The sequence below is a fragment of the Anser anser genome (genome assembly GCF_964211835.1).
Source record: "Anser anser genome assembly, contig: HAP1_SCAFFOLD_118, whole genome shotgun sequence".
Taxonomy (NCBI): Eukaryota; Metazoa; Chordata; class Aves; order Anseriformes; family Anatidae; genus Anser; species Anser anser.
In genome coordinates, this window is record NW_028153816.1 from 38,809 (window position 1) to 110,897 (window position 72,089).

Genomic DNA, 72,089 nt, shown 5'->3' on the forward strand with positions numbered 1-72,089 from the left:
TAGTTTCGTTGGTAGTAGCGCTGTCTCAGCGTCACCGAGCGCTGTTTCAACAGCAGCAATGAGCACGGCAACTCCAGCAGCTGCGACGGGCATGGCAAATCCATCAGAGGTGGAGGGCATGACAGATCCATCAGAGGTGGAGGGCATGATAGATCCATCGGAGGTGGAGGACTTGACAGATCTATCAGAGGAGGAGGTGGAGGACATGATATATACAACGGCGACGTCGGGCATAACATGTTCAACAGTGCCCTCAGGCTTGACATGTCCAATAATGGCGGCGGGCATGCCATATCTGCTGATGACAAAGGACAAGGCAAAGTCAACAGTGGCAACGACAAGCGTGGCAAATTCAACGGAGGCGGCAGGCATGGCAGATGCAGCAGCGACGGCGGCGGGCAAGGTAAATCTTTATGCTATAAATAATGTTTACAATGAGTATACTGCTTTATTGCGAGTTGACTTTTTCTGTGGTGCTCATGAAACTAACAAATATTAGTTTCTACGCAGCTGAATGAATTGGGGTTGTATGCCAGTTTGGGGAAAAAGGCATAAATGTTTTGATTCTGCTTCTCTCAGTCTTAGAGCCTGCCAACTCCCATTTAACGTGATTGTATAACTGCTTCAAATGCTGTGGAAGTCTGGGGGGGAAGGGGGGTGTGGACTTTATGCCAAGTTATTTATAGTGGTTTGGGCAGGGGTAGAGTTAATTTTCTTCGTAGTAGATGATGCTGTGTTGCAGATTTGTGAGCAAAACAGTGTTGGTAAGGCACTGGTGTTTTAGCTGTTGCTGAGCAGTGCTTACACAGTGACAAGTCCTTTTCTGTTTCTCACGCTGCCCTGCCAGCGAGGAGGTCGGGGATGCACAAGAGGCTGGGAGGGCACTCAGCCAGGACAGCGGAGCCCAGAGGACCGAAGGGATATTCCACACCATTTAGCATCGTGCTCAGCAATAAATGCTGGGGGAAAGAAGGGGAAGGAGTGGGGAGTATGTACAGGGTTATGGCATTTGTCTTTCCAGGTAGCCATTACATGCGATGAGTCATTAATGCTACCTCAAATTTAACAACTTTACTTCTTTATTTCCAGTTCTTTTCCCTGTTCCATTTGGAGGGAGTGAGCGAGTGGCTGTGTGGTGCTTAGTTGCCTGCAATGGTTAAACCACAACTTTATTTAAGTTATTAAATTAGAGGTAACGTGGTCATATAAGCCTCACATAGAATGAGCCTAGGGTGCAATAATTGGCATATTATTGCAATAAAATAAACATTAATCTGTTCCAGAGTACTTGAAATATTTTTTGTACGGTTTGAAGTAGACAGCTGCTTTAACATGTTGAGGTGTTTGCTGAAGTTCTTGGAGTATCATTGGGCTGAGTTTGCCGTTCTTCAGCTTCCTGGCTTGCTTTTCCGTGCATTTAGACCTAAGTAGCATCTCCAGCTTTTCCTCTCAGTTTCTGGAATTTGGTTTTGAAGATATTGTCCTATACCCACTTGGAAACTTCCCTGTGTTTTATTATTACTTTTATCTGCAAAATAACTCAAACATCAGGTTTTTCGACGTCACTGCGGGACTTCTGTTGGGTAGTGAATTCAGGTAGTTGTTGCTCTTAAATATAAACCTTTAATTCTTTTGAAAATACAGATACAACCAGCAAGTACTGTTAGCAGTCCTGAGTTCGCGTTTTCATCTCCAGTTGTGAAATCTACTGAGGCAGAAGTGCTACCTACGTCTTCTGTAAGTAAAATAATAAAGGAGCTTGACTTTTTTTCTTAGGCATTTAGTAGGCTGTTGCAGAACACTAAAGCAGAATCTGCCTTGATGGAGAAAAGTATGTAGGCTTCTGGCTTATAATTTGTCATTCAGCATGCGTGCTACAAATGTGAAGAGCAGCTTTCAGATTTGGTTTTGTGTGTGCATTCGATTGAAGTTCCTGTGGCTTGAGAATCTGAAAAACCTCTCTTGTTCATAGCAGATTGGGTTTACATTTAGTGTTCCCGTTGTAAAATCGGCAGAACTTTCTGGACCCAGTGGTACTCCAGTGATGCCCTTTCTTACCCTAGGTAACTGAAACTTTAGCACTTCAGATCTGAAGTGCTGATTTTCCTTTTTTTCTTTATTAAATCTTCAATCTGTCCTGTCTGCGCATGCTAGCAATTCCAGGCAGTGTTGGACTTCTGCAGTATTTTTCCAGTGACAGATCTGCTTTTATAATTTTTTTTTGTTTTGTTGCTTTTTGTTTTGCTTGTAATCATAAAGCATTGCAAAGTAAGTAGAATTTGTGAAGATTCTTATGTGAGAAGCATGAAAGCTGGAAATTCTTGTTTCTAACAAAAGTGAGTATAATCTGCTCTAACTAGGTCACATTGTGAAAGCTGTTTTTGTTTTCTTTTGTTTCAAAAGACACCACCACCTCAACCAACATCAACACACAGAAAGAGGAGGTCAAAGATTTTGCTGGTGGTCCCTTCACCACTGCCCACGTCTTAAAGGAAGGAAGCGTCTTAGACGTTCTAAAAAATCCTGGAGAGATAATGAACTCCTTTTAAAAAGATGCTGCAAAAAATACGCTAGCATTTTTTATTAAAAAAAAAACCAACACACGACTTATGGTTAATAGAGTATCTGCTATAAATATGAATGTAGGAGAGCATTACATTAAGCGCTGCGTTTGTTAGGGTGCATCTGCCCCCTTCTATTCTAAGTGGTGTTTGTTGCTGGAAGTAAAACTGCAAGATGAAAAGCAGATGGGTTGCATCTCCTTTACGTGTTAGGATGTAATTGTAAATGAGGTACTAAGAGAATTAGCCAGATAATCGGTGTTTCATTTTAAGTAAATACAATTTGTGGAATTGAAAAGGAAATGTTTGTAAAGCTCAACACTCCTGTCCCACCTTCAGCCCAGGTGAAGAAAGAATAGGAAAGAGCTTCAGTTCCAAATACATGGCGAAAGCTGCGAATCTTTGGGCCTTAGCTTACAATGGCTCCTGTGGATTAAAATTTAAACTGCAAACAGAAGTGGAGTGTTTTACGTTAAAAACCCTTTTCTGAATTTTGTTTTTAAGCAATTGCAATTGTTTTCAACAGTTTCATAAAGTGTGTCTGTGGAAAAGATATCTTTTAAGAAAAAGGGCTTTATTGAGTTTGATCTTTTCCCAAAAGTCTTCTTCTAACTTACATACTTGTTAAGAAGGCAGCACATTTCTCTACTGGAAAGAGCTAAGTGAGAGAAAATACATTGTGCATTTTGTTTAAGGGAAGACCTCTGAGTGAAGTGACATTCACTTTCTTTATCGGTTTAAAAGAAGCAGAATCTAAATCCACATTGTTCAAAGACTTCATTTTTGACTAAAAAAAACCCAACAAACAAACCACAAAACAACTATGTTCAAGGTAGATTTACAAGCAACTTGAGCTGCTGTTTAAGATGCATTTCCTTTAGTCTTTCTGTATTAGTAGCTTGTCTTTCCTGTTAAAATTGCCACCTTTTAAATAAGGAGTTGTCCTGTGTCCGATGCATTTTGAAAAAGATTATAGAAAATTAGACAGTTGTTCAATTGTCTTGAGTTTTTATTATTTAATTAATATTCAGCATCTGTGGGAAAATACCGCATGGATTGCTGCTCCGAGTACAAACTTCTGTACAGTTACTGGAGTAGATTTGAGTCATCTGCTACGGAAGGAGGAGCTTTAGAAATTTGATTCGATTGGGCATCGCGTCTTAATCAAATTGTATTATTTCCATTCCACGTTGGACTGTCAGATTTCAGTCAGCTACTGTCTGTTTGTACTTGTATCGACCAGTGAAAATGTTGATTTAAAGCTTGCTTGGAAACAAAGAGTTAAATGAAGCTTTAACGAAATGTTCTGTTGTGACCCAGTGCAGCAGATGAAATTTCATCCGTTTAGATAAGATTTCTGGGGACTTCCTGTTGCGCTCGGTCTGAATGTCTAGTTGTAACCATTGGCACCTGAGCTGAAATTTTTGCCCTCTAGTAAAGTCACTTAGTTACATGTAGTGAGGTGCCGCGCTAACAGGAAGACTTTTTTTTCTTGCTTCCTAGACTTTGGATTGTTGAAAACACGCTCTTCTACGTCTGCACAACCTACAACAAGCACAGTGGTTTATACTAGGCCTGCAATAACAACTTTTTCTGCAGGTAAAGAGACTTCTAAACAAGCATCGTACTGGCAATCTGATACATGTGACCCTTTTCTGCAAAACAAAGACATAAAGGACAAATGTGTAACTTGTCAAGCTACTAAAGCGTCAACAGTTGAGAGTATGAAACAGACAGTAAGTTCAAGTCAATGCGACACCTCAAAGCCAGCAGCGCCCCCAGCAGGGATGCTGGGCTTTGGAGACAAATTCAAAACAGTACCTGGAACGTGGGATTGTGATACATGTCTTGTCCAAAACAAACCGGAAGCTACAAAATGTATAGCATGTGAGACACCAAAACCTGGAACGGGAGTAATGCCTGCTCTGACATGACCAGTGGTCACAGACAGCTCGGTGACAGTGACATCCTTCTCGAGCAGCACTGACACAACAGCCACTCTGGGCTTTGAAGACAAATTTAAGAAGGCGAAAGGCTCTTGGGACTGTGGAATATGCCTTGTACCAAATAAGACGGAAGATAACAAATGTGTAGCCTGTCAGTCTGAGAAACCAGGTATGGTCCTTTTTTTCCTGTTGTTTCCATCCTAGCCTCTGTGAATCTTGTACAGAATAAAAGTACGTTGCATATATGGAATATTTTAAGCAACACGATTCCCAGGTACGGTTGATGGGTTAGCGGCTGTCTGCAGGATTGGTTTACAGGCACTTCAGAGGTCTCAGCCCAGGTTCCAGCCTGTCGCATAAATTGAACTGATTGTGAAATGTATTAGTACGGAGCTGGATCAATGCAGATACCCCCGGCTTTGCAGCTGGTGAGGGAAGATGGCTGAAGTGGGTGACTTAATTTAAAAACAACATAGTGATTTTTCACTGGCGAAAATGAGAACTCCATAGAAAGAGTTAAAAATGACTGCGTTTTTCTCTTTCAAAAAATAAGTAAAAAAAATTACAGAATGTGTCCAAAATGCCTCTACTCACCGTTTGTATGTAATTGAGGGGAGATGTGAAGCCAGATTTCAAGACAGTGTAGTCTTAACTAGTCTTAAGCTAAAGCAGAGAGATGCCTATGAAGGTCAGTGGTAGGCTTCAAGAAAGCGAGTGACCCGCTGGGTAACTTCTTCAGGGCAGTACTGGGTTGTTTCCCATTGTGTGTGACCGTAATTGATTTTGAGCGTGGTTGTATTGTTTTTAAAATACGATTCTAATTCTAACTTTGACTCTAAATGTCATTTAACATGCCATTACATCGAAAAACACCTGTGCAAATATATCGTGGAAGAAACAAATTAAGATGGACTAGACCGGGCTTTTGTAATCATCCTGTGCGGTAAGACTGAAATTTCATGAGGTAAGATAATGGATTTCAGACAGAGTTGATTCTCTTGGACTTCCAACCTCTGAGCGGTCAGTCGGCATCTTTGTCTGAGGCTCTTGCCATTGCAAGGAGGAATTTTGGAAATGAGGGGTTTACTGTGACCATGGTGCAGTGAATTGCACGGTTACGTTGCACTTGTCAGGAGGAAGAGCGATGCAAGTAATACTAGGATAAAAGTTTTCTGCGTGTGCTGTGGAAGGGAAGAGCCATTCTTGTCTTTCCGGTTTTGAATTTGAAGCGTTATCTTCTGCTTCTCTCTTAAAAGGCACCTTTTTTTTAAAAGGCACCTGTCAGGCCTCTTTATGGAGGTTACACTGTGGTCAACAGCAGCAGAAGCTTGTGTGCTGAACAGAGTTGTGTGTTGTTTGGAAGCTTTGAGTTCCACTCTGGTTTTTTTGTTTGTTTCTTTGTTTCTTTGTGGGTTTTTGGTGGCTTTTATTTTTTTCAGGGGCGGGGGGGGGGGGAGTTGCGGAGTAATTTTGAACATTTCTGTGGGATTTGACAAATCAAATTTAAAAGTTAATGTTCATTTTATAGTTCATGTTCAAACAGGATGGTTAACTGTCTTGTTTGTCTCACAGAGGGTCCAACACCTGTGACCAGTAGCAGTGCATCTGCATTTTCTGCTCCTTCTGGAGAATTTCTGGATTTAGACAAATTCAAGAAGCCCGAAGGAAGCTGGGATTGGGAGACCTGCTTGGTTCAAAACAAAGCAGAGGCCACGAAGTGTGTAGCCTGTGAAAGTGCAAAGCCAAGCACCAAAGCAGAGCTCAGAGGTAATACTTAATGATTAAAACGAGGATGCATATTCTGTGATTTATTTTTTGGTTTGCTCTGATTTTTTTTATTTTCTTACCTGTTAAGCACAATTATTTTTTCCTTTGAGGTGTGGCAAAATTATTCGTTTTTCCTGTAGGAATATTGCCTAGATAACATCTGTTTCCACACTTTTCCCCAAGAATAAGTTTATCCTTTTTAGAGAAAAGCTTTCATTAATGACGTGCTTGTTCTTTACATGCCCTACACGTTGTTCATTTGGAGTTCAGACTAAAAACATGATCTTTCAAAGAAGTTCGTATACTTTTTAAAGCCAGGTGGTGGGCAGAAAACACAGTTGTGAAAAGTTTTATGTAGAGAGGAAGCATGGGGTTTTCTTGTTTGTTTTACTGTTTGGTGGGTTGTTTGTTAAACAGTTTTGACTGGAAAGATCAGGACTAGAATGTAGTTCAAACCTTCACGTACTGCAGATACACCGTGGGTTACGGACTTGACATTCACTTATTTCTGCAGGTTTTGCTGCTGCGGCTGCGTCCACAAAATGCTGCCTTGCCATCATTTACATTCGGTGTTCACTCAGAGTGTTCAGGTGCAGAGTCTGCAGCTGCCTCACAGTTTATTTTGGGAAGGACAGAAGAGAAGCAGTACTTGCAAACCAGTACTTCAGGTAAACAGAGTATCTTTTGTCTTCACTTGTGCGCTTATGTCCATCAAGTAAGACCTCTGAAACCATACTAGAAAAAATCTGCGGGATTTGATATGTTCATGTACTAGAGCTTTAGAAAAAGTTTAATTCCTATATGCAGCATGTCTTCTGTCCTGGTTATTGATACGTACGCAATTAGTAGCAATCCCTTTTTTGATCTCAACACTAGGTTTAGACAAAAAATTGTGACACCTTAAGGAACCTGTCCTGCATCTCATACAAGCACAGAAGTTGTAGTGTCTCAATGCTAGCAGTACAGTTGGTGGTAAAATCTTTAGTAGGGTGAAATAGAGGCCTCACACTTTTCAGAGAAAAAAAGAGATGAGAGAGAGTATCTTATTCCCACGTACTTGCAACTATGCTGCAGAGTGTACTGCTGTTACTCTAGTGCTACAAAGGTCCAAAAATCACTGAACAGTTATTAGCCAGTTTTGTATTCCTTTAATTTGTTGAAAGACTGCAGTAGAGGATTGAAGTTTTTATTGAGGATCACTGTGTGGAAAAATTCTGATTGTTAAATGTCATTTGTATGACTTAAGAACCACATTTTAGAGTACAGAATTCAGTATTAATTCCAGAAGGGGTAAGGGGAAGGACATTAGCTAGTAATCCCGAACAAAAGCAGTGTATAGAGCTATACTGATTTTAATCGCAGTATTCTTACAGTTGGTCTGTTACTGAACAGATATGTTTTGGGGAGATATGGTGGCCAGGGAGGCGTGTGTGTTTGTGTGCTTCCTCTTCTAGTTAAGGTTCTGGGGTTTGGTTTAGTCAGGAAAATTCGATGAGGCACCTTGTGTAAAAGGAAATGTTAACCAGCATTTTTCAACACGGTGTAGTCCCTTAAAAGTGTCATAGATGAAAAGAGGCCATAACCGCTGGGGGAAAAAGTTAGTGGGAAACTGAGAGCAGGATCACATTCAGTAGTGAGAGAGCAGCAGCCTAGGGAAAGCTGATGAATGACTGTAACAGATAGTTCTATTTTAAGTGTAAAACAACACTCAGTACTTTATAATGGTGGTCTTACCAGAGGGTTCTTCTCCATGGCTCCTAAAAGCACGTCTTGAAGGCATTCGAGTGCAGTGAACTTAAGCTGTAAGAGTTGGGCTGGTAAGCTTGGCCTGATTTGAAGCTGTAGGCACGGGGCTATAATTTCTGAACAGGCTACAAAAGAAACTGTACCACTGTGCTTTTCAGTGCTCCGTTTAGCAAAGCCATCAAATTGTTGCAGGCAATTGATGTTGTTCTTCTAAGAGCACCTGAAAGATATTTTTGTTTGAAGAGTTCAGAGGTACCGGTTAATACTGGTTCAGATAATTACAGCCAGCTCTTGGTGTTTGTGACCAATAAAGTTTGTGGCTCCAAAAGGAGTGGGTTAGTGCTAACTGATTAACTGCTGTATATGCAGAAATATGGAATCTGATTACTTACGCAGAGAGCACTTAAAATGTATTGTTTTGCTGGCTCTCAGTGAGTTGCATCTTAATGCTACCAAGGAATAAGCTTTTTGCTTCTGGCCCAAGTTTTTTAATTTGGTGAAAGCCTTTTCTGTGCACGTGCACATGCCAGAGAGGTTGCTTAAGTAATAGAAGCTATAGTAGCTGCTATCTTCTGTTTTTTGTAGAAGACAGAAATTGAATTCATTAGCTTTGTAACTGTTATGCATACTAGAATTGGTTTTCTCCCTTTTGAAAATAGTAGAGGGTATGCCTATGTCAGATTTGGTGAGCAAGGTGATCAGATGAGGGCACTGCAAGACTGCCAGAACGCACCAGGCCTGGGGGGAAAAGGAATCCGGCTGAGCATAGGAATTTCTAAAAGGTAACCAAGGAGTTGTGCATTGATACAATTATTCTAAATAATCAGATTCTTGTAGCTCTGCCTTTGGAAAGTCTGTGGCCCTTGCTCTAGTGGCTGTACACACGATGCAGTCTACAAAACCAGAAATGCAGAAGTCCTATGTTTTGACTCCCTGGATTCATCAACCTGCTTCAGGACGGCTGGGGGAATCCAACTGTTAAGTCTAGCCAGACAGCGCAACTTGGGCTTAGCTGCCATTGTAACCAGCCTTGTTTCTCAACAGCAGCAAAGCTGAATGCATTGGTAAATATTTTCAGGTTTGGGCCTGCATAAGGTAGAAGGGACAACAAGTGGTTTTATATGCTAGGGAGTTCTTGTTCTTAGAGCTTTCCCTCTAGTTTGAGAGAAGCACATAACTAGTTTTACAGTGGGTTGACAGGAAAGAAGTGGGGGGAAAAATGGGAACGCAGGGAGAAAGCCAAAGGCGTTATTACTAGAACAGGTTTAGAATGCTATTCTTTGCTTTTCATGAGCTTAGGGCAATGGGGAGTTTAAAGCTTAGCACTTCCTGAGAGGGTTTCTTACTCTACCGGCTCAGTTCTATCACTTATTTAAGGCAATTCAGGTCTTTGAACGGTTAAAGAATTGACACCAAATTTGATGAACTTTGATCCAGGATACTGACAAAACAGGACTTCATATAAACAATTTCAGTATGTTCATGAGGTTAGCTTGTGTGTTCTGTTAAATAGTAAAAAATGACACTTCTGTTTCTGTTTACCTAGCATAATTCTGCAAATGTTGCCTCCTTCTGCTTTAGAATGGAAATGCTCTTCTCCAAGAGAGCACTGTCCAAACTTCTTTGCCAAAATTTTTTGATTAAATTAATATTGTTTTATTTTGAAAACAAGAATAAGCCACAAACATGTTTTCTTGCTTCGGCTATCCAGAAGAACGTCAACAGTATTTTCAGATTTTCCTTCCCTACACAACTGTATGTAGGAAGAGTGCAGTTGGAAGCAGAAGACCTAAGATGATGTATCTTCTGTTTGTTTACTACAGTAACAAGACAATGGATTACCTCTTTATTAGAACTTGTGTAGCTTTGCAGTATTGAAACAAATGTAGGTATTAAAATACACATCAGTAATACGTTTCTGAATGGCTGAGTACCGTGCTCTCTTAGCATTGAAATACCCAGCCATTGGATTAGTTTGTCCCTCATGTTTGCTGAGTTTGGAAGCTATTTCAGAATGCCTTCAGCTTGTATTCTTCCCCAAAAGCATAGAACTCACTTCTCTGCATCCCCAATTCAAGTGAGAGAAACTGGGCACTGCAGACACAGGAGGTCTGCCTGTACAGAATCAGTGAAGACAAGTCTAAACAGCGGATTTTTTTGAATATGCAGCTGGGTTATCTGAATGTTCTTTATGCAGTGTACCTCAGTTTTAGTACAGATAGCACTTGTCTTGGTTCTTGTCATTAGTCTGAAGCTGCCCCTGAGAAAATCTTGAAAGGGAAAGTAGTGAAAGCTAATCAGCTGGCCCTTTCTTCTTAAGAACCAGCGTATTTTGTAATTCTCCCACTAATAATAAGGCGTCATGCTGGAGAATCGCGATTGTGTTGTTAAGCAAGACTGACTTCACCTGAGTGGTATAGTTGGCAGCTGTTGAATGTTTAATGGACTTTAAACAAACAAAAAAACAGAGCAGGTGGAGGTAGACATGGCAAACTGACAGGCAGTGTCAGATGCTTCTTTGAAATGGATAATCTGACTCCATTCACTTCTTTCTGGAAATAAGATCTAGTAATTAACCAAACAAAAGATAGAAGGGTTAAGACTGCATCTTTAAAGCAGCTGTGCTTGATAAATGTCTCTGGTCTTAAATCAATCTTTAGCAAAGCACAGAGACTTAGCAGCAGCTTGCTTATGCCAACGCTAAAAATACTTGATGTGTACAGGTAACCATGTCAAGGCTCTGGAGTTAATCCATGAGAACAATTCCTTCTGGTATTGGCAAAGGTGAGGATGCTTGCTTCTATAGAAATGAGGTTTTGAGCTGTGACTTAAGCTGTCACTTAGGTGACTGTTTAGGAAAGCTTCCTTTTAAGTTTTGAAGTATGTAAGCTAACAAATTGTTTAAGTTCAGAACTGGGTTTACAATTTCTTGTTCTCTGACTGTATGCAACTCCTCATGTTTCAGACTGAAAGCAGAATTGCAGCGGTACCAGTCATACAACTATAATGATTATTACCAAGATTACCAGAACTACTATTCGCAGAGGAGTTACGATGCTTACGCTGACTACAACTACAGCTCCTATGCTCCCTATGACAGCATGCAAGCTGTTGGAGACTGCTCTTTAGGAGATTCTTTAATGGCTCCAGCTGTTTTTGAGGTAAAGATAGTGCACGCTTGCTGTAAAGAAAATATTTCACAGATAATATGTTGTACACACAAAGATTTGTGTGAATCAGCAAAAAGAATCCGAAGTTGAAAACATGCTTTCTGCTTAGTGTGAAGTTAAAAGAGCAGATTCCATTCAGAGGTGTTTGTATTTAAGTGCTTAAATAGTAAATCCATAGAATTAGTGATTTATACACCATTATTTGTTCACGCATACCAAAGAATGGTTTTGACAGCATAATTGCGTACGCTTCTTCTGTTCCTGTTCTTCTGATTTGCTTTGCTTAAAGCAAATTAAACAGTTGTTGTAAGTGGTCTTATCGTGGTCAATGTATTAGTTGTGACCTCCGGAAGTCCCTTCCAACCTGTACTGTAATATTGGCTTTCTTCTTAAAATAAATAGATAAAATGCCATCTATCCTTGTAGTTGTAGGAAGAAGGAATGGGTTGAGACTGCAGCACTTTGAATCTGTGATGCTTTCTGAAATGAGTTATGATTAAACTTAGCCTTTTCTGTCTTTCAGGAATCTTCAGTTATGACTGCAATCGGTGATGACCTAATTACTGACGGTAATAAGGGTTCTGTCATTGTCACTTGAGTTTAGCCATACTTGTGCCTTTTAACAATACAAGCCAACCTCTACTGGATGAAGAACATCTTGAAAATTCAGCTGAGGTCAAACCTCTGTGGGGTTGATCTGCATTCAGCTGGGGTTTTAAAGCTGATACAGCATACACTGACCGCATCAAGTAAAACGGGACACTGTCAATGCTTCGCAGCAGGTTTCTTGTACCTGTGCCTTCATTCCCATTTGAAAATGGTCTAAGACAGAATTTTGTTCTTTGTATTGGTTCCGCTAAACAGATTTTGTATTAGAAACTCAGTAATATGCAAAAGCTTTGTTCTCCACCCTGAGGTAAAAGCTTATGTTGCAGATTCCAAAAGGAGGATTCAGCTTGCACTTACAAATACGGTACAAAACATATTTGTGTCCTGGAAGGTTTGCAAAGTTCCTCACGTGGAGGCATTTTGTGTTAGTGTTTAGAAACTATCCTATGTAACGTGTATTGCCGTAGAAGTGAATTAAATGACTCTTGGGAGGGTTTCATGGCTGATTATCCTTAAACGTTATCTTTACTATCTTAAACATTGTCTTTGTCTTTATCTTGAAAGACAGTTCTAGTCCCAGCCTTCTAATATACAAATTCCCAAAAGTTGGAGCTGTGAGGCTCAAAATTTTAGAGGACTAAATACCTCACTAAAATTAGTAGATCTAATAGCTTATTACACTTAGCTTAAAATACATTTTGTTAGCCATTTCACATGAAGTTTTTTTGTGCGCATGCCTCAGATTTGATACTTGGACTTACCAGGCTTTTATTTTCAGATCCACAGCTCTACTTGGATGTTGATGAAATGAACAGACAATTCACGGAGACAAGCGAAGAACTCTACGATTCACTCATGAATTGTCACTGGCAACCTCTGGATACGGTCACTTCTGAAATCCCCTCTGCTATTTAAGTGTCTTCTAGAGCATGACCGTTAGGACCAAAGTGCTAAAACTACATTTCTTCTACATTATTCTAGCTCATAAGTTTTAAAGCACAATGATAGGTTGGGGTTTTTTTGCTATGCTTTTGACAGTTTCTGTAATCTTTTTGTTCATCACTCTCTTCTTGGAGCATCATGAAGTCATGTAAATATTCGAGAAATGTAAAGAGGTAAATGGGGTCTTATCTTAAAGATAAGACTTGCCTGTGTAAATAAAAAATTTGTTTCTGCAAACCTGCCAGCAAGGGATTTTACTTGTACCTGTGTGCAGCACGTTCTCTTCCGGCTTATGGAATTTAACAAGGTAGTAAGGGTATTTCATCTGTCTTTATTTTTATATGGGCATTAGGACACAAGCAAAATCTAGCTTCCCCTTGTTTTCCTGGTTCCTTAGGTAAGCGACAAGCCAAGCCTTTCATGTGCTTGCTTAGACTGGAAGTATGTATGGGAGACACTCACAGGCCTTGCTATGGAAACACCTGTGCCCACTTTTTCCTGCAGGCTGCTGGCTCTAACTGTACTACTGATACATGCTAGGTCAGCTAAAATTGGCTTATAAATAGGGTATGTTAAGCATATGGAAGTGTAGACTTCAACTGCCATAGCTACAAACATCCCGTGGAATGAGGATGATGTCTGCTGGCACTCTCTGCATCAGCATTCAGTTTTCCCTTGCCCTTCTTACTGTTAGACTTCTCAGCTGACGCTTTACAGCGAAGAAATTGCTACAACATAATCCGTGTTCTTAAACCTAAAAAAAAAAAATCTTGGAGAAAACAACTTGCTGGTTTTCCCTCCTTGCTGGCAAGGAGAAAAATAGTCCACCAGGAACAACAAAAAAATCCTAGTAACAGCTCCTTAAGTTATACCCTCTGCTACCCTCTCTGATTGCTCTGGTCTTCCTTCATTCGTGGTAATGAAGTTTTTAAAGCTCTGGTAGAAGGATGACAGCACTCAAGTCAAAGGAGATGAGAGCAATGAGGAAAGCTTTGCTTTAAGCTAGAGCAGTCTTGCGAGTTGCTGCCTTTATGCTGTTCTTATCTTGAAGGGTACAGAGTCTTTTCCAGTCATAGGGACTCCATAACCCTATGAGTATGGAGAAATAGTTGCTAATTAACAGTGTGTATAATAAGTAAGTGAGGCTGGAAACAAAAGAATATTCCTCCAAGAAAAAAAAGGAAGCAGAAATTACTGTACTTAATAGCTGGGGAAGCTGTTAAAGCTAGTTGACACAGTTCTGGTACTGCCGTGTGTGTTTTGGGGGCAACATAAACCATAATTGCTGTGATGGCAGGTAAGAATCCAATTCTTTTTTATGGCTTAGTGTAGTCAGTGAAAGCAGTGGTCCTAAGCTGCATGCTGTTCTTAAATGTAATGCAAATTCTCTTTTGTGACTCCTCAGTACTTCCAGGTTACTTGTAGCTGATCACCAGCAACTGCTTCTGTTAGCTATTAGCTGTTGGGTTTTTGCTAGGAATACTTTCAGTCCTGAATTGAAATGATGACATCCTGAAACAGAAGAGGCTCTTGGAGTATTGTAGGAAGCACATTCTTCCTGGTTCTAGTGCAGGTGTACACGTAGGAGGAGGCAGAAGGCAAAGAACCTCACATAGGTGGAGGGGGTGAGGTGGCATCACAGTTAGAGCTGTTGCAGTTAACTCTTCCCAAAGCATGAAAGCAACGTGGCTGGGAACAGGGATTTGTTGGGTTGCTTCTTTGTGTGAGCCAGGGAGTCTTTTGAGATTAATAAGAATATGACACAAGGTAGAGGTGCAATAGATGAAGCAAAGAATCTGGGTGGGAAAAGGGTTGCTTGTACGTGTCTATGGAATTGTTTCAGGGGACTGAGCTGGGGCAAATTCAAGATAATAGATGCAGCCTCCTTGAATTTGGATGGCAGTGCTGAAGCTTCAAAACCTTACAAGCTTTGATGCCACTTCAATTGTAGTGCATAGCTGTGGTACTTGAGCTCAGAAGTGCAAACTGCACAGGATTTTTTTATCTATTTTCTTCAACGTGAGCAGCAAAACATCTTCCAGGAATGTGCCTGGGTGCTACGCTGCTTTGACACGGCTTGCTTTGCATCACCAAACACAGTAGTTAGGTTGCATCGAGTACTTTGTGGAAACATTCATTGTGTTGTCACCCAGAAATGGGATGCTACAGATATGTGTTGGCCCGGCAGTATCAGTGCTGGTTTTTGGCCTTTGAGAGGTTGGTCCATAACATGTGACCTGTGTAACGAGAGGCCCACATAGATTGGTGACTTCATTAAGTCTGATGCTGTGGTGGTGTGTGACCCAAGGCCCTGAACGTCAGAAAATCAGGCTGTGGCCACCTATTTTATGCAGACTTTGCCTATTAACAAGGTCTCTACACTGTACGTTAGAGACGTGCGCCTCCTTTTCCGGACTAGATAGCGAAAATACCAGTTTTGTAGTTCAGTGAATGAGATTGGTTGGGCTGTTTGTTCTCCAGAGCTGAAAAATGTTGGGAGTGTATTCTCTTGGAGTCCACAGAAATGAAAATGATGAGAGGAAGAGAACGTTGGTTGCAGCCCGCGTGCTGCTGTTATAAAGTAGTTCTCTGATGTCTTTTTCCCTCTGCTGAGACTTATCAGCCTATCGTCCTTTCCTGTTAGGAGCGCATACCTGGCTTGGGATGGTGTGCGCAGGGCAGATTCTTTACCGTAAGAGCACAGTGAATGCCAGACTTCTTCCTGTACTGCCGTGTTAACCGTGAGTCACAAATTCAGGAAGCAGTGATTGCATCGGAACTGCTAGAATGCTTTGCGGAGTCTTTTTACTGGGTAAACTTCACAGCTGCAGTTACAACTTCCAGCCTGTGTTAGCTGAACACATCGTACTGGTGCCCGCCATCAGTTTGACAAAGATGGGATTGCAGTAGGAACTTGCTTTTTTCCTTCTTTTTAATTAAACAAGTCTTTGAAGCAACTTTTCCAACACCGCCATACTTCACTTCTTCCAGTTATTTTCTGTTTTACTTAGCTGAAATGTTTTTTTTTCTTCCAAGCTTGAGGAAGTTTTCTACAAGAATGTCCCGTAATGATTTCATAAACTCTTTTCGTTGTACCTAGCTGCAACAGAGAATGCTTTTATTCAAAAACCTGCTGGTTTTCTTTTCCAAGAAGTAGTGGGGTTTTTCCTATCTCTTCACTGATGGGAAAGGCTGTAGGACAGTAGCTTGAGGGGCTGCTAATGCTGTCATCAGTGAGCCGGGAAAAGGCAGGAGTCCGAAACGGGTAAAAAGTACTTAAAAGGATACCAAAAGAGTAAACGGTACTTAAGCCGTGGATGTTTCTTTTTGCAGGGATGCTCTGGACCAACCGCTTCTTTCTAGCGCTACCTCAAAGTAACTTGCAGATAGAACTCACAGGGAAGGTTGATCAAATGGTGATGATCGCTGTCATTCTGCTGGACACGCAGATACTTGCCTTTCGTTTTGGCTCATTTTTAATACCAATTAACTTCAGTGCCTCGCGTTAATAGACACCGTTTGACTGCATCGGCAAATGTTTCTGAGTCGTGAGTGTCGTTAAAGGCCTGTCACCTGTTGTGGTTTAACCCGGCTGGCAGCTAAACACCACACAGCCGTTCGCTCACCCTCCCCCCTCCCTCTCTGGGATGGGGGAGAGAAACGGGAAAGTGAAGCCGGTGAGTTGAGATAAAGACAGTTTATTAAGACAGGAATATAATAATAACAATAATAGTAATAATAGTGATAATGGTAATAGTATTAATAATAATAATGTGTAAGAAAACAAGTGATGCACAACGCAATTGCTCACCACCCGCTGACCGATGCCCAGCCTATCCCCGAGCAGCCGGCCCCCCACCCCAGCCAGCCACCCCTATGTATTGTTTAGCATGACGCCAGATGGTATGGAATACCCCTTTGGCCAGTTTGGGTCAGCTGTCCTGGGTCTGTCCCCTCCCAGCTCCTGCTGCACCCCCAGCCTGCTCGCTGGCAGGACAGAGCGAGAAGCCGAAAAGTCCTTGGCCTGGTGTAAACACTGCTCTGCAACAATTAAAACATCAGCATGTTATCAGCGCTCTTCTCATCCTAATCCAAAACATAGCACCCTACCAGCTACTATGAGGGAAAATTAACTCTGTCCTAACTGGAACCAGGACAAACTGCTTCAGCACTTTTGATCTTTTACAAACTCAGCTAAATTATTTAAGTTCTACTTTGGGCACCGTGTTCCTTCATCAGCCAGGATTTTGTGGATAGAGTTGAGTCTTCTTATCACGCGAGGCCAATAAAACAACTGAGTAATTTAAACCTTTGTGGCTGCTCCCACCCCCAACACTTTCCCATTCCCATGACGACTTCTCATCCCCCAAATGACTTCTCACCCCCAGGTCTCACTCGGGGACCCACCACCCGCAGCCGCTCCCCATCAGGAGCAGACATCCCCAAACCAATTGGCGACGCGGGCAGCGGCAGAGGGCTGCGTTCAGCCCCCACCCCCCCACCCCCCCCCGCTGACCGATGCAGGAAATAAGTGCAGGCAGAGGCTTTGCAGGGTGGAACAGTTTGTAATTTATTCCCGGGGTAATTAATTGTGGCTGCCACCCCCAGCCCGTCCCCAGGTGAGGCCCGGCCGCCTGCTCAGGCGGGGGGCCCGGCCTGCCGGCCCGTGCGGTCTCCGGCCCCCGGCTCCTCCTGCCTGACCCTATGCAGCCAGGACGTGTCCCCGACGTCGTCGTCCTGCTGGGACCTTGGCAGTCTGCGCCCCACCTGCCCCGCGTGCCAGGAGAAGCTCCTGACGAGCTCTCCTGCCATGGAGGGGCTGCGCTCCCTGCGCCGGGGCGAGACGCTGCGGGAGCGGTAGCTGGAGGGGCTCGTCTGGCGCTGCTGCTGCTGCTGCCGCTGCCCCAGCCGTGCGTTGCGCTGGAACCTCCTGCGTGGTCGTCGGGCCAGGCGCACGATGCCAATGATGTGCCCGCGGCACAGCGGGCAGGTGTCTCTTTCGGCAGCCCAGACGTGGACACACTCCAGGCAGAAGATGTGCCTGCAGGGGTCGATGCGAGCCGCGCTGGACATGCGCTCCAAACAGATGGGGCACGTCTCCTCCTCGGGGGCCTCCTCTGGCTGCCGCCGTGGCCGCCAGCTCATGATGCCTGTGGCCGCCGCAACGTGGAGCTGGTTTTCGTCTGGGGGAGGCTGCCCTGGTGCCAGGCACTTAGCAGCAGCCTGGGGTCTTCAGCACCCCCCGGGTCGCCGGCAGGACCTCGATGCCTTGCGTGTCGCTGTCTGGATCTCGACGCTTGGCGTGACACCAGCAGGACTACTGCAGATAGGAGCAGGAAGAAAACATTGCAGCAGCAAAGAGACATCAGCTTTCTAGGTTCAACCAATTGTCTAGAGTACTGTAGCGGTAACTGTTCTGTGTATGGATTGCAGACATTGCCGTTAGAATGGCAAATCTGCTTGTGGTAGGTTATACATGGCAAGACCGCGCTTAGGACAGATGAGGCAGATAGATGTCTATAGATTTGAGAACATTACCGAAGGACCTCGATGGCTCGGGTGCAACAGCAATGGCTTCGCGTGTGCCTCTCGGCACACCTCCGCCTCTCTCTTTCCTTCCAGCCTTAGGACCTCGAGCTTTCGATACCGCCAGCTGGACTGGCCGCAGGCGCGCCGCTCAGGGCATTTATAGCCAGCCACCTCTTGTGAGGCAATAGGGTGACATCACCAGGGTCTCGGGGTGCCCATCAAGCACTGACTTGATGGGAGTCTCACGTATTTGAACGTATTTGAAGTGACACTTTATTCTTGATACCTTAGGGCCCACTCCTTGGCCCACTCTTGGGTTCGGTCTCTTCCGAGATGGCTTTTCTTAATTAGCCTAATACCGCTCTCCTTGCTTGGCTTCTGTCAGCATGGAGCAGCCATCTCACATCAGCATTTTCTCGCAACAGTCAGGTGATCTCTGTCAGTGCTGCCAACAGGGGCACCCCGAGACCCTGGTGATGTCACCCTATTGCCTCACAAGAGGTGGCTGGCTATAAATGCCCTGAGCGGCGCGCCTGCGGCCAGTCCAGCTGGCGGTATCGAAAGCTCGAGGTCCTAAGGCTGGAAGGAAAGAGAGAGGCGGAGGTGTGCCGAGAGGCACACGCGAAGCCATTGCTGTTGCACCCGAGCCATCGAGGTCCTTCGGTAATGTTCTCAAATCTATAGACATCTATCTGCCTCATCTGTCCTAAGCGCGGTCTTGCCATGTATAACCTACCACAAGCAGATTTGCCATTCTAACGGCAATGTCTGCAATCCATACACAGAACAGTTACCGCTACAGTACTCTAGACAATTGGTTGAACCTAGAAAGCTGATGTCTCTTTGCTGCTGCAATGTTTTCTTCCTGCTCCTATCTGCAGTAGTCCTGCTGGTGTCACGCCAAGCGTCGAGATCCAGACAGCGACACGCAAGGCATCGAGGTCCTGCCGGCGACCCGGGGGGTGCTGAAGACCCCAGGCTGCTGCTAAGTGCCTGGCACCAGGGCAGCCTCCCCCAGACGAAAACCAGCTCCACGTTGCGGCGGCCACAGGCATCATGAGCTGGCGGCCACGGCGGCAGCCAGAGGAGGCCCCCGAGGAGGAGACGTGCCCCATCTGTTTGGAGCGCATGTCCAGCGCGGCTCGCATCGACCCCTGCAGGCACATCTTCTGCCTGGAGTGTGTCCACGTCTGGGCTGCCGAAAGAGACACCTGCCCGCTGTGCCGCGGGCACATCATTGGCATCGTGCGCCTGGCCCGACGACCACGCAGGAGGTTCCAGCGCAACGCACGACTGGGGCAGCGGCAGCAGCAGCAGCAGCGCCAGACGAGCCCCTCCAGCTACCGCTCCCGCAGCGTCTCGCCCCGGCGCAGGGAGCGCAGCCCCTCCATGGCAGGAGAGCTCGTCAGGAGCTTCTCCTGGCACGCGGGGCAGGTGGGGCGCAGACTGCCAAGGTCCCAGCAGGACGACGACGTCGGGGACACGTCCTGGCTGCATAGGGTCAGGCAGGAGGAGCCGGGGGCCGGAGACCGCACGGGCCGGCAGGCCGGGCCCCCCGCCTGAGCAGGCGGCCGGGCCTCACCTGGGGACGGGCTGGGGGTGGCAGCCACAATTAATTACCCCGGGAATAAATTACAAACTGTTCCACCCTGCAAAGCCTCTGCCTGCACTTATTTCCTGCATCGGTCAGCGGGGGGGGGTGGGGGGGGTGGGGGCTGAACGCAGCCCTCTGCCGCTGCCCGCGTCGCCAATTGGTTTGGGGATGTCTGCTCCTGATGGGGAGCGGCTGCGGGTGGTGGGTCCCCGAGTGAGACCTGGGGGTGAGAAGTCATTTGGGGGATGAGAAGTCGTCATGGGAATGGGAAAGTGTTGGGGGTGGGAGCAGCCACAAAGGTTTAAATTACTCAGTTGTTTTATTGGCCTCGCGTGATAAGAAGACTCAACTCTATCCACAAAATCCTGGCTGATGAAGGAACACGGTGCCCAAAGTAGAACTTAAATAATTTAGCTGAGTTTGTAAAAGATCAAAAGTGCTGAAGCAGTTTGTCCTGGTTCCAGTTAGGACAGAGTTAATTTTCCCTCATAGTAGCTGGTAGGGTGCTATGTTTTGGATTAGGATGAGAAGAGCGCTGATAACATGCTGATGTTTTAATTGTTGCAGAGCAGTGTTTACACCAGGCCAAGGACTTTTCGGCTTCTCGCTCTGTCCTGCCAGCGAGCAGGCTGGGGGTGCAGCAGGAGCTGGGAGGGGACAGACCCAGGACAGCTGACCCAAACTGGCCAAAGGGGTATTCCATACCATCTGGCGTCATGCTAAACAATACATAGGGGTGGCTGGCTGGGGTGGGGGGCCGGCTGCTCGGGGATAGGCTGGGCATCGGTCAGCGGGTGGTGAGCAATTGCGTTGTGCATCACTTGTTTTCTTACATATTATTATTATTAATACTATTATCATTATCACTATTATTACTATTATTGTTATTATTATATTCCTGTCTTAATAAACTGTCTTTATCTCAACTCACCGGCTTCACTTTCCCGTTTCTCTCCCCCATCCCAGAGAGGGAGGGGGGAGGGTGAGCGAACGGCTGTGTGGTGTTTAGCTGCCAGCCGGGTTAAACCACAACAGGTGACAGGCCTTTAACGACACTCACGACTCAGAAACATTTGCCGATGCAGTCAAACGGTGTCTATTAACGCGAGGCACTGAAGTTAATTGGTATTAAAAATGAGCCAAAACGAAAGGCAAGTATCTGCGTGTCCAGCAGAATGACAGCGATCATCACCATTTGATCAACCTTCCCTGTGAGGTCTATCTGCAAGTTACTTTGAGGTAGCGCTAGAAAGAAGCGGTTGGTCCAGAGCATCCCTGCAAAAAGAAACATCCACGGCTTAAGTACCGTTTACTCTTTTGGTATCCTTTTAAGTACTTTTTACCCGTTTCGGACTCCTGCCTTTTCCCGGCTCACTGATGACAGCATTAGCAGCCCCTCAAGCTACTGTCCTACAGCCTTTCCCATCAGTGAAGAGATAGGAAAAACCCCACTACTTCTTGGAAGAGAAAACCAGCAGGTTTTTGAATAAAAGCACTCTCTGTTGCAGCTAGGTACAACGAAAAGAGTTTATGAAATCATTACGGGACATTCTTGTAGAAAACTTCCTCAAGCTTGGAAGAAAAAAAAACATTTCAGCTAAGTAAAACAGAAAATAACTGGAAGAAGTGAAGTATGGCGGTGTTGGAAAAGTTGCTTCAAAGACTTTTTTAATTAAAAAGAAGGAAAAAAGCAAGTTCCTACTGCAATCCCATCTTTGTCAAACTGATGGCGGGCACCAGTACGATGTGTTCAGCTAACACAGGCTGGAAGTTGTAACTGCAGCTGTGAAGTTTACCCAGTAAAAAGACTCCGCAAAGCATTCTAGCAGTTCCGATGCAATCACTGCTTCCTGAATTTGTGACTCACGGTTAACACGGCAGTACAGGAAGAAGTCTGGCATTCACTGTGCTCTTACGGTAAAGAATCTGCCCTGCGCACACCATCCCAAGCCAGGTATGCGCTCCTAACAGGAAAGGACGATAGGCTGATAAGTCTCAGCAGAGGGAAAAAGACATCAGAGAACTACTTTATAACAGCAGCACGCGGGCTGCAACCAACGTTCTCTTCCTCTCATCATTTTCATTTCTGTGGACTCCAAGAGAATACACTCCCAACATTTTTCAGCTCTGGAGAACAAACAGCCCAACCAATCTCATTCACTGAACTACAAAACTGGTATTTTCGCTATCTAGTCCGGAAAAGGAGGCGCACGTCTCTAACGTACAGTGTAGAGACCTTGTTAATAGGCAAAGTCTGCATAAAATAGGTGGCCACAGCCTGATTTTCTGACGTTCAGGGCCTTGGGTCACACACCACCACAGCATCAGACTTAATGAAGTCACCAATCTATGTGGGCCTCTCGTTACACAGGTCACATGTTATGGACCAACCTCTCAAAGGCCAAAAACCAGCACTGATACTGCCGGGCCAACACATATCTGTAGCATCCCATTTCTGGGTGACAACACAATGAATGTTTCCACAAAGTACTCGATGCAACCTAACTACTGTGTTTGGTGATGCAAAGCAAGCCGTGTCAAAGCAGCGTAGCACCCAGGCACATTCCTGGAAGATGTTTTGCTGCTCACGTTGAAGAAAATAGATAAAAAAATCCTGTGCAGTTTGCACTTCTGAGCTCAAGTACCACAGCTATGCACTACAATTGAAGTGGCATCAAAGCTTGTAAGGTTTTGAAGCTTCAGCACTGCCATCCAAATTCAAGGAGGCTGCATCTATTATCTTGAATTTGCCCCAGCTCAGTCCCCTGAAACAATTCCATAGACACGTACAAGCAACCCTTTTCCCACCCAGATTCTTTGCTTCATCTATTCCACCTCTACCTTGTGTCATATTCTTATTAATCTGCCCCTCAAAAGACTCCCTGGCTCACACAAAGAAGCAACCCAACAAATCCCTGTTCCCAGCCACGTTGCTTTCATGCTTTGGGAAGAGTTAACTGCAACAGCTCTAACTGTGATGCCACCTCACCCCCTCCACCTATGTGAGGTTCTTTGCCTTCTGTCTCCTCCTACGTCTACACCTGCACTAGAACCAGGAAGAATGTGCTTCCTACAATACTCCAAGAGCCTCTTCTGTTTCAGGATGTCATCATTTCAATTCAGGACTGAAAGTATTCCTAGCAAAAACCCAACAGCTAATAGCTAACAGAAGCAGTTGCTGGTGATCAGCTACAAGTAACCTGGAAGTACTGAGGAGTCACAAAAGAGAATTTGCATTACATTTAAGAACAGCATGCAGCTTAGGACCACTGCTTTCACTGACTACACTAAGCCATAAAAAAGAACTGGATTCTTACCTGCCATCACAGCAATTATGGTTTATGTTGCCCCCAAAACACACACGGCAGTACCAGAACTGTGTCAACTAGCTTTAACAGCTTCCCCAGCTATTAAGTACAGTAATTTCTGCTTCCTTTTTTTTCTTGGAGGAATATTCTTTTGTTTCCAGCCTCACTTACTTATTATACACACTGTTAATTAGCAACTATTTCTCCATATTCATAGGGTTATGGAGTCCCTATGACTGGAAAAGACTCTGTACCCTTCAAGATAAGAACAGCATAAAGGCAGCAACTCGCAAGACTGCTCTAGCTTAAAGCAAAGCTTTCCTCATTGCTCTCATCTCCTTTGACTTGAGTACTGTCATCCTTCTATCAGAGCTTTAAAACTTCATTACCGTGAATGAAGGAAGACCAGAGCAATCAGAGAGGGTAGCAGAGGGTATAACTTAAGGAGCTGTTACTAGGATTTTTTTGTTGTTCCTGGTGGACTATTTTTCTCCTTGCCAGCAAGGAGGGAAAACCAGCAAGTTGTTTTCTCCAAGATTTTTTTTTTTTAGGTTTAAGAACACGGATTATGTTGTAGCAATTTCTTCGCTGTAAAGCGTCAGCTGAGAAGTCTAACAGTAAGAAGGGCAAGGGAAAACTGAATGCTGATGCAGAGAGTGCCAGCAGACATCATCCTCATTCCACGGGATGTTTGTAGCTATGGCAGTTGAAGTCTACACTTCCATATGCTTAACATACCCTATTTATAAGCCGATTTTAGCTGACCTAGCATGTATCAGTAGTACAGTTAGAGCCAGCAGCCTGCAGGAAAAAGTGGGCACAGGTGTTTCCATAGCAAGGCCTGTGAGTGTCTCCCATACATACTTCCAGTCTAAGCAAGCACATGAAAGGCTTGGCTTGTCGCTTACCTAAGGAACCAGGAAAACAAGGGGAAGCTAGATTTTGCTTGTGTCCTAATGCCCATATAAAAATAAAGACAGATGAAATACCCTTACTACCTTGTTAAATTCCATAAGCCGGAAGAGAACGTGCTGCACACAGGTACAAGTAAAATCCCTTGCTGGCAGGTTTGCAGAAACAAATTTTTTATTTACACAGGCAAGTCTATCTTTAGACCCCATTTACCTCTTTACATTTCTCGAATATTTACATGACTTCATGGTGCTCCAAGAGAGTGATGAACAAAAAGATTACAGAAACTGTCAAAAGCATAGCAAAAAAAACCCAACCTATCATTGTGCTTTAAAACTTATGAGCTAGAATAATGTAGAAGAAATGTAGTTTTAGCACTTTGGTCCTAACGGTCATGCTCTAGAAGACGCTTAAATAGCAGAGGGGATTTCAGAAGTGACCGTATCCAGAGGTTGCCAGTGACAATTCATGAGTGAATCGTAGAGTTCTTCGCTTGTCTCCGTGAATTGTCTGTTCATTTCATCAACATCCAAGTAGAGCTGTGGATCTGAAAATAAAAGCCTGGTAAGTCCAAGTATCAAATCTGAGGCATGCACGCAAAAAAACTTCACGTGAAATGGCTAATAAAATGTATTTTAAGCTAAGTGTAATAAGCTATTAGATCTACTAATTTTAGAGAGGTATTTAGTCCTCTAAAATTTTGAGTCTCACAACTCCAACTTTTGGGAATTTGTATATTAGAAGGCTGGGACTAGAATTGTCTTTCAAGATAAAGACAAAGACAATGTTTAAGATAGTAAAGATAACGTTTAAGGATAATCAGCCATGAAACCCTCCCAAGAGTCATTTAATTCACTTCTACGGCAATACACGTTACATAGGATAGTTTCTAAACACTAACACAAAATGCCTCCACGTGAGGAACTTTGCAAACCTTCCAGGACACAAATATGTTTTGTACCGTATTTGTAAGTGCAAGCTGAATCCTCCTTTTGGAATCTGCAACATAAGCTTTTACCTCAGGGTGGAGAACAAAGCTTTTGCATATTACTGAGCTTCTAATATAAAATCTGTTTAGCGGAACCAATACAAAGAACAAAATTCTGTCTTAGACCATTTTCAAATGGGAATGAAGGCACAGGTACAAGAAACCTGCTGCGAAGCATTGACAGTGTCCCGTTTTACTTGATGCGGTCAGTGTATGCTGTATCAGCTTTAAAACCCCAGCTGATTGCAGATCAACCCCACAGAGGTTTGACCTCAGCTGAATTTTCAAGATGTTCTTCATCCAGTAGAGGTTGGCTTGTATTGTTAAAAGGCACAAGGATGGCTAAACTCAAGTGACAATGATAGAACCCTTATTACCGTCAGTAATTAGGTCATCACCGATTGCAGTCATAACTGAAGATTCCTGAAAGACAGAAAAGGCTAAGTTTAATCATAACTCATTTCAGAAAGCATCACAGATTCAAAGTGCTGCAGTCTCAACCCATTCCTTCTTCCTACAACTACAAGGATAGATGGCATTTTATCTATTTATTTTTAGAAGAAAGCCAATATTACAGTACAGGTTGGAAGGGACCTCCGGAGGTCACAACTAATAAATTGACCACTTACATAAGACCACTTACAACAACTGTTTAATTTGCTTTAAGCAAAGCAAATCAGAAGAACAGGAACAGAAGAAGCGTACGCAATTATGCTGTCAAAACCATTCTTTGGTATGCGTGAACAAATAATGGTGTATAAATCACTAATTCTATGGATTTACTATTTAAGCACTTAAATACAAACACCTCTGAATGGAATCTGCTCTTTTAACTTCACACTAAGCAGAAAGCATGTTTTCAACTTCGGATTCTTTTTGCTGATTCACACAAATCTGTACAACGTATTATCTGTGAAATATTTTCTTTACAGCAAGCGTGCACTATCTTTACCTCAAAAACAGCTGGAGCCATTAAAGAATCTCCTAAAGAGCAGTCTCCAACAGCTTGCATGCTGTCACAGGGAGCATAGGAGCTGTAGTTGTAGTCAGCGTAAGCATCGTAACTCCTCTGCGAGTAGTAGTTCTGGTAATCTTGGCAATAATCATTATGGTTGTATGACTGGTACCGCTGCAATTCTGCTTTCAGTCTGAAACATGAGAAGTTGCATACAGTCAGAGAACAAGAGACTGTAAACCCAGTTCTGAACTTAAACAATTTGTCAGCTTACATACTTCAAAGCTTAAAAGGAAGCTTTCCTAAACAGTCACCTAAGTGACAGCTTAAGTCACAGCTCAAAACCTCATTTCTATAGAAGCAAGCATCCTCACCTTTGCCAATACCAGAAGGAATTGTTCTCATGGATTAACTCCAGAGCCTTGACATGGTTACCTGTACACATCAAGTATTTTTAGCGTTGGCATAAGCAAGCTGCTGCTATGTCTCTGTGCTTTGCTAAAGATTGATTTAAGACCAGAGACATTTATCAAGCACAGCTGCTTTAAAGATGCAGTCTTAACCCTTCTATCTTTTGTTTGGTTAATTACTAGATCTTATTTCCAGAAAGAAGTGAATGGAGTCAGATTATCCATTTCAAAGAAGCATCTGACGCTGCCTGTCAGTTTGCCATGTCTACCTCCACCTGCTCAGTTTTTTTGTTTGTTTAAAGTCCATTAAACATTCAACAGCTGCCAACTATACCGCTCAGGTGAAGTCAGTCTTGCTTAACAACACAATCGCGATTCTTCAGCATGACGCCTTATTATTAGTGGGAGAATTACAAAATACGCTGGTTCTTAAGAAGAAAGGGCCAGCTGATTAGCTTTCACTACTTTCCCTTTCAAGATTTTCTCAGGGGCAGCTTCAGACTAATGACAAGAACCAAGACAAGTGCTATCTGTACTAAAACTGAGGTACACTGCATAAAGAACATTCAGATAACCCAGCTGCATATTCAAAAAAATCCGCTGTTTAGACTTGTCTTCACTGATTCTGTACAGGCAGACCTCCTGTGGTTGCAGTGCCCAGTTTCTCTGACTTGAATTGGGGATGCAGAGAAGTGAGTTCTATGCTTTTGGGGAAGAATACAAGCTGAAGGCATTCTGAAATAGCTTCCAAACTCAGCAAACATGAGGGACAAACTAATCCAATGGCTGGGTATTTCAATGCTAAGAGAGCACGGTACTCAGCCATTCAGAAACGTATTACTGATGTGTATTTTAATACCTACATTTGTTTCAATACTGCAAAGCTACACAAGTTCTAATAAAGAGGTAATCCATTGTCTTGTTACTGTAGTAAACAAACAGAAGATACATCATCTTAGGTCTTCTGCTTCCAACTGCACTCTTCCTACATACAGTTGTGTAGGGAAGGAAAATCTGAAAATACTGTTGACGTTCTTCTGGATAGCCGAAGCAAGAAAACATGTTTGTGGCTTATTCTTGTTTTCAAAATAAAACAATATTAATTTAATCAAAAAATTTTGGCAAAGAAGTTTGGACAGTGCTCTCTTGGAGAAGAGCATTTCCATTCTAAAGCAGAAGGAGGCAACATTTGCAGAATTATGCTAGGTAAACAGAAACAGAAGTGTCATTTTTTACTATTTAACAGAACACACAAGCTAACCTCATGAACATACTGAAATTGTTTATATGAAGTCCTGTTTTGTCAGTATCCTGGATCAAAGTTCATCAAATTTGGTATCAATTCTTTAACCGTTCAGAGACCTGAATTGCCTTAAATAAGTGATAGAACTGAGCCGGTAGAGTAAGAAACCCTCTCAGGAAGTGCTAAGCTTTAAACTCCCCATTGCCCTAAGCTCATGAAAAGCAAAAAATAGCATTCTAAACCTGTTCTAGTAATAACGCCTTTGGCTATCTCCCTGCGTTCCCATTTTTTCCCCCCACTTCTTTCCTGTCAACCCACTGTAAAACTAGTTATGTGCTTCTCTCAAACTAGAGGGAAAGCTCTAAGAACAAGAACTCCCTAGCATATAAAACCACTTGTTGTCCCTTCTACCTTATACAGGCCCAAACCTGAAAATATTTACCAATGCATTCAGCTTTGCTGCTGTTGAGAAACAAGGCTGGTTGCAATGGCAGCTAAGCCCAAGTTGCGCTGTCTGGCTAGACTTAACAGTTGGATTCCCCCAGCCATCCTGAAGCAGGTTGATGAATCCAGGGAGTCAAAACATAGGACTTCTGCATTTCTGGTTTTGTAGACTGCATCCTGTGTACAGCCACTACAGCAAGGGCCACAGACTTTCCAAAGGCAGAGCTACAAGAATCTGATTATTTAGAATAACTGTATCAATGCACAACTCCTTGGTTACCTTTTAGAAATTCCTATGCTCAGCCAGATTCCTTTTCCCCCCAGACCTGGTGCGTTCTGGCAGTCTTGCAGTGCCCTCATCTGATCACCTTGCTCACCAAATCTGTCATAGGCATACCCTCTACTATTTTCAAAAGGGAGAAAACCAATTCTAGTATGCATAACAGTTACAAAGCTAACGAATTCAGTTTCTGTCTTCTACAAAAAACAGAAGATAGCAGCTACTATAGCTTCTATTACTTAAGCAACCTCTCTGGCATGTGCACGTGCACAGAAAAGGCTTTCACCAAATTAAAAAACTTGGGCCAGAAGCAAAAAGCTTATTCCTTGGTAGCATTAAGATGCAACTCACTGAGAGCCAGCAAAACAATACATTTTAAGTGCTCTCTGCATAAGTAATCAGATTCCATATTTCTGCATATACAGCAGTTAATCAGTTAGCACTAACCCACTCCTTTTGGAGCCACAAACTTTATTGGTCACAAACACCAAGAGCTGGCTGTAATTATCTGAACCAGTATTAACCGGTACCTCTGAACTCTTCAAACAAAAATATCTTTCAGGTGCTCTTAGAAGAACAACATCAATTGCCTGCAACAATTTGATGGCTTTGCTAAACGGAGCACTGAAAAGCACAGTGGTACAGTTTCTTTTGTAGCCTGTTCAGAAATTATAGCCCCGTGCCTACAGCTTCAAATCAGGCCAAGCTTACCAGCCCAACTCTTACAGCTTAAGTTCACTGCACTCGAATGCCTTCAAGACGTGCTTTTAGGAGCCATGGAGAAGAACCCTCTGGTAAGACCACCATTATAAAGTACTGAGTGTTGTTTTACACTTAAAATAGAACTATCTGTTACAGTCATTCATCAGCTTTCCCTAGGCTGCTGCTCTCTCACTACTGAATGTGATCCTGCTCTCAGTTTCCCACTAACTTTTTCCCCCAGCGGTTATGGCCTCTTTTCATCTATGACACTTTTAAGGGACTACACCGTGTTGAAAAATGCTGGTTAACATTTCCTTTTACACAAGGTGCCTCATCGAATTTTCCTGACTAAACCAGACCCCAGAACCTTAACTAGAAGAGGAAGCACACAAACACACACGCCTCCCTGGCCACCATATCTCCCCAAAACATATCTGTTCAGTAACAGACCAACTGTAAGAATACTGCGATTAAAATCAGTATAGCTCTATACACTGCTTTTGTTCGGGATTACTAGCTAATGTCCTTCCCCTTACCCCTTCTGGAATTAATACTGAATTCTGTACTCCAAAACGCGGTTCTTAAGTCATACAAATGACATTTAACAATCAGAATTTTTCCACACAGTGATCCTCAATAAAAACTTCAATCCTCTACTGCAGTCTTTCAACAAATTAAAGGAATACAAAACTGGCTAATAACTGTTCAGTGATTTTTGGACCTTTGTAGCACTAGAGTAACAGCAGTACACTCTGCAGCATAGTTGCAAGTATGTGGGAATAATCTCTTTTTTTCTCTGAAAAGTGTGAGGCCTCTATTTCACCCTACTAAAGATTTTACCACCAACTGTACTGCTAGCATTGAGACACTGCAACTTCTGTGCTTGTATGAGATGCAGGACAGGTTCCTTAAGGTGTCGCAATTTTTTGTCTAAACCTAGTGTTGAGATCAAAAAAGGGATTGCTACTAATTGCGTACGTATCAATAACCAGGACAGAAGACATGCTGCATATAGGAATTAAACTTTTTCTAAAGCTCTAGTACATGAACATATCAAATCCCGCAGATTTTTTCTAGTATGGTTTCAGAGGTCTTACTTGATGGACATAAGCGCACAAGTGAAGACAAAAGATACTCTGTTTACCTGAAGTACTGGTTTGGACCCCAAATGAAAAAGCTGGCTTTGCTTGCTAAGGTTCCTTCTCTGATGGTTTAACGAAACTGAAGTTGAACATAGGTTTTGCTGTGCTCTCTTCTTTTGTACGCTCGGACTTCCCAACTGAAAAGCTAGGCTGTGTCTTTGACTCTTCAGTGTCAGCTTTCTTTCCAAACACTAACGGAGCAGCAGTAGTGACAGAATCCTGCTTCTCTTCTGTCCTTCCCAAAATAAACTGTGAGGCAGCTGCAGACTCTGCACCTGAACACTCTGAGTGAACACCGAATGTAAATGATGGCAAGGCAGCATTTTGTGGACGCAGTCGCAGTACCAAAACCTGCAGAAATAAGTGAATGTCAAGTCCGTAACCCACGGTGTATCTGCAGTACGTGAAGGTTTGAACTACATTCTAGTCCTGATCTTTCCAGTCAAAACTGTTTAACAAACAACCAACCAAACAGTAAAACAAACAAGAAAACCCCATGCTTCCTCTCTACATAAAACTTTTCACAATTGTGTTTTCTGCCCACCACCTGGCTTTAAAAAGTATACGAACTTCTTTGAAAGATCATGTTTTTAGTCTGAACTCCAAATGAACAACGTGTAGGGCATGTAAAGAACAAGCACGTCATTAATGAAAGCTTTTCTCTAAAAAGGATAAACTTATTCTTGGGGAAAAGTGTGGAAACAGAAGTTATCTAGGCAATATTCCTACAGGAAAAACGAATAATTTTGCCACACCTCAAAGGAAAAAATAATTGTGCTTAACAGGTAAGAAAATAAAAAAAATCAGAGCAAACCAAAAAATAAATCACAGAATATGCATCCTCGTTTTAATCATTAAGTATTACCTCTGAGCTCTGCTTTGGTGCTTGGCTTTGCACTTTCACAGGCTACACACTTCGTGGCCTCTGCTTTGTTTTGAACCAAGCAGGTCTCCCAATCCCAGCTTCCTTCAGGCTTCTTAAATTTGTCTAAATCCAGAAATTCTCCAGAAGGAGCAGAAAATGCAGATGCACTGCTACTGGTCACAGGTGTTGGACCCTCTGTGAGACAAACAAGACAGTTAACCATCCTGTTTGAACATGAACTATAAAATGAGCATTAACTTTTAAATTTGATTTGTCAAATCCCACAGAAATGTTCAAAACTACTCCGCAACTCCCCCCCCCGCCCCTGAAAAAAATAAAAGCCACCAAAAACCCACAAAGAAACAAAGAAACAAACAAAAAAACCAGAGTGGAACTCAAAGCTTCCAAACAACACACAACTCTGTTCAGCACACAAGCTTCTGCTGCTGTTGACCACAGTGTAACCTCCATAAAGAGGCCTGACAGGTGCCTTTTAAAAAAAAAGGTGCCTTTTAAGAGAGAAGCAGAAGATAACGCTTCAAATTCAAAACCGGAAAGACAAGAATGGCTCTTCCCTTCCACAGCACACGCAGAAAACTTTTATCCTAGTATTACTTGCATCGCTCTTCCTCCTGACAAGTGCAACGTAACCGTGCAATTCACTGCACCATGGTCACAGTAAACCCCTCATTTCCAAAATTCCTCCTTGCAATGGCAAGAGCCTCAGACAAAGATGCCGACTGACCGCTCAGAGGTTGGAAGTCCAAGAGAATCAACTCTGTCTGAAATCCATTATCTTACCTCATGAAATTTCAGTCTTACCGCACAGGATGATTACAAAAGCCCGGTCTAGTCCACCTTAATTTGTTTCTTCCAGGATATATTTGCACAGGTGTTTTTCGATGTAATGGCATGTTAAATGACATTTAGAGTCAAAGTTAGAATTAGAATCGTATTTTAAAAACAATACAACCACGCTCAAAATCAATTACGGTCACACACAATGGGAAACAACCCAGTACTGCCCTGAAGAAGTTATCCAGCGGGTCACTCGCTTTCTTGAAGCCTACCACTGACCTTCATAGGCATCTCTCTGCTTTAGCTTAAGACTAGTTAAGACTACACTGTCTTGAAATCTGGCTTCACATCTCCCCTCAATTACATACAAACGGTGAGTAGAGGCATTTTGGACACATTCTGTAATTTTTTTTACTTATTTTTTGAAAGAGAAAAACGCAGTCATTTTTAACTCTTTCTATGGAGTTCTCATTTTCGCCAGTGAAAAATCACTATGTTGTTTTTAAATTAAGTCACTCACTTCAGCCACCTTCCCTCACCAGCTGCAAAGCCGGGGGTATCTGCATTGATCCAGCTCCGTACTAATACATTTCACAATCAGTTCAATTTATGCGACAGGCTGGAACCTGGGCTGAGACCTCTGAAGTGCCTGTAAACCAATCCTGCAGACAGCCGCTAACCCATCAACCGTACCTGGGAATCGTGTTGCTTAAAATATTCCATATATGCAACGTACTTTTATTCTGTACAAGATTCACAGAGGCTAGGATGGAAACAACAGGAAAAAAAGGACCATACCTGGTTTCTCAGACTGACAGGCTACACATTTGTTATCTTCCGTCTTATTTGGTACAAGGCATATTCCACAGTCCCAAGAGCCTTTCGCCTTCTTAAATTTGTCTCCAAAGCCCAGAGTGGCTGTTGTGTCAGTGCTGCTCGAGGAGGATGTCACTGTCACCGAGCTGTCTGTGACCACTGGTCATGTCAGAGCAGGCATTACTCCCGTTCCAGGTTTTGGTGTCTCACATGCTATACATTTTGTAGCTTCCGGTTTGTTTTGGACAAGACATGTATCACAATCCCACGTTCCAGGTACTGTTTTGAATTTGTCTCCAAAGCCCAGCATCCCTGCTGGGGGCGCTGCTGGCTTTGAGGTGTCGCATTGACTTGAACTTACTGTCTGTTTCATACTCTCAACTGTTGAGGCTTTAGTAGCTTGACAAGTTACACATTTGTCCTTTATGTCTTTGTTTTGCAGAAAAGGGTCACATGTATCAGATTGCCAGTACGATGCTTGTTTAGAAGTCTCTTTACCTGCAGAAAAAGTTGTTATTGCAGGCCTAGTATAAACCACTGTGCTTGTTGTAGGTTGTGCAGACGTAGAAGAGCGTGTTTTCAACAATCCAAAGTCTAGGAAGCAAGAAAAAAAAGTCTTCCTGTTAGCGCAGCACCTCACTACATGTAACTAAGTGACTTTACTAGAGGGCAAAAATTTCAACTCAGGTGCCAATGGTTACAACTAGACATTCAGACCGAGCGCAACAGGAAGTCCCCAGAAATCTTATCTAAACGGATGAAATTTCATCTGCTGCACTGGGTCACAACAGAACATTTCGTTAAAGCTTCATTTAACTCTTTGTTTCCAAGCAAGCTTTAAATCAACATTTTCACTGGTCGATACAAGTACAAACAGACAGTAGCTGACTGAAATCTGACAGTCCAACGTGGAATGGAAATAATACAATTTGATTAAGACGCGATGCCCAATCGAATCAAATTTCTAAAGCTCCTCCTTCCGTAGCAGATGACTCAAATCTACTCCAGTAACTGTACAGAAGTTTGTACTCGGAGCAGCAATCCATGCGGTATTTTCCCACAGATGCTGAATATTAATTAAATAATAAAAACTCAAGACAATTGAACAACTGTCTAATTTTCTATAATCTTTTTCAAAATGCATCGGACACAGGACAACTCCTTATTTAAAAGGTGGCAATTTTAACAGGAAAGACAAGCTACTAATACAGAAAGACTAAAGGAAATGCATCTTAAACAGCAGCTCAAGTTGCTTGTAAATCTACCTTGAACATAGTTGTTTTGTGGTTTGTTTGTTGGTTTTTTTTTAGTCAAAAATGAAGTCTTTGAACAATGTGGATTTAGATTCTGCTTCTTTTAAACCGATAAAGAAAGTGAATGTCACTTCACTCAGAGGTCTTTCCTTAAACAAAATGCACAATGTATTTTCTCTCACTTAGCTCTTTCCAGTAGAGAAATGTGCTGCCTTCTTCACAAGTATGTAAGTTAGAAGAAGACTTTTGGGAAAAGATCAAATTCAATAAAGCCCTTTTTCTTAAAAGATATCTCTTCCACAGACACACTTTATGAAACTGTTGAAAACAATTGCAATTGCTTAAAAACAAAATTCAGAAAAGGGTTTTTAACGTAAAACACTCCACTTCTGTTTGCAGTTTAAATTTTAATCCACAGGAGCCATTGTAAGCTAAGGCCCAAAGATTCGCAGCTTTCGCCATGTATTTGGAACTGAAGCTCTTTCCTATTCTTTCTTCACCTGGGCTGAAGGTGGGACAGGAGTGTTGAGTTTTACAAACATTTCCTTTTCAATTCCACAAATTGTATTTACTTAAAATGAAACACCGATTATCTGGCTAATTCTCTTAGTACCTCATTTACAATTACATCCTAACACGTAAAGGAGATGCAACCCATCTGCTTTTCATCTTGCAGTTTTACTTCCAGCAACAAACACCACTTAGAATAGAAGGGGGCAGATGCACCCTAACAAACGCAGCGCTTAATGTAATGCTCTCCTACATTCATATTTATAGCAGATACTCTATTAACCATAAGTCGTGTGTTGGTTTTTTTTTTAATAAAAAATGCTAGCGTATTTTTTGCAGCATCTTTTTAAAAGGAGTTCATTATCTCTCCAGGATTTTTTAGAACGTCTAAGACGCTTCCTTCCTTTAAGACGTGGGCAGTGGTGAAGGGACCACCAGCAAAATCTTTGACCTCCTCTTTCTGTGTGTTGATGTTGGTTGAGGTGGTGGTGTCTTTTGAAACAAAAGAAAACAAAAACAGCTTTCACAATGTGACCTAGTTAGAGCAGATTATACTCACTTTTGTTAGAAACAAGAATTTCCAGCTTTCATGCTTCTCACATAAGAATCTTCACAAATTCTACTTACTTTGCAATGCTTTATGATTACAAGCAAAACAAAAAGCAACAAAACAAAAAAAAAATATAAAAGCAGATCTGTCACTGGAAAAATACTGCAGAAGTCCAACACTGCCTGGAATTGCTAGCATGCGCAGACAGGACAGATTGAAGATTTAATAAAGAAAAAAAGGAAAATCAGCACTTCAGATCTGAAGTGCTAAAGTTTCAGTTACCTAGGGTAAGAAAGGGCGTCACTGGAGTACCACTGGGTCCAGAAAGTTCTGCCGATTTTACAACGGGAACACTAAATGTAAACCCAATCTGCTATGAACAAGAGAGGTTTTTCAGATTCTCAAGCCACAGGAACTCCAATCGAATGCACACACAAAACCAAATCTGAAAGCTGCTCTTCACATTTGTAGCACGCATGCTGAATGACAAATTATAAGCCAGAAGCCTACATACTTTTCTCCATCAAGGCAGATTCTGCTTTAGTGTTCTGCAACAGCCTACTAAATGCCTAAGAAAAAAAGTCAAGCTCCTTTATTATTTTACTTACAGAAGACGTAGGTAGCACTTCTGCCTCAGTAGATTTCACAACTGGAGATGAAAATGCAAACTCAGGACTGCTAACAGTACTTGTTGGTTGTATCTGTATTTTCAAAAGAATTAAAGGTTTATATTTAAGAGCAACAACTACCTGAATTCACTACCCAACAGAAGTCCCGCAGTGACGTCGAAAAACCTGATGTTTGAGTTATTTTGCAGATAAAAGTAATAATAAAACACAGGGAAGTTTCCAAGTGGGTATAGGACAATATCTTCAAAACCAAATTCCAGAAACTGAGAGGAAAAGCTGGAGATGCTACTTAGGTCTAAATGCACGGAAAAGCAAGCCAGGAAGCTGAAGAACGGCAAACTCAGCCCAATGATACTCCAAGAACTTCAGCAAACACCTCAACATGTTAAAGCAGCTGTCTACTTCAAACCGTACAAAAAATATTTCAAGTACTCTGGAACAGATTAATGTTTATTTTATTGCAATAATATGCCAATTATTGCACCCTAGGCTCATTCTATGTGAGGCTTATATGACCACGTTACCTCTAATTTAATAACTTAAATAAAGTTGTGGTTTAACCATTGCAGGCAACTAAGCACCACACAGCCACTCGCTCACTCCCTCCAAATGGAACAGGGAAAAGAACTGGAAGTAAAGAAGTAAAGTTGTTAAATTTGAGGTAGCATTAATGACTCATCGCATGTAATGGCTACCTGGAAAGACAAATGCCATAACCCTGTACATACTCCCCACTCCTTCCCCTTCTTTCCCCCAGCATTTATTGCTGAGCACGATGCTAAATGGTGTGGAATATCCCTTCGGTCCTCTGGGCTCCGCTGTCCTGGCTGAGTGCCCTCCCAGCCTCTTGTGCATCCCCGACCTCCTCGCTGGCAGGGCAGCGTGAGACACAGAAAAGGACTTGTCACTGTGTAAGCACTGCTCAGCAACAGCTAAAACACCAGTGCCTTACCAACACTGTTTTGCTCACAAATCTGCAACACAGCATCATCTACCACGAAGAAAATTAACTCTACCCCTGCCAAAACCACTATAAATAACTTGGCATAAAGTCCACACCCCCCTTCCCCCGCAGACTTCCACAGCATTTGAAGCAGTTATACAATCACGTTAAATGGGAGTTGGCAGGCTCTAAGACTGAGAGAAGCAGAATCAAAACATTTATGCCTTTTTCCCCAAACTGGCATACAACCCCAATTCATTCAGCTGCGTAGAAACTAATATTTGTTAGTTTCATGAGCACCACAGAAAAAGTCAACTCGCAATAAAGCAGTATACTCATTGTAAACATTATTTATAGCATAAAGATTTACCTTGCCCGCCGCCATCGCTGCTGCATCTGCCATGCCTGCCGCCTCCGTTGAATTTGCCACGCTTGTCGTTGCCGCTGTTGACCTTGATATGTCCTTTCTCATCAGCAGGTATGGCATGCCCGCCGCCATTATTGGACATGTCAAGCCTGAGGGCACTGTTGAACACGTTATGCCTGACGTCGCCGTTGTATAAATCATGTCCTCCACCTCCTCCTCTGATAGATCTGTCAAGTCCTCCACCTCCGATGGATCTGTCATGCCCTCCACCTCTGATGGATCTGTCATGCCCTCCACCTCTGATGGATTTGCCATGCCCGTCGCAGCTGCTGGAGTTGCCGTGCTCATTGCTGCTGTTGAAACAGCGCTCGGTGACGCTGAGACAGCGCTACTACCAACGAAACTAGAATTGAACTGAGGCAGCGATGCAGCACTGATGGGTAGGGGTATGTTCGGTAGCACTGGTTCCTCCACTTCCTAAAGTTGCAAATTTTAATTTTTCTTATACAAGACATACTACTTTCTCACCCCATCCCACCCAATTTATTAACAAAATTAAATAGAACAAAAATCCATACAAATTAAGAGAAAGCAAGTTTCCAGAAGAAATCCCGATCTCCCCACCTCTGTCTACCACGTCATTTTAATTTATGGCAGGCCTGCTTCCACATTATACTCTATTCAACAACTGTACAGCAAGAACACTGAAAGTTAACTCAAAACCTGTGCAGAACAGAGACGCACAGATCACATTTTTTTTCTTTCTTTTCTATACTTTAGTCATCAAAGCTCTGGAGAAGCATCATCCTTTCTAACTACCCTCGCATGGCTTCAATTAAGAGTACACTCTCAAGACAAGTGAGAAAGTGTTCCTCTTGCAAAATTAGGCAGGATAGCTGCCAAAGTTTCTAAAGTCATTACAGCAGTGAACGTGGAAAAAGGTAATGTTTAAAGAAGCAGGTAGGTTCAACAACCAAACTAAACACAAAAAGCACCAAAGAAAGTCAGACTAGCAGCACTGAAGATTGTGTTCTGGTAAATACAGTCTATACCATGTATCAGGATGCAAATATAAAAATCAGAAGAGAGCCTCTTAACAACTTCAATTTTCATCCCTGCCACTTACTTTATTTGATTACTAAGATTGGATGAGTTATGTTTTAAATGGCATAGGAAATCTGACCAAAATTTGTACAGTACTATCATGATCTACTTAGAAATGACTAGGAAGGGATGTAAGTTGGTACTACTGATATTCAGTGCATCCTGTAGCTTACATCTGTTTCACAGTTTTGATTTGAAAAGTTTATGGAACTTTTGATATTTGGACCATTATTTTATTTGCGTTACAGGAATAAACAACAGTGTTTATGATTTCTTTATATTGCATCATCTGGAAGTCCCATTTAATGATTTGAAACTTAAATTAACTTAAATACTTAATATTAACTTAATATTAATTAAATACTTAATGTTAACGTAAATACTTAAATTAACTTACAGGCAGCTTATATAACATCCAATAAAAGAAAAAATAATCTGAATATTCATGGTCATAGTTTTATGGAATAGATTTTTCCTATTAAAATGAGAAAAAAACTCTCTCACAATGAGTTTGGTGAGTATCAAAAACTGAGTCATCGTTAGCAGACATGCAGAATGCTGTCTTCTACTACTCTTTTTCACACTCTTGGCCTGTATCTTTCTGTATGACTTAAATATGAAACCAAAAATTAAGCTTTTTTTTTCTTTTTATACTTGGCACTCGTTTCAAGTATCATTCCTGTAGAAAAACTATACAAACCTTCACCAAAACATTACTTCTCTTCTTAGGACTCATTCATTCAATTGCTAACGAGAAATGTTATAGTTTGAAGAATCTCCAAGGTAAGAGAATTAAAAATTTCAAAATTACATAAGCAAAGTTCAGGTATTCAAACACAGGAAATCAATTGGAGCCTGCTCTGAAACCCACAAGAAAACAAAAACAATGCAAAAATAAAGCGGTATTGTTATAATTTACTATGATGCAATAAAACTGACACACTTAGCTTGTTACTTCAGTAAGCTCAGTGACAGCAATTAATTTAAGAGTCACTTACCTGTTCTTGTACAGCTCTTGATAAATAGTGTATTCCTCTTTCCCTTCTCATTTTGCCACCTCCGCTACTCACTCCTGAAGACAGACCATTGGACGCAGCAGTACTGAATTTGTAGCTGGTCACATTGCTAGCACACGACAGTACAGAAGTTGGGGGAAACAAGAGAAAAAAAAATTACCAGCCAAATTTTTTTTTCAAGATATTAGAGCTGTTATTAGTCCTAGAATTGAAACCTGCTGATCAGAAAAAAACTAAAGCTGTCTCACAAGTTGCTAAACGCTGGTAAATACTTGATGTTCTAAATAGGAAAAACTTTATTAACAGCAGCAATGAAAAGGACATACATAAGTGCACCGTTCACACGGGAACAATGACTAAGCCAGAAGACCTGAAATAGAAGAGCTGATTTAGATTGTTATTTTCCAGTGCTTCCTTTAAATAGGACTGGTTCTCTGATTCTGCGATGCACGTGTATCTTTTGCAGGGATATAAAAGAACAGCTCACAAAAATACAGAAAGAGTGCACATATGCACACATACACATGGGAAACACTGCCAACAGCTCTGATAGAATAGGGACGCCTTAGACTTGTGTGGCAAGGTAATATGGCCTAAGCTTCAGAAGCAGCTCTGGCTTTCATGTGGCCATCAGCAGGAACAGCAGAGGTGTTTGGGTATGCCAACATTCCAGAAGTCTTTTCAGACATGAATACAGATCCCTTTTGTAAGGCATACAAAGGCGTTTTTCTGGTACTTAAAAAAGCCTAGCTCAAAACCAGAAAGATATCCTAATCCAAGAGCAAATAGGGAAAAAATAACCCAAACCAGAAGTGGAATAGGGAATAACTCTAACAAAAGTACTATGGCAAGAAAATGAAGTATGCCTGGAAAAACCGTGACATCAAAGCTTATCTTGCAGCCAATCAGTCAGTCAGTACAGAAGTGCATTAGATCGCACTGGAAGACACCAGGTCAAACTCCCACAATACTGAGGAGGAGAACTGGTCTAAACTTGTCAAATACTTGACAACAGCCTGCTTAGCACTGTAACTGCATAGAGGAAGACAGATCCCTAAGGCAGATGCTCAGACTTTTCTCTAATCCAAACTGTCAATCCATTAGAATTCTGAAAAAAGTCTTACATCAAAATAGATCTTCATTCAGACAACTATCGCTTGCCCATAACAGCCCATATTCCTCTTTCTGTTAACACCTGTGAGCTTCAAGGGGGCAAAGACAATTGTCAGCCTTCAAGCAAGTCTAATCTACAATTGGACTCAGGTTTAAAATATATACACACACACACACACACATAGATATATAGCATTGGTGGGCCAGAGATTTACTGAGTATTCCAACTCAACTGTCCAAAGGGACTCTTGCCAGCAGATCAGTGTGGTGCTCCTGCTCCAGAACATGGCACCCAACAGAGACCAGCATCACAAAAAACACTACCACCACTACCTACTCTACAAACAAAAGGTAGGGCACTGCAATAAACTTTGTGAACGAAATCAAAAGCAGTATGAGTTTGCTCTATCTCCTTCCTAAATGGAGAAGTAGAAAGGAGTTCTAACAGAGACAATTTAGAACAGTTTGAAAAAAACATAATTACAACCCAGCACCTGATTGCACCTGTACCAGAACCTTAAAGCCAGTCGCTTCCACCCCTAAAAAGGTGGTTGTTGTGAAGTCCAACTTTTAGATGCCAAAACAAAGTGTTGAGTTCTTTCTGCAAGCCAAAGAATGCCCATGGTCACATAAGAATTGCTTGGCAGATGAGCATAGAGTCAACAAAATTCCCTGCTACTGTTCTTTGAAAAGAGCGACCCCCTAAAAACCGAGTGCAAAGTCTCTTAACTCAAGCATTATTACCCAAAACACCATTTGCCCAGAAGGAAGAGCCATCAATATTATCTGGAGGATAACTCATTTGACCTAAACCAAGAAAGCAGTATAACACAAAGCAGTCTCCTCAAGAAGAAATTCAATTAATTCTGCTGGATTTTTTTTATTTTAGAGATGAGTTAGCATTTGGCCTCAAATGATTCTAAAGAACACATGGTCTTCATGTGAACTCAAAGCAGACAATTAACTTCATCATGAAAGGAGTATTAAAAAAAAGAATAATAAATCATAAATCTTCCTCCATGTTTTTGCTTAAAAAATAAAGAAAAAAACACATCAATAAACATCCTCCTGAACTGTAACTCACTTCCCCTACTTCACCTTCTAAAGAATACTTCAGAAAGAATCATCCCATTAGGACAGAGCTTTCAAACTGCAAGCAATTAAATAGCTAAAACTAATAGCTTTTCCCCTAGGGAACATTAGGAGGGACAAATTATTTTGTTATAAGTAAACTGAGTTATAAACCATGAAATATCTGTCAAAGCAAAATTTGTAACGCTACAGATTTAGTTAAACTACAAAATGAGCCATATTTCCTGTAGAAGGAAAAAATTAGGCCTCCAATAGCAAAGATCCTTTCTGTGGATACAGAAAACGTGCCTCATTTCCCATCTTCGTATCCTACTCAGAAGATAAACTTGGGATAAAAAGTGGTCTATCAGTACTTTTATTCTTGCTCATCTTCCTTCCGTTCATAAAAACAACAATTTTCTCAAAGTTATATTGATCTTCAAACACAATCCAGACTTTGCAGCTCCCTCAAAATACAAAATTTTCATTGGATTTCCCATTCCTTTTACTGAGAACTGTCACCACCTTTCAGGTGCAGACTGTACTGAAAAAGGAGATGTCTTTCTTCCTTCAAGTAAGTTTTAAATTAATAGATGTCATACCTTTCAGATGGTTCTGCTCGCTGTTCTGCAGGCAAAGTCTTCTCTCTCATCCCCTGCAAGTTAAGTTTAGTTCAAGACTTAGCTGAATATGTACAGAATACACAAAGTACCAACAACCACTTCATGTGGTTTTTTGTGGTTTTTATTTTATTTATTTATTTTTAATTTTATAGCACTGAATACACCTCACCTACTTAACGTTGTTCCCTAATTCAGCATTGTGGGTACAGTTCAGTTAAATTTTGGGGCTAAAGTAAGCACACTGCTTCACTCAGCATTGAGGACAAACTGATAGAACACTAAATCAAATTTGTCAAATCCTCTAACAAAGAAAGTAATTATTTTAAACAAAATGACAAAAATTGTGTGTGGGGGGGGGAGAGTTTTCATCAAAACTTGTGTTTACCAACCCCGTAAAAGGGACATACTTTTCTGTTTTCTGTCATTTATGAACAAACAAGGAAAAAAAAAACCTCTACCCCCCTAAAAACTAAGCAGTTGCTGCTACATTCATTTTAGAACTTTACCAAATGGAGATTGTGCTGGCTAAACAATACAGAGATTGAAAGAGTTAAAAGCAATAAGCAACCAGTATTACTGTCCACTTTGATTTCCAGCCTAAGAAGCCCATACACTTAACACGTGGTCATTTGTACACTCAGACTGATACTGGAAACACAGATGTTTTCGCAGAAAGAGATGCCCATTTAATTTTATGGAAAATTTATTAGACTCCATCTACTCCAAAGCAATCAAAACCGATAACTCAGCACATTGTCAGAACTCTCACTTGGAGCACATAGCTCACCTGGAATAGTTTACACAGAACACGAGCATGTTTCATCAGTGACAGCTTTGTGTACATGAGAATATAAAAGGAAAACATTTCTGTCTTTTAATATTCTTTCACTGAGAACAGGATGACTCAATAGCACATCATGACATCGTGAAAACAACCACAAGACACTGAGTGTTCCAAAAACAGAATTAAATCCATAAAAGCTCAATCTATTTCACAATGGTTCCCACTGCCTTAAAGCTCGCCTCAAACATACTATCAGTACTTTTTGCAAAGATAGGATAACAATTGGTTTGAGAAACATTCCAAGACTGGAAAAAAAAAACAGGCACATAAGGACTCAAAAATGTACTCACTTGGTACTTTGTGTCTACTCTCTGGCAAATTTTGCTGGACTGAGTAGTTGAAGTCGGTGATGGTTCAGAATACCGCGTATAACGCATCGGCTGACGGTTTACCGTTGGTGTCACAAGTCTCTTAACAGGTGGAGGCTGGAATGCATTCTGGGATTCCAGCTTTGAAAGGGAAACAGCAATCAATTTATCCTTACGTCCACCCAAATTAATTCCAATATTTATTGATGAAAACAAATTACAGAACTATAAACCTCCCCCCATCGGTCTTGGCACTCAGTGAATACGATTTGAAAATTCTGAAGACCGTTCAACTTGTAGAGGGAAATCACCAGAAAACCAGTAACGAAATCCATAAAGCTATATATAAGTAGCCAAAGTCTGACTGAATTCCATTTCAAAATTTGGCAGTTAGCTTCATAGACAAAATAATTCATGCTACCATAATTAAAATAACCCATGTTCCTAGAATATGCTCCTATCTTTTCCTCTGCCCACACTGTGATTTTTTTTTTTCAGTAGCTTAATTCATTAATTTAACATTCGAAGTGTTAAGCAACTAATTATACAGGCTTCTGGGCTTCACATCCCCTACATTTTCCCTCTTCAAAGTTACACAAACAATAGAACACACTCAAAAAAACCAACTTGTCAGTCTTACAATAATCTCATTCATTAAAATATGATCCAATGCTTTACATGTGCATTAGATGCACTTCACGTAGTGGGTTTGACTTCCCTTTTCAAAGCATTTTCACAGACCAGAGTTAATTTTTAACACAGACCACTGCGTGTTCTGCAAAACTGACTTAACTGAACTGTCAGACAGAAAACAAACCCTAAAGGCTACAAGATTTACCGATGGCTCCGCCTGCGGTCTTAAGGATCAGAAAATACAGTCTTAGGAAGCATGCTATTGTTCAAATCAATACCAACAGGAAATTTTTGTTTACGCTGCAGCTTTAATTTCACAGTATCTCCCAGCTCTTAGTAATAGAATTCACACTCTCTCTAAAGTATACAAAAATACATCTTTCTAAAAAATATTACATTCAGTTTGAAACCTTGAATAAGACATGTTTTATGTAAGTTCACAAATCTACTTCGAGTGAACGATGGTTCATTGCTGGTTTTAAAGGTAAAAAAGAAAAATATTAATTCCCCCAGTTAGGCATTCAATACACCAAGAGCTATTCTGCCTGGTACAGCTCCTTGAAATAAGAAAAATACCACATCACTGCTACCCACTGCAGAAGTTTAGCCTGAGTGCACAAGTGTTCCGTCAACCGCATGTTCACTTTAGCAGGAAAACACACGATCGTCTCCTCAGCAAATAATTGCTTCTCATCACGGGCTACCCTTCTCCCGCCACCATTATGAATTCTAGTATTATGAATAGACAATCTATCTCCTTTCACCCACTGACAGCTGCGTGCAACATTCATTTAGTGGCTGACAATTTCAGGCTCTCTGTTGCAAATCTGGCAGATCTTTCTTAATGCCTTATCACAGGTGTATTGCTATAATATAACTGAGAATTCACACCAGATTTGGTTTTAGTTATTTGGATAATATTTATGATATACTTCACTTCTCCATGCCCTTGTAATTTGGCAGATGGTGAAAAGATGGTCCAGGAAATCTGAGATGTTTGTAAACTCTGAAGTGATTGTAAACTTAATTATACATCCATCCAATCAAGGAATTAGCACAGAAACTTCTTGAGACACTGTCCCTTTGCTCATTAGAACAGAAGATGAAAAGTTTGCACATCTTGTTATTTCCTTCAGTCACCTGATCTTCAAGTGGTCATCTAAGGGTTTTGTAATTTAATAAGCCCAAGGATACCCCTAACTAAAGTCATCAAAAAAAGATGACTAGTTTTCATTTTTTAAAGAAAATGAAAGGAAATCATGCTTTACCACAGCATTATCACCAGTTCTGTGCTACCTCCAAATAGGAATTTAGGAGCGTAAGATTTATAGCGTCGGAAAAGAAAAAGAAAAAAAAAAACCTCTACCCCCCTAAAAACTAAGCAGTTGCTGCTACATTCATTTTAGAACTTTACCAAATGGAGATTGTGCTGGCTAAACAATACAGAGATTGAAAGAGTTAAAAGCAATAAGCAACCAGTATTACTGTCCACTTTGATTTCCAGCCTAAGAAGCCCATACACTTAACAAGTGGTCATTTGTACACTCAGACTGATACTGGAAACACAGATGTTTTCGCAGAAAGAGATGCCCATTTAATTTTATGGAAAATTTATCAGACTCCAACGATGGTTCATCGCTGGTTTTAAAGGTAAAAATGAAAAATATTAATTCCCCCAGTTAGGCATTTAATACACCAAGAGCTATTCTGCCTGGTACAGTTTTGCAATTTAATGATACCCCTAACTAAAGTCATCAAAAAAAGATGACTAGTTTTCATTTTTTAAACAAAATGAAAGGAAATCATGCTTTACCACAGCATTATCACCAGTTCTGTGCTACCTCCAAATAGGAATTTAGGAGCGTAAGATTTATAGCGTCGGAAATTAACAATTTTCCTCCTCTTTACTTTGAATGGTGATAAAAAGCACAAAAACTAGTTTTCTGTGCCCGAATGAACACGGAAGTCTGTACAAAGTCTATATGACCACTCAATCAGTATTTTTCTATTTGTGATCATTTCTTTAAGAGCAAACTTGCCTCAACAGGAATTTTAATATGCAGCTTCCCCCCAAGTTGGGGGACAAGATAAAACGACTTGGTGTGTTCTAGAGTTGTTGCTCTCAACTTACAAAGATAACATAATTCTTAACCTGAGTAATCTTCACAGCCCATCATCTACTGTGGATACATGCCAATATTAACTTGATTTGATGTCTATGTTGTCACTGAGGTTTGAGAAAATTTTTCTAATAGTGATAAAGCATTGAAAAAGTTATCTACCTCAGCTTAAGACATTATTGGTTCTTACCTTTCTTCGTTTGGACTGGAAGTCAGTAATATCCAGTTTATCTATGTCCGGAGGCTGAGGAAAAAACAAAGCATAACTATTAGAGGGCAATTTTTTTCTCCTGAGAGAGAGGGTTCCCTGCAACAAAAATGTGGGGGTTCATGGTCAACTTACACAACACAGCAGCAAAACAGATGCCATTCTTTTAGCATCCTGTTGAAGAAACAGCGCAATAAATTAAACCGGCCACAACGTAAGGAAGAATAATTTTATCTTTATGCTTTGATGGCACATTTACTAAGTTTTATAAACACATGAAGCAAAAACAGATTAAAAGAAGTGCTATTTACCAACAAAGGGCTTGACAGCTTCTCCATTGCCTCCAAGATGCGCCGTGCTGAGGTACTTAAGGTAGCGTGGGACCACACAGTTTCTTGTCCAGCTTTCGCTCTCTTTTGTGCCTGAAAAATTAGCATTTTAAGTGTTACAATGGTCAATTCTGAGCTAAAGAGGCATGTATTTTACGTCCCAAGGCTACACTGATGATACAATCAATATATTCTGATGACAGAGAAAAATGCAGTCACTGGGATTTTAAGCCATAAAGAAGAGAATACATTCGGAGTTTAATGAAGTTTACCTTGGGCCTCAGTGCATCTTGCACGTGCTTGTTGCACGAGCAATAAAAGAACTCCGTACTTGTAAAAGGTCAAGACGGATGATGCCAGGACTGCTAAGGCCTCCGAAGCAGTAATCAGGGAAACAGAACTCAAGAAAAGGCTTGTGGTACAGAAAGCATTTTCAGTAACAACACAGACCTCAGAGTTTCACGATGGTCTAAGTGTACCATCTTAAAATCAGTGTATACAATCATAACCAGGAACTAGTTTTACTTCTCTCTTGCTTCCTCCCTTCCCCCAAGATTAAAGTTGGCTGCAAATCTTTGTCTTAAAAGATAAAGATCTGATTTAAACTGTAACAGATCTAAACATTACACTGAAAAAGTAAACTGTTTATTTGCACCACCCAACTTCAAATATCAGTCGAAAACTTCCTTTGGTGTGACTTTTTTTCTTCCCAGGTTAAACCCCTCATATAACCACACTGTGCTTATCACACGATGTGAAGACAGGAAGCAGACCACGCAGCATGTAAAAACACAAGTGAGACTCACAGAACCACAGAATGGTTAAGGTTGGAAGTGACCTCTAGAGATCGCCTGGTCTACCCCCCCGCTCAAGCAGGGCCACCCCGAGCAGGTTGCCCAGGACCATGTCAAGTCAGCTCTTGAAGACCTCCAAAGAGGGAGACTCCACAGCCTCTCCGGGCAACCCGTGCCAGGGCTCCATCAGCCGCACAGTGCAAAAGCATTTCCTGATGCTCAGACAGAGCCTCACGTTTCAGTTTGTGCCTGTTGCCTCTTGACCTGGCACTGGGCACCGCTGAAAACACAATGGCTCTCTATGCTCTTTGCACCATCCATTCAGGTATTTATATACACCAATAAGATCCCCCCAAACCTCCTCTCCTCCATGCTAAACAGGCCCAGCAGTCCCTGCCTCTCCTCAGAGGAGAGGTGCTCCCAGTCCCTTGATCTTCTTGGTGGCCCTTCGCTGGACTCTCTAGTACCTTGCTGTCATTCACAGCAAGCAGCAAGAAGCAAGCTACTCTCTCCTTTAAAAGCCTAGTATTTTGGTTCCTCTTTTTACCATAATGCAGTAATATTGTAAAAAACAAAAATAGCCGACCAAAGAGGGTTCCCAGCTTTGCACCACAAGGTTTCAAGGTTTCCCGTAAGTGAGGTACTTGTACTGCCCTTTTTCCGTTGCACAAATGGACTGTCAGAACAGAGCCAGCAAACCCGCGTTTTCATTTTCTTCAAATTCCTTTTGATTTATCGATAAAAGTCACTTTCATTTAAATACATTCCTACCAAACCTGATTTGACTTTCCTTTTCGATTCAGCTCTAGCTAATCAGAGTTGTCAGCAGTTTTTATTTGCTATTTCCAAGAACTCTTGGGGGCAAATAACTCTCTCCAAGAACTATATGAATCGTTCAAAACAGAAAGCATGTTACTGCTTATCTTGGGACTGCATTTAGTCCTGCATGCCTCTGTGTACCAGAAGAACAAAGGATCAGCAAAGTTGATTTTAGATATTTTCAAAGACTGCAGGTTTATACAACATATCCATAGCATGAATGTAGGCATGCTTGGAAAAGAAGATCCACAGATAAATATTAGCCAGGTTTGACTACTGTAGCTTTTGCTACCATAAACACAAGTTTTCAAAGTTATGCTGTCATTGGTTTTTTTGCATCAAGTTATTTTAACGTAATGTAGTCAGAGGCAGACAATGGCACTTGAATGGAATTTTTTGAAAGACCTAACAACAGAGGAAACCCCAACTACCAACAACTAGCCCAAACTGTCATTCTTGTTCTTTCTGACAAGTATTACCTGTGGTAAAAACTGTCATTAAAGAATTTAAACAGAAATCAATCTCGTCTATTTTTGTAGACCAAGAGGGCAGAAGAGCAACTGTTACCACATATTCAGCTCCCTGCTCAAAGCTCCTTTGGCAGTGCTGCTTTTTTTATTTCCATCACTATTTCCCACTACACTACTTTTCTCATACCTGATAAGGTTCCGTCTTTGGCTGCCTTGATCTTACAGCTGCACCACCGGCATAGGCCGTCTTTCCGGGGTAAAATGGAGAAAACCCAAGCTGGTTTTGCTTAAAAACAGACGTGCTTCCACGTACCTACGGAAACACAGTATGAGAAGTGGATAGAAAAACAGGTACACATTCAAACTGATTAAAAGAAATACTGTGCAGTACTTACAGGACACAGTCCTCCAAAAACAAATAAACTGAATGCAGGTTTCTTAGAGCTAGCTGCAGAATGCTGCGAGAGGGAATGAGTTCTTTCAGCTTCTGTGGGCCAGAGCAGTGACGATGAAGTATTTTTTAAAACTGCAACATCTGCCAAAATGACGTATGCTAGATGTAAATGCCTCTCGTACGTACAGAACTTTAACAATAAAGATCACACTAATTCAAGTTCTTCAATACAGAAAAATAAGCATGACTTCAGCTTCTTTAAATAGATCAACTTCACGTACAGACTGAAAACCAAGTATCACCTACAAACTTGAAAACTGTTCACAGAGCTGCAAGTAGTTTTCACCAATCTTACCAAGTTAATACTGTGCTTCCAATGCAGGTATTTTTTTCCTTCAGGCTAAGATAAAAGAGGACCGCATAAACATCAGTGCATTTGTACGGACAAAGCTTTTTTCTGTGTTGGTAAAAGGCTGGAGGCCAGCACAGATCATAATCGCACAGGTTTTAAACCTGGAAGATTCCCCAAAGGCTGCTCTAAGAGTTAACGATCTTCTGCCCATGTATGTTTTACGAAGACACACCAGAAAGTTCTAGTGCACTCAGGTTATATTGCTAAAGCCCAGCAACTCTACTCTCAGCTGTACAAAAGTTCTCTGGAAAACCTGCTGAGCACACGTCAGTCCCTGTCTATATGGGGGACTAGAAAAAGCTGCAAACCTGCTGTTCGCCCTTTCAGCGAGAAGACCTACGTACCAACCTACATCGACACGATGCTTATTTTTTATTTTAAAATGGTGTGCTTTCCTCAATGAATTTGGCAAAAGACATGAAAGTATTGACAGCTGAAGCCTTCTACCAAGAAAGGTCAAAAAACAGCCTATAGCTTATGTCAGAGTAGTTTCTTTATCTTCTCTTGCTGAAACACAGGAAAACATCTCGTGTTCCTATTTGTCACCTGCACTTATTCACATTTAACCAGCTGTCTGTTAGATATTCTGAGTCACTCTTCCTTCTAGACAATCAGCCTAGTTGTCAAGTTACGGCAAGTCAGCCTGATTTCCTACCGTCCCAGTTCAAAATTTACATATAACCTAGCTGAATGTGTATATTTCAGCATTGACTCTTTCTAACATCAGGGTATCATAAACGTATTCCAAAGCACGCTTCTATTAAAAAGGTGATAGGATTATATACTTCTAAAACACTAAAAATTCAATTTAATTCTCGCATCCAAAGTTGACATTCACCTATTTTATTTACTAAGGTGATGTGGAATATTAAAGAACGCAAGGTACTTCACATTAAAAAAAAAATCAATTAAACAGAGAACACAAAAATCACCTTCATCAGATGCTCTAGAGGAGGAATCACTGGTTGTTGAGATGTTATCATCGTCTTGTTGAGAGGTAGAATCTTCTATTTCTTTTATCAAGGACAGCCTAGGACTGCCAATGCCAAATACAGAAGATGTCGAGGGCTGACAAGGTGGGACAGGAGAATCCAGCGTGGTATAATTCAGACGGCTCCGATGAAGAGAGGGCCTTGTTAACACAACTGGGAAGTTCAGTGCTGATCTACTTGTGGATGGTTCTAGACAAGAACAGGGAGATAATTAGCTTTGCTATAGACAAGCTCACAGAAGCCAAAACCTGTTTCCTATCGACAGCCATGCTATTGCCAAGTTCTAAGCGCAAAAAGAGAGAAGCCAAATTTAACTTCTTCCTCACCCAGATACGGTTGCATCTAACTGTCTGGCTACAACAACAACACTGCTTGCGATACACAGTATTAATGTTGCATCCAGAAGTAGTTAACTATGAGGATTTACAACACCACATTCTGACCCCGTGCTCAAATGCTCTAACGCTGACTTGGCCGTTCACTAAATCAAACATATATACTCCTTCTCCCATGTACAGCTTGCAATAAGCTTTACAAAATTTGAGATTACACGGTAAATTACAGATAACACTGCAGCTTCCATAATATTGGAACAAAGGTTATATTAATCTGAATACACAACATGAAAATGAACGTTTGCAGTACTTTTTTCCCAAGTTCTTCCATATCAGCTCACGTTAGAGGCAAAACATCATCTCCTACCCATTAACTATTGGGAATTTGACCCAAGGGACAAGGATGTTGACCCAAGTAACCAGATGAGCATTTTTCCCTCTTGAAGCAAAGGGTCTGCAAACAACGCCAGTGGCCTGGAATAGGTGGCCTTGAAGTCTATCTTGCTAAATGAATGGAACTATTCATGGGTATTTTGCCTGATGAAAGCCTACTGTCTCTCCCAGGAATCTGGGCAATTCAAATGACTTTGAGCCACTATCCTCTTGATACTTGAACTGAAGCTTAAACTAGTTAGTTCAATCTTCATAACCACTGCAGTACCACTAATTAGCTCTCCAAACCATGAGCAGATTTTTAGGACAGCACCGTTTGAGATACAGAAAGTTCTTCAGGCGGAAGGCCACCCAATATAGGCTCCAGCACACTGATACCTCAGAACTGAAGAAACACATTGGTTTCAAAATGTAGTAATAATTAAAAAAAATAATCTTATTCTTAAGCATAGTAAGCAACACCCACGGACAGCAACATAAGCTGCAAAAGGTTCCAGGGTGTCCACCTGCTCCTGATCTCCTGGAGTTAGCAAGCTTGCAGTGCAGCTGTTCTTAATGAAAGCTCCTTTCACGCAGTTACATAGGAAAGCCAACATGTGTTCCTCAGTCACGAAGACCTTCTCTATTCTTTTCTCCAAACTCATTCCCAAGCTACAGCTACACAGAAAGCCATCAATCTCCTTGTTTACAATTAGATGAGATTGGAGGCAAAGATATTTCCTCCTTATTTTTTGATTCTGCCAACAACAGAAGCAACTGACTTTCCACATTATCTATGGTTACCTACGCACGCTCAGACAAAACTTCTTTACTTATTAAAAGCTGACTTCCCCAAAACAGCTAATTTAAGAGAAACTCAAATAAGAATAGATGCAAATTTATACAACAGGACTACAGGAACAGTGAGAGGCACTGGATATAAGACAAATTAATCTTTCATGAGGTAAAGGAGTTGCAAACCTCGTTGCCAACGGTCAAATACCTTTTCAAAGACACCCCCTCCCCCCGCGTAGACCTTAAAATTATTGAATATTTTAAGGATAATAATCTCATAAACCACATCCGTGCACAAGTTCCCCAGTTCACCATCAAGTTAACAAGGAACTTTACTAAATTGATCAAAGCCCAGAACAAAAAAAAACAAAACAAAACAAACAAACTCAGGACACGAGACGGAATTTTCCTCTGCCATTCTAGCATCTAGTCTTTTGTTTCGAAGACTGCAAAACAAATTAATTTTTTTAATTGCCTTAGGCAATTAGACAGATTTTCATTCCATATCTTTTAAAAGATGGAAAATGCAACCCAGCACACTTGCAAATGACTTATTTTCAGCATTTAGCACCTGGCTAATAGAGTACCTAAAGTTAACTGATGCCTTCCAAGAGCATAAGATGTATGCTTCGTAACTGTGTATACAGTTTAAAGCTAAGACGGTTTCACAAACAGTTGTTTCGACTTTTTTGATTGTTTGTTTTTTTTTTTCATTCTGTCAAAACCCTCATTCCAATTTCCTTTTGAAATTCAGATTCAAAACTAGAAATCTGTGAATAAATACAGATGGCCAGAATTCCAAATGATTTTTCACATACCTCGTCTACTAATTCCTGCTGGTTCAGGCGTGAATCTCTCATCGATTATGGTATCTTCATCTGAATAATCGTGGTGATAGTTTACCGGAGTCTCCTCCTGGTTTGCAGATTCATTTCTGTCTACACACTCCTCCTCACGCTTATTGAAATACTTCTGCAGCCAGGCCGGTACAATATTTTTCACAGTTTCTGTCATTCTGCTAATTAATCCCTGCTTGAAAGAAAAAACACTTGTTTAATTACAGAAACGCAGTCAACAGCATATGCTGGGATACCACCTTCCACGGACCTTGAAGACAGATATTATACAGCAAATATTCAGAAGACGACGACGAGGTTGATCCCTGGCATAGGATCGCTACACTTCTGGTAAACCTAAATTCACCTAAGATTGATTTACAACTACCTATCACTTTCTGCACTTCCAAGTGACCTTGGCAAGGTTCAAAGTTTTGAAACCTCTGCCAAAATTCACCAGCAGGTCGTCAATCTGCAAGGCTATCAGGAAACTCTACGCCTGAACAGCTCCTGACCTACAGACTTGTTCCAGGACTCTTCCTCTTCGCACCCTCCCGTGAAAACCAACTAAACCAGAAGTTCAGCAATTATGTACTGCGACAGTCAGGACCATACTACCCATTAAAATCAGTGAATCTAAATATTTTCAATTTTAGTAATGCTGAATTGCAGTGACTATACGCACAAAAACCAGTTCTGCTCTCAACAGTCAGGCTAACCCAGAAGATGTCCTGGAAGAAACACAGCTATAGCTATAGCACCAGCACCTCCTCTTGCAAGAGCCTTCTAAAGCTGTTGCTGTATTTTGTAGAAGACTGACTCTGCGGCATACATCGGGTACGATCGGAGAATTCCCACCTGACCGAAAGCCCCAGGAACTACGGTTAAATAAAAGATAAATTAATATAAATGAATATAATTAATAATAAAAATTAATAATAAAAATTAATATCCAGAAAGCTGACAATCATGAGCTAGGCATCCTGCTAATCATCCCTCCTGCAGGCAGGGGGAAAAAAAAAAGGTAAATTAGATCCAGGACTAGTTCCCAGGAACTTTGAAGCTGCTAACTATACTGCCTACAGTGCCCAGGCACCTTCAGAGCTTAATGGTAAGAGACAGAGGGTTTGGTGGGCTGTAATTATGATCACAAGCACACAAAACACATCTATTTAAGTATTTCTAAGAATCGACTTATCGACTAAAGTTGTAGGGGGAAGGATGAGAAAAACAGCGGGGTAGGGATCAGAACCAGAGGTATAACCTCACAAAATCGCATCGGTCGCTTTCGTGCCTCCCCAACTGCATCACTGAGAGACAATTAACATTAAGCCACAGAACCTTCTGCAGAGTGGACATGATATTGAAAATAAACTGAAATTAATTGACAAATGCTCTAAGCAAGCTATCTGCTCAAAGCTCGTCCTTTTACGTTATGAACATTTGCACGATTCGTCTGGTTACAAAGCTAACTGCTATAATAAATGCACACATGTAACACCTATCAGTTTGTCTATTTATCAAATCATTAAAACTCTTCCCCGATAAGTTACTGTTAATTTGATCTGCGCTGGATGTGCAGCAGCCATTCTCTGTGCAGAATCCCCCAGATATCCCCACGCACGTGTTTGCTCTGGCACACTCTTTAAATAAACCTACTGGAAAACACGCAGAGATAACAGACAATGGAAAAGTTAGAAAACCATCTCCACTGATTATTTTCAATCCACGTGTAAGGTTTATCAGTTAGCTACACAGTGTCGGCACACGCAAGCTATGGCACTTTCAACATTAATGCACTGTTCAAGCCAGAGGTTTCAACGGTTGCTCTGTAAGCGTGGGGAATGTTTGCATTGCCCTTCCAGGCCAGCTTTAGATGGACAAGATTGATTGTCAATATGTGGTATAAGGGACTTGGCATTTCTGCAAGTGATAAAAACCTAAATGAGCAGCTATCCATGCGTAGCGCTCCCTTGGTTTTGCATATGATAATCAATCCCCTCAGCTACGTTGCTCATTTAATAGCGGAGAGGTTTTGGCTGAACAAACATGTGCAGAGGGCATCTCCAGAGCATCTCTCTGGGCGTCCTGACATTTCTTAGCAAAGAGCTGCTGGGAGGGATCTCGGCGCGTCCCCCCTCCAGCACGGGGATTTTCACACCCCGAATTGACGGACCGCTTTCACCATCAACCTGCTGTACCCTACAGCACAAACGAGAAGCAAAGCCTGGCAGGTAACGTTCAGAGAATTGATGATGGGCTGAGGAGGGGTGCAGGGAGCGGGGAAAGCCCTGGGGGTGGCACTGGGGGTCCTGAGGGCAGCGGGCTGGGGGTGAAGGGGAGGGGGAGGAGGGGGGTAATGGGCTGGGTAGAGGGGTAAGGGGGTAAGTAAGGGGCTGAGGGGGTAACTGAGGGGGTTAGGAAGGGGCTGAGGGGGTAACTAAGGGGGTAACTAAGCCGTTGAGGGGGTAACTAAGGGGGTAACTAAGCGGTCGAGGGGGTAACTAAGGGGGTAAGGAGGTGGGTAGGGGGTAACTAAGGGGATAAAGGGGCGGGTAAGGTAAGGGGGTAAGTAAGGGGGTAACTGGCGGGCTGAGGGGGAAGGGCCCGCTGTGGGGGGGCCGCTCCTCACCCGCTTGCTCCTGGCACAGGGGGGCTTCGCGGCGCCCAAACGGTGGCGCCGCCTCTTCACCTTGCCGCCGGCCGCTCCTCCTCCTCCTCCTCCTCCTCCTCCTCCTCCTCCTGCTCCTCCTCCTCCTGATCGGGCTCCTGGGCTGCCGCCCGGCGCCCCGCCGCCACCGGCCCTGCCACCGCCGGCCATGCCGCTGCCGGTCGCGCCGCTACCGGTCGCGCCGCCCGAGGCCATACCGCCCCCCCCCCGCGTTCGGTGCCGTCACGGGGCCCCCCCGCCCCCCGCCGCCACGCGCCGCGGGGCCTGCCCTGCCCCTCGTGGGAATAAAAATGTTGTTTTTGCAGAGTTACGTTGTTTAAAGGTAAGGAATGGGGTATCGAGGTGTGCTTGCAGCGATAAGAACGCTTAGCAGGCGACCTTGTAAAATGCAGACAACCAGACTCCGTAGAACAATTCGGGGAAAATCACGGTGTTGAGTCAAGTCAGGTAAGTGAAGAACCATTACCGCTTCAACCAGTAAAAAAGTCGAAAGAAATTCGAAATTTAACAGGCCGGCAACTGAAGGCCATGCATTGTCTGGGAAGCATCAGACAGATTGTGAGCCTGGATCACCCCCTCAGTGGGGAAACAGGGGAGGGTCCCGTCATCAAAAAGTATATAAACTGGGTTTTGGAACCAGCAGGGGCGCTCCTGCTCGTGGGACGCCCGCCACTGCGATCGCGAATAAATTCCTGCTTCGCTGAGCTCCTCGCCTGAGCCCAAGTTATTGGCTACGGAGTGTTTCTCACAATTTGGGGGCTCGTCCGGGAGCCAGTCGCCTACTGGGGAGCCCCACCGCCGCAGCAGCAGGAAGGCATGCCCCGCTGATTTCAGCGGTCCTGTGCATCGACGGCGGCGGTTCTGCGGAGAGCTGACAGAGGGCCCGAGACTGATGAAAGAGGCAGGATCCGTGAAGGAGTGGGGAAGGGAAGAAGGCAGGCACTCCGGCTTTGAGAATTGATCCGGTAACTCTGTGCACAGACCAAGGTAAGAAATAGGAAGTATTGCCTTGGGGGTCGGGTGAGACTCTGTGTGCCGTGTGATTGAGACGTACTTTTGTACGGAGCGAGTGTGGAGTCCTGATCCGCGGTTCCGCAGCTCCGCGAGGGGCGCGGCCGGAGACGGACGAAGCGTGAGATAAGGGAGAGAAAGGAAGAGTCTCGGGAAATGTGGTGTATGGTAAGCCCTTGCACGGGGAAGTGCTTGGCAATACACCAGGGAAATTTGGTGTGCGGTAGTCCTCGCACGGACGGGACGCCCGCCACTGCGATCGCGAATAAATTCCTGCTTCGCCGAGCTCCTCGCCTGAGCCCAAGTTATTGGCTACGGAGTGTTTCTCACACCCTCCCCCTCCCTCCCTCGCGCGCCCCCTCCCCTCACGGGAACGCGCGCCCCCCCCTCCCGCTGCCGCTCCCGTTCCTCGCCCCGCCCCGGTCCCGTCCCGGTCCCGCCGCCCTCCCGCTCCCGCCCTCAGGACCCGGCCGCCATAATGAACCCCGGCCCGGCCACCGTAAGCACGGGGCTAGGAGTCACCTCCAGAGCCTCCCCGCGCCGTGGCGCCGACCGCTGGTGTGCCGCAGCACCGCGCCGGGCGTGGGACGGCGCCCCGAGCCCACAGTGCTCGTCAGAAAAGCCCCGCACCGACAACCGATACCCCCGCACCGACAACCAACAGCCCCCACGCCGACAACCAACGCACAAGCAGTGTTTTAGGCCGGATTCGTGGCCCCGTTGGTCCGGGAGGCAGTCGTCACGCTAAATTCTACCCCACGGCAGGGGAACGATGGGCATCGTGACAGATCGCCGCCCCAGAAAATAAACACATAAATAAAGAATAAAAACGATAACGGGACATGAATCGTGCCCTTAATAACAGACATTGGGCAGTGAAATCACCGACTTCTGCAACAATACGTGCTCAGGGAACTGACTAAAACCCCTCCTGCATCGGCCATGTAATAGCTAGGCAAACATCACATAATACTTCCCTCCCTCATGTACACCAAACCTATTAAGGCAACCATAGTAGCGTGATAACGTGATTTTTCTCCTCCAGATCAGCGTCAAAGGCAGCTACGCTAGGTTTGCTCATAAGTTCAAACGCTGCTTTATTTATTTATTTGAATGCCATTTTTCTTATTTAGAAGGATTTCCATAGGGTGACAGGCCTTTAATGACACTCACGACTCAGAAACATTTGCCGATGCAGTCAAACGGTGTCTATTAACGCGAGGCACTGAAGTTAATTGGTATTAAAAATGAGCCAAAACGAAAGGCAAGTATCTGCGTGTCCAGCAGAATGACAGCGATCATCACCATTTGATCAATCTTCCCCCCACTCTCTGTTGCAGCTAGGTACAACGAAAAGAGTTTATGAAATCATTACGGGACATTCTTGTAGAAAACTTCCTCAAGCTTGGAAGAAAAAAAAACATTTCAGCTAAGTAAAACAGAAAATAACTGGAAGAAGTGAAGTATGGCGGTGTTGGAAAAGTTGCTTCAAAGACTTGTTTAATTAAAAAGAAGGAAGAAAGCAAGTTCCTACTGCAATCCCATCTTTGTCAAACTGATGGCGGGCACCAGTACGATGTGTTCAGCTAACACAGGCTGGAAGTTGTAACTGCAGCTGTGAAGTTTACCCAGTAAAAAGACTCCGCAAAGCATTCTAGCAGTTCCGATGCAATCACTGCTTCCTGAATTTGTGACTCACGGTTAACACGGCAGTACAGGAAGAAGTCTGGCATTCACTGCGCTCTTACGGTAAAGAATCTGCCCTGCGCACACCATCCCAAGCCAGGTATGCGCTCCTAACAGGAAAGGACGATAGGCTGATAAGTCTCAGCAGAGGGAAAAAGACATCAGAGAACTACTTTATAACAGCAGCACGCGGGCTGCAACCAACGTTCTCTTCCTCTCATCATTTTCATTTCTGTGGACTCCAAGAGAATACACTCCCAACATTTTTCAGCTCTGGAGAACAAACAGCCCAACCAATCTCATTCACTGAACTACAAAACTGGTATTTTCGTTATCTAGTCCAGAAAAGGAGGCGCACGTCTCTAACGTACAGTGTAGAGACCTTGTTAATAGGCAAAGTCTGCATAAAATAGGTGGCCACAGCCTGATTTTCTGACGTTCAGGGCCTTGGGTCACACACCACCACAGTATCAGACTTAATGAAGTCACCAATCTATGTGGGCCTCTCGTTACACAGGTCACATGTTATGGACCAACCTCTCAAAGGCCAAAAACCAGCACTGATACTGCCGGGCCAATACATATCTGTAGCATCCCATTTCTGGGTGACAACACAATGAATGTTTCCACAAAGTACTCGATGCAACCTAACTACTGTGTTTGGTGATGCAAAGCAAGCCGTGTCAAAGCAGCGTAGCACCCAGGCACATTCCTGGAAGATGTTTTGCTGCTCACATTGAAGAAAATAGATAAAAAAATCCTGTGCAGTTTGCACTTCTGAGCTCAAGTACCACAGCTATGCACTGCAATTGAAGTGGCATCAAACCTTGTAAGGTTTTGAAGCTTCAGCACTGCCATCCAAATTCAAGGAGGCTGCATCTATTATCTTGAATTTGCCCCAGCTCAGTCCCCTGAAACAATTCCATAGACACGTACAAGCAACCCTTTTCCCACCCAGATTCTTTGCTTCATCTATTGCACCTCTACCTTGTGTCATATTCTTATTAATCTGCCCCTCAAAAGACTCCCTGGCTCACACAAAGAAGCAACCCAACAAATCCCTGTTCCCAGCCACGTTGCTTTCATGCTTTGGGAAGAGTTAACTGCAACAGCTCTAACTGTGATGCCACCTCACCCCCTCCACCTATGTGAGGTTCTTTGCCTTCTGTCTCCTCCTACGTCTACACCTGCACTAGAACCAGGAAGAATGTGCTTCCTACAATACTCCAAGAGCCTCTTCTGTTTCAGGATGTCATCATTTCAATTCAGGACTGAAAGTATTCCTAGCAAAAACCCAACAGCTAATAGCTAACAGAAGCAGTTGCTGGTGATCAGCTACAAGTAACCTGGAAGTACTGAGGAGTCACAAAAGAGAATTTGCATTACATTTAAGAACAGCATGCAGCTTAGGACCACTGCTTTCACTGACTACACTAAGCCATAAAAAAGAATTGGATTCTTACCTGCCATCACAGCAATTATGGTTTATGTTGCCCCCAAAACACACACGGCAGTACCAGAACTGTGTCAACTAGCTTTAACAGCTTCCCCAGCTATTAAGTACAGTAATTTCTGCTTCCTTTTTTTTCTTGGAGGAATATTCTTTTGTTTCCAGCCTCACTTACTTATTATACACACTGTTAATTAGCAACTATTTCTCCATACTCATAGGGTTATGGAGTCCCTATGACTGGAAAAGACTCTGTACCCTTCAAGATAAGAACAGCATAAAGGCAGCAACTCGCAAGACTGCTCTAGCTTAAAGCAAAGCTTTCCTCATGGCTCTCATCTCCTTTGACTTGAGTACTGTCATCCTTCTACCAGAGCTTTAAAAACTTCATTACCACGAATGAAGGAAGACCAGAGCAATCAGAGAGGGTAGCAGAGGGTATAACTTAAGGAGCTGTTACTAGGATTTTTTTGTTGTTCCTGGTGGACTATTTTTCTCCTTGCCAGCAAGGAGGGAAAACCAGCAAGTTGTTTTCTCCAAGATTTTTTTTTTTTAGGTTTAAGAACACGGATTATGTTGTAGCAATTTCTTCGCTGTAAAGCGTCAGCTGAGAAGTCTAACAGTAAGAAGGGCAAGGGAAAACTGAATGCTGATGCAGAGAGTGCCAGCAGACATCATCCTCATTCCACGGGATGTTTGTAGCTATGGCAGTTGAAGTCTACACTTCCATATGCTTAACATACCCTATTTATAAGCCAATTTTAGCTGACCTAGCATGTATCAGTAGTACAGTTAGAGCCAGCAGCCTGCAGGAAAAAGTGGGCACAGGTGTTTCCATAGCAAGGCCTGTGAGTGTCTCCCATACATACTTCCAGTCTAAGCAAGCACATGAAAGGCTTGGCTTGTCGCTTACCTAAGGAACCAGGAAAACAAGGGAAAGCTAGATTTTGCTTGTGTCCTAATGCCCATATAAAAATAAAGACAGATGAAATACCCTTACTACCTTGTTAAATTCCATAAGCCGGAAGAGAACGTGCTGCACACAGGTACAAGTAAAATCCCTTGCTGGCAGGTTTGCAGAAACAAATCTTTTATTTACACAGGCAAGTCTATCTTTAGACCCCATTTACCTCTTTACATTTCTCGAATATTTACATGACTTCATGATGCTCCAAGAAGGGAGTGATGAACAAAAAGATTACAGAAACTGTCAAAAGCATAGCAAAAAAAACCCAACCTATCATTGTGCTTTAAAACTTATGAGCTAGAATAATGTAGAAGAAATGTAGTTTTAGCACTTTGGCCATAACGGTCATGCTCTAGAAGACACTTAAATAGCAGAGGGGATTTCAGAAGTGACCGTATCCAGAGGTTGCCAGTGACAATTCATGAGTGAATCGTAGAGTTCTTCGCTTGTCTCCGTGAATTGTCTGTTCATTTCATCAACATCCAAGTAGAGCTGTGGATCTGAAAATAAAAGCCTGGTAAGTCCAAGTATCAAATCTGAGGCATGCGCACAAAAAAACTTCACGTGAAATGGCTAATAAAATGTATTTTAAGCTAAGTGTAATAAGCTATTAGATCTACTAATTTTAGTGAGGTATTTAGTCCTCTAAAATTTTGAGCCTCACAACTCCAACTTTTGGGAATTTGTATATTAGAAGGCTGGGACTAGAACTGTCTTTCAAGATAAAGACAAAGACAATGTTTAAGATAGTAAAGATAACGTTTACGGATAATCAGCCATGAAACCCTCCCAAGAGTCATTTAATTCACTTCTACGGCAATACACGTTACATAGGATAGTTTCTAAACACTAACACAAAATGCCTCCACGTGAGGAACTTTGCAAACCTTCCAGGACACAAATATGTTTTGTACCGTATTTGTAAGTGCAAGCTGAATCCTCCTTTTGGAATCTGCAACATAAGCTTTTACCTCAGGGTGGAGAACAAAGCTTTTGCATATTACTGAGTTTCTAATATAAAATCTGTTTAGCGGAACCAATACAAAGAACAAAATTCTGTCTTAGACCATTTTCAAATGGGAATGAAGGCACAGGTACAAGAAACCTGCTGCGAAGCATTGACAGTGTCCCGTTTTACTTGATGCGGTCAGTGTATGCTGTATCAGCTTTAAAACCCCAGCTGATTGCAGATCAACCCCACAGAGGTTTGACCTCAGCTGAATTTTCAAGATGTTCTTCATCCAGTAGAGGTTGGCTTGTATTGTTAAAAGGCACAAGGATGGCTAAACTCAAGTGACAATGATAGAACCCTTATTACCGTCAGTAATTAGGTCATCACCGATTGCAGTCATAACTGAAGATTCCTGAAAGACAGAAAAGGCTAAGTTTAATCATAACTCATTTCAGAAAGCATCACAGATTCAAAGTGCTGCAGTCTCAACCCATTCCTTCTTCCTACAACTACAAGGATAGATGGCATTTTATCTACTTATTTTTAGAAGAAAGCCAATATTACAGTACAGGTTGGAAGGGACTTCCGGAGGTCACAACTAATACATTGACCACGATAAGACCACTTAAAACAACTGTTTAATTTGCTTTAAGCAAAGCAAATCAGAAGAACAGGAACAGAAGAAGCGTACGCAATTATGCTGTCAAAACCATTCTTTGGTATGCGTGAACAAATAATGGTGTATAAATCACTAATTCTATGGATTTACTATTTAAGCACTTAAATACAAACACCTCTGAATGGAATCTGCTCTTTTAACTTCACACTAAGCAGAAAGCATGTTTTCAACTTCGGATTCTTTTTGCTGATTCACACAAATCTGTACAACGTATTATCTGTGAAATATTTTCTTTACAGCAAGCGTGCACTATCTTTACCTCAAAAACAGCTGGAGCCATTAAAGAATCTCCTAAAGAGCAGTCTCCAACAGCTTGCATGCTGTCATAGGGAGCATAGGAGCTGTAGTTGTAGTCAGCGTAAGCATCGTAACTCCTCTGCGAGTAGTAGTTCTGGTAATCTTGGCAATAAGCATTATAGTTGTATGACTGGTACCGCTGCAATTCTGCTTTCAGTCTGAAACATGAGAAGTTGCATACAGTCAGAGAACAAGAGACTGTAAACCCAGTTCTGAACTTAAACAATTTGTCAGCTTACATACTTCAAAGCTTAAAAGGAAGCTTTCCTAAACAGTCACCTAAGTGACAGCTTAAGTCACAGCTCAAAACCTCATTTCTATAGAAGCAAGCATCCTCACCTTTGCCAATACCAGAAGGAATTGTTCTCATGGATTAACTCCAGAGCCTTGACATGGTTACCTGTACACATCAAGTATTTTTAGCGTTGGCATAAGCAAGCTGCTGCTAAGTCTCTGTGCTTTGCTAAAGATTGATTTAAGACCAGAGACATTTATCAAGCACAGCTGCTTTAAAGATGCAGTCTTAACCCTTCTATCTTTTGTTTGGTTAATTACTAGATCTTATTTCCAGAAAGAAGTGAATGGAGTCAGATTATCCATTTCAAAGAAGCATCTGACACTGCCTGTCAGTTTGCCATGTCTACCTCCACCTGCTCTGTTTTTTTGTTTGTTTAAAGTCCATTAAACATTCAACAGCTGCCAACTATACCGCTCAGGTGAAGTCAGTCTTGCTTAACAACACAATCGCGATTCTCCAGCATGACGCCTTATTATTAGTGGGAGAATTACAAAATACGCTGGTTCTTAAGAAGAAAGGGCCAGCTGATTAGCTTTCACTACTTTCCCTTTCAAGATTTTCTCAGGGGCAGCTTCAGACTAATGACAAGAACCAAGACAAGTGCTATCTGTACTAAAACTGAGGTACACTGCATAAAGAACATTCAGATAACCCAGCTGCATATTCAAAAAAATCCGCTGTTTAGACTTGTCTTCACTGATTCTGTACAGGCAGACCTCCTGTGTCTGCAGTGCCCAGTTTCTCTGACTTGAATTGGGGATGCAGAGAAGTGAGTTCTATGCTTTTGGGGAAGAATACAAGCTGAAGGCATTCTGAAATAGCTTCCAAACTCAGCAAACATGAGGGACAAACTAATCCAATGGCTGGGTATTTCAATGCTAAGAGAGCACGGTACTCAGCCATTCAGAAACGTATTACTGATGTGTATTTTAATACCTACATTTGTTTCAATACTGCAAAGCTACACAAGTTCTAATAAAGAGGTAATCCATTGTCTTGTTACTGTAGTAAACAAACAGAAGATACATCATCTTAGGTCTTCTGCTTCCAACTGCACTCTTCCTACATACAGTTGTGTAGGGAAGGAAAATCTGAAAATACTGTTGACGTTCTTCTGGATAGCCGAAGCAAGAAAACATGTTTGTGGCTTATTCTTGTTTTCAAAATAAAACAATATTAATTTAATCAAAAAATTTTGGCAAAGAAGTTTGGACAGTGCTCTCTTGGAGAAGAGCATTTCCATTCTAAAGCAGAAGGAGGCAACATTTGCAGAATTATGCTAGGTAAACAGAAACAGAAGTGTCATTTTTTACTATTTAACAGAACACACAAGCTAACCTCATGAACATACTGAAATTGTTTATATGAAGTCCTGTTTTGTCAGTATCCTGAATCAAAGTTCATCAAATTTGGTATCAATTCTTTAACCGTTCAGAGACCTGAATTGCCTTAAATAAGTGATAGAACTGAGCCGGTAGAGTAAGAAACCCTCTCAGGAAGTGCTAAGCTTTAAACTCCCCATTGCCCTAAGCTCATGAAAAGCAAAGAATAGCATTCTAAACCTGTTCTAGTAATAACGCCTTTGGCTTTCCCCCTGCGTTCCCATTTTTCCCCCCCACTTCTTTCCTGTCAACCCACTATAAAACTAGTTATGTGCTTCTCTCAAACTAGAGGGAAAGCTCTAAGAACAAGAACTCCCTAGCATATAAAACCACTTGTTGTCCCTTCTACCTTATGCAGGCCCAAACCTGAAAATATTTACCAATGCATTCAGCTTTGCTACTGTTGAGAAACAAGGCTGGTTACAATGGCAGCTAAGCCCAAGTTGCGCTGTCTGGCTAGACTTAACAGTTGGATTCCCCCAGCCATCCTGAAGCAGGTTGATGAATCCAGGGAGTCAAAACATAGGACTTCTGCATTTCTGGTTTTGTAGACTGCATCCTGTGTGCAGCCACTACAGCAAGGGCCACAGACTTTCCAAAGGCAGAGCTACAAGAATCTGATTATTTAGAATAACTGTATCAATGCACAACTCCTTGGTTACCTTTTAGAAATTCCTATGCTCAGCCGGATTCCTTTTCCCCCCAGACCTGGTGCGTTCTGGCAGTCTTGCAGTGCCCTCATCTGATCACCTTGCTCACCAAATCTGACATAGGCATACCCTCTACTATTTTCAAAAGGGAGAAAACCAATTCTAGTATGCATAACAGTTACAAAGCTAACGAATTCAGTTTCTGTCTTCTACAAAAAACAGAAGATAGCAGCTACTATAGCTTCTATTACTTAAGCAACCTCTCTGGCATGTGCACGTGCACAGAAAAGGCTTTCACCAAATTAAAAAACTTGGGCCAGAAGCAAAAAGCTTATTCCTTGGTAGCATTAAGATGCAACTCACTGAGAGCCAGCAAAACAATACATTTTAAGTGCTCTCTGCGTAAGTAATCAGATTCCATATTTCTGCATATACAGCAGTTAATCAGTTAGCACTAACCCACTCCTTTTGGAGCCACAAACTTTATTGGTCACAAACACCAAGAGCTGGCTGTAATTATCTGAACCAGTATTAACCGGTACCTCTGAACTCTTCAAACAAAAATATCTTTCAGGTGCTCTTAGAAGAACAACATCAATTGCCTGCAACAATTTGATGGCTTTGCTAAACGGAGCACTGAAAAGCACAGTGGTACAGTTTCTTTTGTAGCCTGTTCAGAAATTATAGCCCCGTGCCTACAGCTTCAAATCAGGCCAAGCTTACCAGCCCAACTCTTACAGCTTAAGTTCACTGCACTTGAATGCCTTCAAGACGTGCTTTTAGGAGCCATGGAGAAGAACCCTCTGGTAAGACCACCATTATAAAGTACTGAGTGTTGTTTTACACTTAAAATAGAACTATCTGTTACAGTCATTCATCAGCTTTCCCTAGGCTGCTGCTCTCTCACTACTGAATGTGATCCTGCTCTCAGTTTCCCACTAACTTTTTCCCCCAGCGGTTATGGCCTCTTTTCATCTATGACACTTTTAAGGGACTACACCATGTTGAAAAATGCTGGTTAACATTTCCTTTTACACAAGGTGCCTCATCGAATTTTCCTGACTAAACCAAACCCCAGAACCTTAACTAGAAGAGGAAGCACACAAACACACATGCCTCCCTGGCCACCATATCTCCCCAAAACATATCTGTTCAGTAACAGACCAACTGTAAGAATACTGCAATTAAAATCAGTATAGCTCTATACACTGCTTTTGTTCGGGATTACTAGCTAATGTCCTTCCCCTTACCCCTTCTGGAATTAATACTGAATTCTGTACTCCAAAACGCGGTTCTTAAGTCATACAAATGACATTTAACAATCAGAATTTTTCCACACAGTGATCCTCAATAAAAACTTCAATCCTCTACTGCAGTCTTTCAACAAATTAAAGGAATACAAAACTGGCTAATAACTGTTCAGTGATTTTTGGACCTTTGTAGCACTAGAGTAACAGCAGTACACTCTGCAGCATAGTTGCAAGTATGTGGGAATAATCTCTTTTTTTCTCTGAAAGGTGTGAGGCCTCTATTTCACCCTACTAAAGATTTTACCACCAACTGTACTGCTAGCATTGAGACACTGCAACTTCTGTGCTTGAATGAGATGCAGGACAGGTTCCTTAAGGTGTCGCAATTTTTCGTCTAAACCTAGTGTTGAGATGCTGTGTCTTTGACTCTTCAGTGTCAGCTTTCTTTCCAAACACTAACGGAGCAGCAGTAGTGACAGAATCCTGCTTCTCTTCTGTCCTTCCCAAAATAAACTGTGAGGCAGCTGCAGACTCTGCACCTGAACACTCTGAGTGAACACCGAATGTAAATGATGGCAAGGCAGCATTTTGTGGACGCAGTCGCAGTACCAAAACCTGCAGAAATAAGTGAATGTCAAGTCCGTAACCCACGGTGTATCTGCAGTACCTGAAGGTTTGAACTACATTCTAGTCCTGATCTTTCCAGTCAAAACTGTTTAACAAACAACCCACCAAACAGTAAAACAAACAAGAAAACCCCATGCTTCCTCTCTACATAAAACTTTTCACAATTGTGTTTTCTGCCCACCACCTGGCTTTAAAAAGTATACGAACTTCTTTGAAAGATCATGTTTTTAGTCTGAACTCCAAATGAACAACGTGTAGGGCATGTAAAGAACAAGCACGTCATTAATGAAAGCTTTTCTCTAAAAAGGATAAACTTATTCTTGGGGAAAAGTGTGGAAACAGAAGTTATCTAGGCAATATTCCTACAGGAAAAACGAATAATTTTGCCACACCTCAAAGGAAAAAATAATTGTGCTTAACAGGTAAGAAAATAAAAAAAATCAGAGCAAACCAAAAAATAAATCACAGAATATGCATCCTCGTTTTAATCATTAAGTATTACCTTTGAGCTCTGCTTTGGTGCTTGGCTTTGCACTTTCACAGGCTACACACTTCGTGGCCTCTGCTTTGTTTTGAACCAAGCAGGTCTCCCAATCCCAGCTTCCTTCAGGCTTCTTAAATTTGTCTAAATCCAGAAATTCTCCAGAAGGAGCAGAAAATGCAGATGCACTGCTACTGGTCACAGGTGTTGGACCCTCTGTGAGACAAACAAGACAGTTAACCATCCTGTTTGAACATGAACTATAAAATGAGCATTAACTTTTAAATTTGATTTGTCAAATCCCACAGAAATGTTCAAAACTACTCCGCAACTCCCCCCCCCGCCCCTGAAAAAAATAAAAGCCACCAAAAACCCACAAAGAAACAAAGAAACAAACAAAAAAACCAGAGTGGAACTCAAAGCTTCCAAACAACACACAACTCTGTTCAGCACACAAGCTTCTGCTGCTGTTGACCACAGTGTAACCTCCATAAAGAGGCCTGACAGGTGCCTTTTAAAAAAAAAGGTGCCTTTTAAGAGAGAAGCAGAAGATAACGCTTCAAATTCAAAACCGGAAAGACAAGAATGGCTCTTCCCTTCCACGGCACACGCAGAAAACTTTTATCCTAGTATTACTTGCATCGCTCTTCCTCCTGACAAGTGCAACGTAACCGTGCAATTCACTGCACCATGGTCACAGTAAACCCCTCATTTCCAAAATTCCTCCTTGCAATGGCAAGAGCCTCAGACAAAGATGCCGACTGACCGCTCAGAGGTTGGAAGTCCAAGAGAATCAACTCTGTCTGAAATCCATTATCTTACCTCATGAAATTTCAGTCTTACCGCACAGGATGATTACAAAAGCCCGGTCTAGTCCATCTTAATTTGTTTCTTCCACGATATATTTGCACAGGTGTTTTTCGATGTAATGGCATGTTAAATGACATTTAGAGTCAAAGTTAGAATTAGAATCGTATTTTAAAAACAATACAACCACGCTCAAAATCAATTACGGTCACACACAATGGGAAACAACCCAGTACTGCCCTGAAGAAGTTACCCAGCGGGTCACTCGCTTTCTTGAAGCCTACCACTGACCTTCATAGGCATCTCTCTGCTTTAGCTTAAGACTAGTTAAGACTACACTGTCTTGAAATCTGGCTTCACATCTCCCCTCAATTACATACAAACGGTGAGTAGAGGCATTTTGGACACATTCTGTAATTTTTTTTACTTATTTTTTGAAAGAGAAAAACGCAGTCATTTTTAACTCTTTCTATGGAGTTCTCATTTTCGCCAGTGAAAAATCACTATGTTGTTTTTAAATTAAGTCACCCACTTCAGCCATCTTCCCTCACCAGCTGCAAAGCCGGGGGTATCTGCATTGATCCAGCTCCGTACTAATACATTTCACAATCAGTTCAATTTATGCGACAGGCTGGAACCTGGGCTGAGACCTCTGAAGTGCCTGTAAACCAATCCTGCAGACAGCCGCTAACCCATCAACCGTACCTGGGAATCGTGTTGCTTAAAATATTCCATATATGCAACGTACTTTTATTCTGTACAAGATTCACAGAGGCTAGGATGGAAACAACAGGAAAAAAAGGACCATACCTGGTTTCTCAGACTGACAGGCTACACATTTGTTATCTTCCGTCTTATTTGGTACAAGGCATATTCCACAGTCCCAAGAGCCTTTCGCCTTCTTAAATTTGTCTCCAAAGCCCAGAGTGGCTGTTGTGTCAGTGCTGCTCGAGGAGGATGTCACTGTCACCGAGCTGTCTGTGACCACTGGTCATGTCAGAGCAGGCATTACTCCCGTTCCAGGTTTTGGTGTCTCACATGCTATACATTTTGTAGCTTCCGGTTTGTTTTGGACAAGACATGTATCACAATCCCACGTTCCAGGTACTGTTTTGAATTTGTCTCCAAAGCCCAGCATCCCTGCTGGGGGCGCTGCTGGCTTTGAGGTGTCGCATTGACTTGAACTTACTGTCTGTTTCATACTCTCAACTGTTGACGCTTTAGTAGCTTGACAAGTTACACATTTGTCCTTTATGTCTTTGTTTTGCAGAAAAGGGTCACATGTATCAGATTGCCAGTACGATGCTTGTTTAGAAGTCTCTTTACCTGCAGAAAAAGTTGTTATTGCAGGCCTAGTATAAACCACTGTGCTTGTTGTAGGTTGTGCAGACGTAGAAGAGCGTGTTTTCAACAATCCAAAGTCTAGGAAGCAAGAAAAAAAAGTCTTCCTGTTAGCGCAGCACCTCACTACATGTAACTAAGTGACTTTACTAGAGGGCAAAAATTTCAACTCAGGTGCCAATGGTTACAACTAGACATTCAGACCGAGCGCAACAGGAAGTCCCCAGAAATCTTATCTAAACGGATGAAATTTCATCTGCTGCACTGGGTCACAACAGAACATTTCGTTAAAGCTTCATTTAACTCTTTGTTTCCAAGCAAGCTTTAAATCAACATTTTCACTGGTCGATACAAGTACAAACAGACAGTAGCTGACTGAAATCTGACAGTCCAACGTGGAATGGAAATAATACAATTTGATTAAGACGCGATGCCCAATCGAATCAAATTTCTAAAGCTCCTCCTTCCGTAGCAGATGACTCAAATCTACTCCAGTAACTGTACAGAAGTTTGTACTCGGAGCAGCAATCCATACGGTATTTTCCCACAGATGCTGAATATTAATTAAATAATAAAAACTCAAGACAATTGAACAACTGTCTAATTTTCTATAATCTTTTTCAAAATGCATCGGACACAGGACAACTCCTTATTTAAAAGGTGGCAATTTTAACAGAAAAGACAAGCTACTAATACAGAAAGACTAAAGGAAATGAATCTTAAACAGCAGCTCAAGTTGCTTGTAAATCTACCTTGAACATAGTTGTTTTGTGGTTTGTTGGTTTTTTTTTAGTCAAAAATGAAGTCTTTGAACAATGTGGATTTAGATTCTGCTTCTTTTAAACCGATAAAGAAAGTGAATGTCACTTCACTCAGAGGTCTTTCCTTAAACAAAATGCACAATGTATTTTCTCTCACTTAGCTCTTTCCAACAGAGAAATGTGCTGCCTTCTTAACAAGTATGTAAGTTAGAAGAAGACTTTTGGAAAAAGATCAAATTCAATAAAGCCCTTTTTCTTAAAAGATATCTTTTCCACAGACACACTTTATGAAACTGTTGAAAACAATTGCAATTGCTTAAAAACAAAATTCAGAAAAGGGTTTTTAACGTAAAACACTCCACTTCTGTTTGCAGTTTAAATTTTAATCCACAGGAGCCATTGTAAGCTAAGGCCCAAAGATTCGCAGCTTTCGCCATGTATTTGGAACTGAAGCTCTTTCCTATTCTTTCTTCACCTGGGCTGAAGGTGGGACAGGAGTGTTGAGTTTTACAAACATTTCCTTTTCAATTCCACAAATTGTATTTACTTAAAATGAAACACCGATTATCTGGCTAATTCTCTTAGTACCTCATTTACAATTACATCCTAACACGTAAAGGAGATGCAACCCATCTGCTTTTCATCTTGCAGTTTTACTTCCAGCAACAAACACCACTTAGAATAGAAGGGGGCAGATGCACCCTAACAAACGCAGCGCTTAATGTAATGCTCTCCTACATTCATATTTATAGCAGATACTCTATTAACCATAAGTCGTGTGTTGGTTTTTTTTTTAATAAAAAATGCTAGCGTATTTTTTGCAGCATCTTTTTAAAAGGAGTTCATTATCTCTCCAGGATTTTTTAGAACGTCTAAGACGCTTCCTTCCTTTAAGACGTGGGCAGTGGTGAAGGGACCACCAGCAAAATCTTTGACCTCCTCTTTCTGTGTGTTGATGTTGGTTGAGGTGGTGGTGTCTTTTGAAACAAAAGAAAACAAAAACAGCTTTCACAATGTGACCTAGTTAGAGCAGATTATACTCACTTTTGTTAGAAACAAGAATTTCCAGCTTTCATGCTTCTCACATAAGAATCTTCACAAATTCTACTTACTTTGCAATGCTTTATGATTACAAGCAAAACAAAAAGCAACAAAACAAAAAAAAAATATAAAAGCAGATCTGTCACTGGAAAAATACTGCAGAAGTCCAACACTGCCTGGAATTGCTAGCATGCGCAGACAGGACAGATTGAAGATTTAATAAAGAAAAAAAGGAAAATAAGCACTTCAGATCTGAAGTGCTAAAGTTTCAGTTACCTAGGGTAAGAAAGGGCGTCACTGGAGTACCACTGGGTCCAGAAAGTTCTGCCGATTTTACAACGGGAACACTAAATGTAAACCCAATCTGCTATGAACAAGAGAGGTTTTTCAGATTCTCAAGCCACAGGAACTTCAATCGAATGCACACACAAAACCAAATCTGAAAGCTGCTCTTCACATTTGTAGCATGCATGCTGAATGACAAATTATAAGCCAGAAGCCTACATACTTTTCTCCATCAAGGCAGATTCTGCTTTAGTGTTCTGCAACAGCCTACTAAATGCCTAAGAAAAAAAGTCAAGCTCCTTTATTATTTTACTTACAGAAGACGTAGGTAGCACTTCTGCCTCAGTAGATTTCACAACTGGAGATGAAAATGCGAACTCAGGACTGCTAACAGTACTTGTTGGTTGTATCTGTATTTTCAAAAGAATTAAAGGTTTATATTTAAGAGCAACAACTACTTGAATTCACTACCCAACAGAAGTCCCGCAGTGACGTCGAAAAACCTGATGTTTGAGTTATTTTGCAGATAAAAGTAATAATAAAACACAGGGAAGTTTCCAAGTGGGTATAGGACAATATCTTCAAAACCAAATTCCAGAAACTGAGAGGAAAAGCTGGAGATGCTACTTAGGTCTAAATGCACGGAAAAGCAAGCCAGGAAGCTGAAGAACGGCAAACTCAGCCCAATGATACTCCAAGAACTTCAGCAAACACCTCAACATGTTAAAGCAGCTGTCTACTTCAAACCGTACAAAAAATATTTCAAGTACTCTGGAACAGATTAATGTTTATTTTATTGCAATAATATGCCAATTATTGCACCCTAGGCTCATTCTATGTGAGGCTTATATGACCACGTTACCTCTAATTTAATAACTTAAATAAA

The 72,089-nt window shown here is 42.0% G+C and overlaps 1 protein-coding gene and 1 pseudogene across 2 annotated transcripts; one reads left to right on the forward strand and one right to left on the reverse strand.

Annotated features, from left to right (window-relative positions):
- Positions 1 to 5,963: 5,963 nt before the first annotated feature.
- Positions 5,964 to 12,714, forward strand: LOC310891414 (uncharacterized protein; the record flags this gene model as incomplete). Its single annotated transcript, XM_083853676.1, has 5 exons — positions 5,964 to 6,274; positions 6,789 to 6,942; positions 10,986 to 11,181; positions 11,714 to 11,759; positions 12,578 to 12,714. The coding sequence occupies exons 1-5, from the start codon at positions 6,052 to 6,054 to the stop codon at positions 12,712 to 12,714; spliced, it is 756 nt and encodes a 251-aa protein (XP_083709802.1). The 5' UTR covers positions 5,964 to 6,051.
- A 17,542-nt stretch (positions 12,715 to 30,256) lies between these two features.
- Positions 30,257 to 52,812, reverse strand: LOC310891415 (nuclear pore complex protein Nup153-like; annotated as a pseudogene). Its single transcript has 9 exons — positions 52,801 to 52,812; positions 52,550 to 52,760; positions 50,170 to 50,418; positions 48,827 to 48,966; positions 48,619 to 48,744; positions 46,385 to 46,441; positions 32,710 to 33,283; positions 31,114 to 31,308; positions 30,257 to 30,599 (listed from the first exon to the last, which is right to left on the reverse strand). The product of its transcript is annotated as a nuclear pore complex protein Nup153-like (transcript).
- Between the last annotated feature and the right edge of the window lie 19,277 nt (positions 52,813 to 72,089).